Here is a 72089-nt window from a genome sequence, read left to right as displayed (position 1 = left end):
AGAGAAGGTTTCCCAGATGCTGTATCCCTTCTCCTGCGGGAGAGCGATCTGCTCATGCATGGCTTCTCTGATGCGAGTGTTCAACATCCCTTTGCTCCTGGGGATCTGCAAGCTATTCACGGATAGCTCCCCTGCATCCACTGAAAGCAGCAATCTGCTCACAGGGGGCCTTCCTCTGCTCAATGACACAAAGCTGGATCATTGCACACAGCAGAGAGACTTTGTTTGGCCTCTATCTGTGCCTGTCATGGCATCTATCCCTCCACCATAGGGCGATGTGTGATTTCCTCCCTTTGGAAAGAGGTGAACATTGCCTGAAATCATGATCTCCTGCCTCTGCACAACTTGGGAGAAGGACTCCTCCACAACCTTCATGTTACCTCATGCATTTGGACAGGCATGCTGATTAGACATGTTATGAAAGTCCTGATTTTTGTCCTTATCTGATCTCTGGAGAGTGGACCCGCTGCCTAATGAGCCCCAAAACCAGATTCCCTAGAGTGCCAGACTGGAGCTCGCTAGGGCCTGGTGCATCTCCCTTGACACACATCCCCCTAACTTAATCTGCTCACTTGTCATGGTGCCAGTCAATGAGGCGATGCTGTAAAGTGTCAGGAGCACTGAGTCTCTTTTCTGATCATCATCAACCACCCACCTCCCATACCTCCTCCACTTCTTGTTCCCCCTGTTCTGAGTTATGGCTCTTTGTTGAGAGAGGATCCGGAGTTCTATCCCAATTCCCTCCAAAGACAAAACCAAGGATAATTCTAAACTAACCTCAGAGGTGATAGCAGCACTGATGGTGGTGAGGGTGTCTAATGTTGATCATTTCAAAGGGGATGTGGTTATCTCAATGAAACATTGTCAGTAACTTTATTTGGCAGATTCCATATGGCTTCTGCTTCAGAAGTGCTTTGGACCATTGTGCCCCCTCTACCCAGGTGGGGTTGATGATCTCCTCAGACCTGGAGAGGTAACGCAGTCACAAGGGATCCCCTCTCTTATGATGGCTTCCTTCATTATCCCTGTGGTTTAGTCCCAGTGGAAGAGATGAAGGAAGTAATTAACTATCATTACCCTATGTTTGGATGCTTGACCTTTCTGTGAGGGTTGAAGTTCAATGTGGGGTTAGGATGGGTGTGGTGTAGAAGAGGATGTGTGTGTGTGTGTGTGTGTGTGTGTATGTGTGTGTGTGTGTGTGTGTGTGTCTGTGTGTCTGTGTGGTTCTGTATGTGTAAGAGAGAAGTATTTTCACTGGTGTGTAGCTCACCTTGGCTTATTTTGTGAGAACGTGACACTTCTTTCAATATTCTTCCACTGAAAGAGAACTTCTTGAGGCCACCTCTCACCAGACTGTTCTAATGCTAGCCCTGGTGAGTTTATGGCTCTCTGGAACTTAAGAACACAAGAAGCAGATGCAGGAGTAGACCACTGGGTCTTTGCACCTGCTTCTACCATTCACCATAAACTGGTGAGTTTATGGCTCTCTGGAACTTAAGAACACAAGAAGCAGATGCAGGAGTAGACCACTGGGTCTTTGCACCTGCTTCTACCATTCAACAAGATCATGGCTGTTCTTTCAGCTCAGTTTAGCCATGCACTAACTATGTTACCATTGATTCCTTTAGCATCTAAAAATCTACTGAATCATGCGTCTAACACAGGCACCAAATCTTCTAGGTCCCTCCCTGTAAATCGTGGAGCTCTCTCCTTTCCCCTGCTGCTTCTCTCTCCTCCATAATGGCAGCCATATTGTGTGTTGCTAATGCCTGGTTACCATGGGGAATGTGCCTTTAAGAGCTGATGTCCTTCTCTGAGCGCTATGCAGCAAGGTGTTGGCAGCTGCATTCAACGGAGTCTTGTCCCATCAGGAACAGTGTAGGTCTTCCATTATTCTGGGTGTAAATCGATCTAATGCAGTTACAACTGTCTGTGTAACCAGTTTCATGATTTTATTTTGAAGGAGATTTGATTTTGCACCAGCAATGAATGCACCAAAAGTAGACAAAATCCAATTTCTAGGTAGCTCTTTCAAGCCTATTACCCTCCTGTGAACAAAAGTAACTCACATTTATCAACTGGCCTCAGGCATACTTACACACGAGTTATTTGGAAGAGGTAACTGCCCAGAGATAACAAACATTACTTGGAGTTTGATACCTTGTAACCCACTTTTGCAGCACTTCCCTGATCTCTTCACAGACACATCTGTTGCTTCTCAACCAATTCAGTGTTTCTTCATGGTAACAGGCTGCACTTTTATTATCTTCTACTCAATTTTGCCTCCCCTGCTTTTTTTTTAGCTTGTGTTCCTTGTGATTTGATTTTTTTTCACAGTAGGAGCAATCCATTTTATCATGACCTTTACACTAAAGTTTTGACCATACTTACCATCTTTTCAAACTCAGTTCCAGGAACATCCAAGGTGAAGAATGGACACACAGTCAAATCCAAATCGGTTCCCTGCTGTCCTGATTGGGTCTCCCTCGAATTCAATTAACTTTGTGTTTCCCAACACACATTTCAAGCTCATTCTCACCATCAAACACCCGAGTAATAATCTGAGTCAAACAGAACCAATTTCCCCTGAGAACTGACTGATTTACAACTAATAAGCTCAGGTCATCTGACATGATTTCGGATCATCAGCTGGGAATAAAGAGTGACACTTGGTGCTTGGCTGGAAAAGTGCAGAAGTAGATGTTGGGTAGTCCAACAGTCGCTCAGCATCAGTTCCAGACAAACCTGGTCCTCTCACTGCTTCACATTATCCTTTCAGATGAGGGATGCAAATGCATGACTATTAGGTCAAGACTTTGAAAGGACAAAGCAACTGAATTCCCTACTGATCTGTATCCAGTGTAGTGACAGAATGGATTGACAGAGAACAATGCTAAGAGCCAAAAATCTGCCAAGTAATTAACCTGACAAGTACGGCATGAAAAAAACTAATTAGGTACATAGATCAAGGACACCAAACGCTCTCCTCTCCAGTCTCCATAACTACTTAAAGTTTCAGCTAATTCATTGTGTGCAGCTTACATGACACAGTCAGCCCATTGCCCATTGAATGTAGATATTGTTTAAGAATCAAATCCTAATTAAACATACATTTTTGTCAAATCCAACAGTGCTATGAAGAAACACAGGTTGCGTCTCAGGGAAGCTAGTTGCTTTAGTTGTCTTGGTGTTTAATTGTCTTGGTGCCCAGTGTTTACTTTGGTTTATTGTTGATACAATTCACAGAAGCAAAATGCCATATTTTTGTATGCATATTTATCATGCAGTTTATCTCAACATCATTTTCTCAGCCTCTCTGCTGCCTTTGATCTATCATCCTGCTAATCCACAATCTTATATTGAATAAGAACAAATTTTCACCATTCAAACACTGGGAAGACCAAAGCTCTTGGCTTCCATCCTTGGTAGAAACCCTCTACCCTAGCCTCCACTTCCACCCCAACCCTGCTTCCTGGTCATTCTCTGATGATGAACCAGAGTATTCACAACATCAATATCCGATTTAACCCTGGACTAAATATTTTGCCAGTGGATGTATAACTGATAGACCATAAAGCGGATAGGGTGCATATGGGATATTAAGGAAGGGCTGTAAAGAGGGTGGGGTTGTATAGAATTGGTCGTAAGGGAATGGCTGTAAAGAAACTACAATCTCTTAGTGCATATTCTTCATCAATAATTCACATCAATATACTAGGGTCACAATTAACTACAATCTTAACTGGACCAGCCATATAAATAGTGCGTCTATAAGAACAGGTCAGAACATTAACTCACTTCTCAAGTAACTCACCTCCTGACACCCTAAAGCCTTTTCACCATCTACAAGCGAGAGTGTGATGGAACCTTCTCTATTTGCCTGGATGAGCGCTGATTCAACAACACTTAAGAAACCAGGCATCATCCAGGACAGACCAGATGATTGGCACCCCATCCATCTAAACATCTTTAGGCATTCTGAGGTTAACCAGTTCCTCTTAGTGTAATGTTGTTTAGTGCCCCACTAGGGTATGTTATATTCTTTGGGCTTCCCCATCCCCAGGAAATCAATGCCACCCATCCACCCAAACCCCCAGATCAACAGAACTCACACTTGAGCCCCTGATCTCATACATAAACCACTTGGGCAAGGCCTACTAGTTTCACCGCCATCAACCTTGATCTTGCTTGTATCTCCCCAACCCAGATGCTTACATGACGGCTGACCTAGCATCAAGCACTGTTCCTGACCACCATGGGCCTGGTCTTGGTCCCAGGCACCATGTTTCCCATCGTGTGCAGCAACCTTTCAGTGGCACCTGAAGGTTTGGTTCTCGGGAGCTCCTAACATTTGCATTTATGGTCCCAGGACTGAAGTGATTTTTAGCATGCCTTTGCTTCCACCGTCCTACTGGGGTGCCCTGGAATTTCTAGCCAATATTTACAAAATGCAATGTTGACATTGCTGGATCAATATCAATGTATAAATATATTGCAATTTGAAGGGTGAGGATAAAGTTCCTGATGCTATTGTCACCTAGGTGAAGTACCATTTCAGCAATCATTATATGCATACGGCTGTCTTGCGTATATTGTTTATGGTTGGTTCTATATTTATATTCATACAAAGCCTGTATACTTGTACGTACAACTCAGTCTATTCAGCATACAAATGTCTCAGTGTTTACCAATTATCAATGCATGGCTTTAAGCTTTAAGCAGTTCAAGTTATTCCTTAACTCATAGCAGTTTTCGGCTGCATCATACAGCCTGTGAACAGTATGCTGGATGCTCCAAATGTTATAATTAGCCAGTAGCATGAAGTTGGTACACTGCATGCTTTGCTATGACTAATTGAAGGTCATACACCAGCTTCCAGGGCCTCTCAAACTTCAGTGCCTCCTATTCAATACAAAGGTAAAGACACATTTATAGTAAAGTAGATGGAACTCCCTGCACAGTGTTTAGTGTGTTCCCAGGATGATTTGGTCTAATTTTTCCTGCATTGGCCCAATGATGTTATCCTGTGGAATGCACCTCAAGAGCACAAGGGTAAATAACACACGGTCAAGTTTCCAGAGTAGCGTGAATCGATCTGGAAATGGTTGCAATGGTGTTCTACTCCAGAAAACAAAATCAATTTTCAGATGTAGAACAGTGAGAGGAATAGCGTATTGTATCTGAACTTTTAGACTACCAGACCCAGTGGTTTATCTCCTTAAACAAAGGCACAAAGGAATAGACCAAGCAGCATTGAATAACATGTTGTCCTCAAAATGGAGGCGAAGGAGATTAAAAGACAAAACAGAGAATGGATCAAGGATAAAGCAACAGGAGGGAAAAAGTAAAGGAAGTGATGAAGAATTGTCAGGGGTAGTGTGACTACTATGTATAAAAAAATCTTGGGCCATTAAATATCGAAGCAGTATAACTATCATAATCATCAGCCTTGGAACTGCTTTTATTGGAAAATGGAAACAGTTATTTGTGAAAAGACAAACTTCATTTAATTTGCCTTCTACCAAGACAGCTAAAGTTTATGAATCCTCCAGGAACATATTACTACCCAAGAAGTGAAACTTGGGAGTTTCATTAGTTCCATTCTGAGCCATAAATCACATCATTAACAGAGTTCCTACAACATGAATTACCAGCCCTAAATGTTTGAGGCAGATTAATTCACATTAATGACTTACATCCAGCAATTTCATGGTAGGCAATTTAATTTATTGGGGATATTTTTGGTTAGACTGAATCAGACAGATGAGCAGTGCAAATTGTCCCCCTGATTATGGATAATTGGAAGGTGTTGCTCCTTCACGAAGAATCGTGAGGCTTTTTTTAAAGACACACCGAGAATGATGAACTTTGAACTCAGCAGTTTTTTAACCATTATTTGCCGTGCGAATAAAGATGTACAGCAGCACAGCCCATTCAGATGTGGAACTTCACTGCAGCTGCTTTGGACCATCCTGGTCCTGTTTTCCAATGATTCCTGGGTGTCCTAGGGAAGAAAAAAAAGCACTATTATTAATATTTCATGCAGTTTTAGTGAGAACTAATTTTGAGACGTATATGGCTCAAAATGATTATTTCTGTATCGTTCAGAGCTGCAGGCCCAGCGCCCAATGGAAAAAGAATTTTTAAAAAATGACAAATAAAGAACATGATAGATGATCCTGGGAAAAATTACGAGCATCTGTATAAAAATATGTTGGCCTCTAGTACACTAGAAAGCAGGAAAAGATCTCTGTGACCTTTATGCTTCAGGCAAATACTTTCTGTTTGCAGCTGCTTTCCAGAGAGGTGACCTTGGATGAACTTAGTTGCTTCAGGTAAGGCACATCTGCCAGCTCATAATGGCAGACAAGTCTTATCCCACCTACTCGCTTGTGAAGGAGCTTTGGGCTAGCTGCAGGGTGCTTAGTGAGCTTGGGAGCTGAGGAGGGTTATTGCTTTTCATTGGTTCATTCTGCTATGAACAAAGCCTCACCTCACATAAGCTATCATAACATCATTAATATAAATTATGTTCTAAAGCCCTTGAAGATGCTGGGCCTTCAAAAGAAGTTTGACATATTTGAAAACAGAGTGGAACTTTGACTGTGCCAAGAGGGTGACACAGTGGTGCAGTCAGCAGATCTGCCGTCTCACAGCTCCAGCGACCCGGGTTCAATCCTTACCTTCAGTGTTGTCTGTGTGGAGTATGTACATTCTCCCTGTGATCCTTTGGAATTCCCACGGGTGGTCTGGTTTCCTCCCACATCCTGCACTGGGCTTAAATGCTGTGCTTCTATCAAAAATTGTACGTGGCCACAAATAACTGCTGACAGTTTCAGAGAAGTGGACAGCCAAGGAGAGAATCAAACAGGAGACAGCTCTGAGTACTACAGGGCTTCAAGTAACCAAAACAAGTATCTCAACTGGAGAATATCCAGTGAGGCTAGGCTGGCTACCTGGTATCTCTAATGTTGTGCATGGCCCAGACCATTAGATAAAGAGATATTGTTTTCAATTTTGCATTACTTTCTAAGCCAAAGGTCGACCCAACAATAGTGAGAGGTGATTGAGCTACCAACATGATTGTGCTCCCATCAGCTATCTCCACAGATTCCAAAGCTGTTTGAGTTCTAACATTCACCATCCATTTCACCCATCACTTCACTGTCCAGCATTGGCTCATGGTACACAAATGATCCTAACCTTCACCCCCATCAACATCCTGGGAGTCACCATTGACGAGAAACTCGGCTGGACCAGCCTCATAAATACAAGAGCAGGTCAGAGGCTGGGTATCCTGTGGGTGAGGGAAGTGGGGAGTAACTCACTTCATGGCACCTCAAGGCTTTTCCACCATCTACAAGACACTACAGGAGTGTGAAGGAATACTCTGCACTTGCCTGGATGGGTGCATCTCCAATAACTCTTCAGAAGCTGACATCCCCCAGAACACTTCCTCCACTACCCTGCATAATCATGACCTCCACCACAGGCACACAGTGGCTGCAGTGTGTACTGTCTACAAAGTATACTGCAATTGCTCACACAGACTACCCTAACAGCACCTACCAAACCCATGACCTCTACCACCAAGAGGGACAAAGGCAGCAAGTGCATGGGAACACCACCACCTGCAGGTTCCCCGCCAACCCACACATGATCCTGACTTGGAAATACATTGCCAGTCCTGGGTCTAAATCCTGTAACTCCCTGCCCAATAGTACCATGGGAGTACCTTCACGAGAAGAACTGCAGTAATTCAAGAAGGCTACTCACCATCACCTTCCCAAAGGTAATTATGGTTGGGCAATTAATGCTGGCCTTGCCAGTGACACCCAGATCATGAAAATGATTTTTTGTTAGAAACATATTATTCACGGTTTTAAATTGCTTCATAGAAACCCCCGTCTCCAACCTCACAACCCTCCATCTGTTGGAGGGTTTGACCCAGGCATCCTGTGCTTTCTCTCCTTCAGCCCCACCATTGTCCCACCAAGCCTTTAGCAACCAACATCCCTCTGTTCAGAATTCCTTCTCTCAGATCTAATGACTCTCCATCCCCTCGTCTTTAAAATATTCCTTAAAATTCACCTTTGATTAAATCTTTGGTCAACTCTTTTTCATTTTTGTATGATTATGGCAGTGTGGTATGCCTCACTAAAGGCAATGTACAAATCTGTGGTGTAAATGTTTACCCATTCCCCAGCCATCCTGTGTCCTTTCAATGTGATACCCGTGAACTACAGTGGCCCAACATTAGAGCAGAGCCTAAACCTTTTGACAGCCACACTTTCCACCATAGAGCAATAAGTTGCTGAGACCTTCAGTGATTCTTCTAATGCCTCTCTCAGTGACAGTGACATGAACAGTACTATCCCTAATGTAGTCATGAACTACTTCAGCTGGACCTGGACCAATGAGGGTACCAAAGGACTCCTTGATCAGGGCAGTTCAGTTCAGGAAAGCATAAGATAAGATATCTTTATTAGTCACGTGTACATCGAAACACACAGTGAAATGCATCTTTTGCATAGAGTATTTTGGGGCAGCCCGCAAGTGTCGCCACGCTTCCGGTGCCAACATAGCATGCCCACAATTTCCTAACCCATACGTCTTTGGAATGTGGGAGGAAACCGGAGCACCCAGAGGAAACCCACGCAGGCACGGGGAGAACGTAGAAGCTCCTTACAGACAGTGGCCGGAATTGAACCTGGGTCACTGGCACTGTGCCTTCCTTTGCCAGCTAAGCCATGTAGATGGAATTATACTTAACTTTGTGGACAAAGGCAAATTATTCTGGAACTTCTTTTGAAAAGTAGGCTCTTCAGCTGATTACATCATTGATGTGGCCACTGACAAGCCCAGAAGAGACAGGCCAGTTTCAAGACTGAGGTAATTTCATCCAGGCATCCTGACTGAACGTAAATCTTTATATTCAGTGCATGGGTGTGTGGGCGAGGGAAGGATCCACAGAGGAGTGTGATGAGAAATGGAGATGCACTCACTAATTCCCACGTGTTATGCTGTGATGAAAACTCCAACAGTTAATCCTGTCCCACCCTGATTCTCCACCCCACATCTCACCAACACCCTGGTCCAGCTGCAGAACATTGGAAGCCAGGGATCAAGCATCAGAGTGCACAACATTAGGGGCCAGAAGGAGTGAAAGGGTTTGAATGTTTATAGGAAGACTCAAGCTATTAACAATAGCCCAGATTTTACTGGCACAGACCCCACCCCCCCCAGTTCGATGTCAACATTCCCCACTCCCCCAAACTTTGATGAATTCAGAAGGTCAGACTAGCTGTGCAGTTGTGCTGTGATTAGCACTGGAGCCTCAAAGCCCCAGAGACCATGGTTCAATCCTGGCCTTGGATGCTGTCTCTGTTGTTCTTCCTGTGACCATGTGGGTTTCCCTTACGTACTCTGGTTTCCCAATTACTGCTTGGTAATTGGCAATTGGTTTATTATTGTCACATGTATTGTAATACAGTGAAACGCTTCTGTTTGCATGTCATCCAGATAGATCATTCCATACATACGTAAGTACATCGAGGTAGTTCAAAAGGAAAAGAAAGCAGAATGCAAAATATAGTGTTACAGTTACAGAGAAACAGATTTAAGAGAACATCGTTAGTAATTATTACAGTCTTAGAACTGAGATTTAGAACAATTATAATAAATGTACTGAATAAATCTGTTGAAGCCATCTTGCAAAGAGTCATCATGCCGTGGCACCATCTAGTTTTTAGGTTAGCTGGCTACTGGTAAATTGCCCCTTGTGTAGGTGAGAGGCGGGAGAATCAGGCGAGAGGAAGAAATGGGATTAGGACTCAGACAGCGGAATGGTGGACCGGCCAGAATAATTCCATTCATGAAATGTCCCTTCAACCTTTGACGGCATCAAGGTCCCGCCCCCAGATAGTTCAGGCCTGCTACACATTCACAAGATCACAAGACAAAGGAGCAAAAGTGGGCCATTTGGCCCATCGAGTCTGCTCCATTCAGAAACATTTAAGAGCTATTTAAAACATAGAAATAGTTTTAAAATTAAATTCAATTAAAGTTCTTAGAAACATTTAAGTAGTTAAAAAAATTCAGTAGATAAAAATATTGAACGGTACTCAGATAATGGAACAAAAAATGTAAAATATCTTAACTCTCTCTTTCTTCTCCAGAACTCTACAATTTTCATTGAAATGAATGGACCCCTGCTGGACTTGACATGGGATCCAAGAGCAGATCCCTCAGTACAAATGCTGGGGAATCTCGGTGAGACTTGGCTGCCCTGCTGAACTCCATGGGGAGTTCTGTAGCGGAGCGTAGTCAGGAAAAGTCTGGCGGAGATCAACCAGCAAGACCGGGATACCCATGTTTGCCCAAGTCCTAAAACTTACCAGCACTTACACTGCACCAGGCTGCTGGCAGTTCCCGGCAAAGACCAGGCCAACTTGTAACCTACTGAGAGCTGGAGAGCTGAATATAGTTGCAATCAAATGAAGGAACAAATACATAACCAATGGCCACTGAGGATTTTTTCAACATTTGTTGCTGAACCTCAATCAAGCAGAGATTCATATCATTTTGTTTTCTCTGCCTTTAATGGGATGCGTTAAAATGTAGCTTTTAAGTTGTCCTCTGTAATCACAAGCACATCAAATTAAGTGGAATACATCTGGCAGTCTAGGCAATTAAAATCCCATGCAGTATGGGCAACCAACATTATGTGCCACCTGGGTCTTGTTGCCTTTCACTTTTCCAGGCCAACAGAGGGCAATTGCCCATAATTGCGCGCTCCAGTATGTATCAAAGCAGAATGGAATGGAATTATATTTAGTCAAAACAATCTGATGTACTTATAATACAAATATTGTCTGGAAACACAATATTCAATTAACATGTGTGACAATGTTTTTTTTCTGTCTTGTTTCTGTCAAGCTTCAGATACATTGTCCAAGCCAGTTCGAGGGAACAAGAGAGGAATATAGTGGCATATGGATGAACATTGTGCTTCCAGCCAATATTTGCTCACAGGACATTGGTTGTTTTTCTCTGCTACCAGATCAGTACAAGTCCAGCCACACTCAGGAATATTGATGCAATCCAAGACAAAGCAACCCACTTGATTGGCACCTCATCCTCCCCCTAGATATTCATTTCCTCCGTCACTGGCAGACAAGGGCTACAGAAAGTGCCACTGACAGCACACTGCAGTTCCTTTGATCATGCCCTCCCAAACCCATGAACTCTACCACCCAAAAGGCCTCAGGCAAATGGCAATGCTGCCACCTTAAGGTCCTCCCCACCCCGAACCGCTGAACCACACATTTCCGTGATTTAGAAATATATCCCCATCCTTTCATCATCACTGGATTAGCATCCTGGTACATCCCGCCAAACAGAACTGTCTGAGCACCTTCATATCTTCACCACAAGGCCTGGAGTGTTTCAAGAAAGTGTCTTTTTTTTTGGTCAGTATTAAGTGCTGGCAATTGAATAAAAGTTAAAAAAACGCTATCCTTTCCCCAGTTATTCCGGTGTTGAAATCAGTGCCACAGCTCGTAGAGCTGCTGCATGCAGTGGTCTGGGTTCGATTCTGACCTCTGATGCTGTGTGTGGTCATACGGGTTTCCAGTTTCCTCCACATCCCAGAAACCATGCAGGTTAGTAGGATAATTGGCCACTGTAAATTACCCATACAGTAGATGAGAGGTAAGATCTAGAAGAAGTTTGATGAGAATGTGGGGAGGACGGGTTACAGGGAAAATTAGTGAGGCAATGGGATTGCTCCGTGGGCTGGCAATGATTCGATGGGCCAAATAGAGTCCTCCTGTGGTGTAAGGGAATACGGTAGGTGATATGCTTTTAAGTCATGCACAGACAGGGTAGTGGAGGGCAGAGCACATGCTGCTGGAATTCCAACCATTACCATCTTGGAAGGGTTGTTTGGATTGCCCAAGTGACTTGCTTGCAGCAGTGGAGTGCATTAATATGCACACTGGAGTCCTGGATATATGTGGGGTCTCACTGAAATCTTGATTTCCAAACAAGCAGAACATTCACTGAGCAGGTGATCATTGTATTGTTCCAGTTATATTTGTCTTGATCTTTGTAGGGTCAAGAGGAACAGGATATCTCATCCTCAGAGCTACTGAGGCTCATTACTGACTCTGGAATGGGCTCACTCTACTCCAGATAGCAAGGAAATAATAAAGTGTTCCAGAAAACATCAACTGAAAATCAAAAAAATCTTGCAGATGCTGGAAAATTGAGCTTAAACAAAATGATGGAAACATTCAGTAGGGTTAGGCAGCATCTGCAAAGAAAGAAATAGGGTCAATGTTTCAGATCAAGGACCTCTCATCTGAACATAGTGCCTAAAACTTACTTCTTCAATAGCTGGAGCTCGGAACAGTGGGGACGGAGGTAGTACAGCTATATGTCTGGAGTTTGCACATTCTCCCTGTGACTACATGGGTTTCCACCAGGGGTTCTGGTTTCCTCCCACACCCCAAAGACATGTTGGTTGTTCAGTTAATTGACCACTGTAAATAGCAGCTGGTATAGGAGGGAAGTAGGAGAAACAGGGCAGAGTTGTTGTGAATGTGAAAACTTACGGGTCATTGGTTTATTATTGCCACGTGTACTGAGGTACAGTGAAAAACTTTGTTTTGCATGCCATTCATACAGATCATTTCATCACATCACTGCATTGAGGTAGTACAAGGGAAAACAATAACAGAGTGCTGAATAAAATGTTACAGTTACAGAGGAAGTGCAGTGTAGGCAGACAATAAGGTGCAAGGCCATAATGAAGTAGATTGTGAGGTCAAGAGTCCAACATATCGTACTAGGGGACCGTTCAATAGTCTTATAGCAGCAGGATAGAACCTGTCCTTGAGCCTGGTGGTACGCACTTTCAGGCTTTTGTATCTTCTGCCTGATGGGAGAGGGAAGAAGAGAGAATGTGGGGTCCTTGATTATGTTGGCTGCTTTACCAAGGCAGTGAGAAGTGTAGACAGAATCCATAGAGGGGGTTAATAATGAGGGAATGGTTTTGATAGAATTCCTTGGGGATCTGGCATAGATTTGATGGGGGAAATGGCTCCTACACATCACATCTATGTTGTAAAAAAAATGAAGTATAACATAGAAGTGGTGTAGAATTTCTGTTACCTTGACAGATGCCAGATCACAGGCTGTAGCTACATGTCAGTCTCACGAACACAGACTGTCCACTCTCAGCCAACTGGTCGGAAACAGGTGACTGTCTGTAAAGGAATGTACACTATTGACTTTTTTAATTTGCTCTTGAGGCAAAAATATTAAAAGGAGTTCTTAAATTAGGAAAGTCTAATTTGTCTTTTTATTTCTGAGCCAGACTTTTTAACATCTGCTGGAAAATGGCTTAGAGTCAGAGAGTAAAACAGCACAGTAAGCAGGCCCTTCAGCCCAGCCAGTCCATGCTGAGCAAGATTCCCATCCAAGCTAATCCCAATTGCCTGCTTTTGGCCTATATCCCTCTGAAGCTTTTCTATCCACCTACCTGTCCAAATGTCAAGAACCTCAACCTAAAGGCTTAAAACCTTTTCCCTGGATGTCAGATTCTGTTCACTCTTCTCAACAGGATTACAAAATTAGATCGAAGTAAAACTTGGAAATGGTGTTAGAAGTTTGTTCCGTGTTTTTGCAAAGGCATATTGGATGTTGTAAAGATTTACATTGCTGCTCTAGTAAAGACCGAATCAGTCACCCATCCAGTCAATGCCAAATTGATTAACCATAAAAATGCACTGGATGATTATTTGGTTGTAAAGGGATTGATGATTGCTGATGTGACTGCCAGCGCAGGTGTTCCCATTAATCCAGTGGTTTCTTTGTTGTGGAGATTGGGGAGTGCCATGACTAGAGCACAAGCAAACCTGGCACCTGAAGTTCTCTCCCTTGAACCTTTGAGCAGATACAGAGATGTCAAATGCTTGTTTTGATGTCACTTGCATAAAATTAATTTGTGCATCCGCAGTGCAGGAATGGTATGGTCTGCTCATTCCAAAGCTGGCCTTTGATCCCAGAGTCCTGCTTCAAAGGAGCAACCTTTCCCTCCTCCCTCCTCCCCTTCCACACTGGCAATGCTGTTCAGGTTCCCACTTGCGGCCCTGATAGATGTTCCCCTGCTCCCACCCATAGTCTAGCCCATACGCATCACTCATCTCCCTCTACATGGACATTGGCCCAATCATGTGTTTGAAACCACCCACCAACCACAACCTCTACTGATTGCATTGTCACGGTGTGCCAATGTTCCTGGCCTTGGTTATTTTCACCCTTCCCTTGAAGTAATTCCTCTCAGTACCCTATTCCCCTAATGCCTAAGATTAGGTCCAATTCTCAGTACTAACCCTACCTCATAATTTGTGACCTGACTCCTAACTAATGGCCTCCACTAGCTTCTCAATGGGGGAGGGGGTGGTGGCAATATTGTGGCTTGGGTGTTGAAGACAGGGCATTCACTTGGTTTAACACCTTTTTTTATGCCCTAAAGAATATACAGACCTGAAAGTTCAAGGTTGTATACCAGAATATTCGATGGAATACTCTACCTTTGAGGATTAGGAAACATGACCACACATTCACTTGAGGATTTGTGCTTTTCAACTCTCAGATAAGTAAATGAACGTGCTAGAAATGTGGACCAGTTGAAAAGAGGCTCCAATGTGGTTCAGACAAATTGGATGGGTGGGCAAATGCATGGCAGATGATGCTGAATATGGTTAAATGTCAGATTATCCATTTTGGTTCTAAAAACAGAAAGATGTTCTTATGTGAATGGTGCTAGATTGGGAACAGAGAAGATGCAACAACAGCTGCGTATCCTTGTGCACAGGTCACTGGAAGCAAGTGTTCAGGTGCAGCGAGCAGGTAAGAAGGCAAATGGCATGATAACCTTCATTGTAAGAGGATTTATACGTAGAAGCAAGGATGTCTTCCTGCAGACACAAAACACAGCACATGCTGGAATCTGGAGCAATAAGCCATCTGCTGGAGGACTCAACGGGCCGAGCAGCATCTGTGAGAGGAAAGGAATAGTTGACATTTCAGGTCAAAACCTTGCATCAGGATTGTCAACGTTTCTGGTTGAGACCCTGCATTTGCAGTTGGACAGGGTCTTGGAGAGACCACATCTGTATTTTTGTGTGTAGTTTTAGTCTCCTTATCTGAAGGAGGATGTTCTTTCCATGGAAGGAGTACAACAAAGGTCTTCTTGACTGATTCTTGGGATCGCAGGTCTGAGGCATGAGGAGAGATGGGGTTCAGTTAGGCCTATATTGACTGGAGTTTAGAAGAATGAGAGTGGATCTCAAAGAAACCTACAAAATTCTAACACGACCAGATAGAAAGAGAGCCAGAACGGTGGATCTCCACCTCGGGATAGGGGTATGCCAAGGATCTGGTTCTTGCAGTCATCAGCAGGGTTGTAATCAGCAGCGAAGTTTGCAATTGGCTTGCTAGAGAGAGGTGAAAGTAGGACAAAATAGTGAAGGTTAGGGTTGCAATCTGGGCAAGGGCAATCATTGGGCTCATGTTTGTGGTGGGGGCAAAGGTCGGGCTCCGATTGGGGTCAGCCTTGTCATTAGAACAAGGGCAAGGCTCGGCCTTGATACTGTTTGGGAAGGTGCAGGGGGATTGGAATCTGGTTGGGTATTTGATGGGAATTGAGGGATAGGCATTAGAGTTGCCAACCATTCCTTATTGTAAGGGACATACTGTATTTCTAAAGCACAAGGACATTGTAATAATTTTCCTGATTTAGACACCTGACCTATCGTCCTGAAACAGGAAAAAAATAATGGCTTGGGATCTTCGGTGAGTGGAAGACAGAGGTTCCTTGTGAGAGTGAAGTAAAATGGTCTCCTACCAGGCAACAATTTTCCGAGTGAGGACCTGGAGACAGCTGGGGAAACCTTGTCTGGAGTCTCAAGCTCAGGCCCTGGCAAGCAGCTGTGGAAACCAGCCGTACCCTCGGGAGCTCCGTACAGCAGCAGCCAGACACCAGTGGGTCAGATCAGGGAATGGCCTACTGGCTGTCATTGAAGGGATGCTTCACGAGGAGGGGCAGGGAGAGAGGGAAGGAGAGGGAGAGAAGGAGAGAAGGAGGGGGAGGAAAGGAGGGAGAGGGAAAGAAAAGGGAAGGACAGAGAAGAAGGGAGGGGTGGTTGAGAAAGAAGGAAAGGTGTAAAGGGGAGGGTCAGATTGAATGAGGGAGGTGGGAGGAAGGAGGGAGGAGTTATGTTCCAATGGCCCACCTCATGTTCCTGATATTTAACACAGGTGTCACACAGGTCACCCATTTTCCATGCAATTTTCCTGTCATCCAAACCCAGCTACAAAGGAGGAGTCTCGGACTAGTTGTACGACCTGTCTACTGCCCAGCAAACAAAGGGCCCAACATTCTGCGTCCAGCTGCGCGCACTCCCTGCTTCTTGCTGTCCTCTAAGCTGATTGAGATTCTCTCACTGTCTACTGGGAACCATTGGAATCCTTCTTGCTGAGGCAGAACAAGCACCATTCTTGGCAACGGCCCCTGCCCTCGCCAAAAAAGCCCCTCCCACAACCTTGTCCCTTGTGCTTGAATTGTAGTTTTGGCAACCGAGTAGTTATGTGATTTCAAGGGACCTATCTAAAGGTAGTTCCCAAATCCGGTTCCCATGACCTAGGCTTTGCTGAGGAAGTCCACTTTAATTAATGTTGAAGTGGTTGTACAGTGAGTGGCCAGTGCATGGAGGACCAGAGGTAAATAGTCCATGTACTAAAAGTCTTCCATAGAAATTTGATAGCAGTAAAATGAACATTGTACCATGAGGCAAAATTTCCAGGAATTCCAAAATATTTTGGAAATTAAGGATACATGGGGCTGACAGATTAACTGGCCACTGTAAATTGTGTGTAGGTGAGTGGAAAAACTGGGTTTTGATGGGAATATGGGGGGGATAAAATGGATTGGAGTAGGATTAGTGTAAACAGGTGCTAATGGTTGACATGGATTTGATGGGCAGAAGGGTCTGTTTTCTTGTTATATCTCTCTATGACTCTATAATAAATTTGGATGGAGCAAAGGAAAGCAGAAAGTACTCATGGGAGCAACTTATACTATCCCTAAAGGTGACAGCAGTATTGAAACACACTTACATCAGAGACCTAGAAATCCATATAATCATGAGAAAGGCTGCACTAACCAAATGTTTTATCATAGCATGGAGGACCTGTTTGTGGAATGCATTTAAGATTATTTTTAGATCAGTGAGTCAGTGAACTGAATTGGAAACAGGTTATTCCAGATCGAGTATTACATAGTGAGATAGAGTTAATGAATATCTTTGTAATGAAGGATCCTCTGGGGGAAGAGTGATCACAATACGTAGAATTTTATATTGAGAATTATTTAATTATGTCTAAGTGTAGGGTTTTCAATATGAACAAAGGAAAACACAGAAGTATGAGGGTCAAGTTGGTTAATTCGACTGGGAAATTTGATTCAAATGTATGATGTTAGATAATCAAAGGCAATATTTAAAAAACTGATTCATAATTTGCAACAAGTATACATTCCACGGGGAACCTTCAACATTTCAGTGCAGGGATCGGAAACAATGGCTCACCACCTCCTCGTGACCTGTTTTATGTTTGATGTCGTGGGATGTCCCATCACTGTCTCTGATAAATAATGATATCAACTCGATATCTTTCAAAGATTCAATGACTTAATTACCATTAGTTAAACTGATAATGTGATGAATTGTGTAGTATTTTAGCTGCTTTCAGTACTTTATCTGCTGGAGATAAGACCATCTGGGATTCAGTTTAGTACATGAGAATGAAAACTTGCACATTGTGGTCAGCAGGAACATGAACGGAAACCCTGAGCTATGGAAATAAAAAAATATGGAACAACTTCTAAAATGATCAAACTCTGATACCGGGCAGTGGTTGGTGTAAGTGGTCCAGCATCAGGCACACTCTGACCACTCACAGGCTATATCCTCTTGCTCAGAATCTCCTCCTCTAACTCCCTCCCTCTCACTGACTCCTTCGCCCGATCCCCTTTGTTCCCCTTCCCCCAATCTCTTTGCTTCTCATCTCCAACACTCTGGTCTTGCTCCCCCTCTTCACCTACATCCACCCCCCCACACTCCCCCTCCTCTTCCTCTAACATCCCCATCTTCCCTCTACTTATCTCTTCAGCCAGAGGTTGGTGAATCTGTGGAATTTGTTGCCATGGAAGGCTGTGGAGGCTAAGTCATTGGATGTATTTAAGGCAGAGATTGACTGGTAAGGAGGTTAAGGGTTACAGGGAGAAGGTGGATGAATGGGGAAAAAAATCAGCCATGATTGAATGGTGGAGCAGACTTGATGGGCCAAGTGGCCTAATTCTGCACCTCTGTCTTATGTTCTTATGGTCTACTTCCCTGCTGCAGTGAGAGTGCCCTCCCAGCAGCTGCTGCTCTCCCCCACCCAATGCTCATGGCTCAGTGCAGGTTCCACCCATCCTCCAAGGTTTCCAGCAGGAAAATATGGAGGCAGCACCAGCCACACATCCCCTCCCTCCCCACTCCTCACCCCCCACCGACCCCCACCCCCCCCCACCCATCTTCTGCTGCCTGGCGTGTGTAGGGGGATATGACCCAGTTCACCACAAGCAGATGGTGGACGTTGACAGTCAAGATAGCGACAGGCGAGTGGAACAAAGGCTGCCTGTAGGATGAAACAGCCAGTCAGGCTAATCCTGTAACCCACCCACCAACAAAGCATTTCGATCCTTACTCTTTTAGGGAATAAGAACTGCATTGTAATAGTGGTACAGCTCTGGCTGAAGTTAAAGACAGTCTTCACGTAAAGGAAAATTTAGCAAATAGGCTGGATTTGTTTTCCCTGGAGTGAAGGAGGCTGAGGGGTGACCCAATAGAAGTGTATAAAAGTGTAAGAGGCATAGAAAGGGTCGATAGTCAGTATCTTATTCCCATGGTAAGGGTATCAAAAACAAGAGGGCATAGGTTTAAAGTGAGAGGTAGGATTTTAAAGGGAAGTTGAGAGGAAAGTTTTTTTTACACAGGGAGTGGGTGATATCTGGAAATTGCTGCCAGAGGACGTGGTGGAATCAAATACAATCATTACATTTAAGTGGCACTTCAATAGGCAAATCAAGAAGGATATGGACCTTACGTGGGCAACTGGGATTAGTGTAGGTGGGCAAGAAGGTCAGCATGGACATGGTGGGCCGAATGGCCCATTTCAGTGCTGTACAATTCCAGGACTCTAAAAGGATGGAAAAATGTTAACAATAAAACATAACATAAATAGACATAAAGCCAAGTGGTAGAAGGCTCAAAACGTACACCAAGAGAAACACTTTATCAGAAGTAAATCTGGATACCTTAAAGAGAAATACAAGAAACATATTGGGGAATGTGGAGAGTGTAAAGACATTTGATGAATACTTTAGGTCTGTCTACAGAATAGAAGATACAATATATATTTCAGAACAATGGAGGTCAATAGATGATTTGGAACAAAAAAAAGTGAATATTATCGGTAAAATGGATGTACCAAGAGATCCACTGCCTACTGAAGACGAGGACTGCTGCACACAAATCTGGTGATCCTGATCTGTACAAGAAATCGAGGTATAGCCTTCGGAAAGCTATCAGGGATGCCAAGAGGCAATACCGACTCAAAATAGAGTCCCTGACCAGCCGCCAGTTATGGCAGGGCTTACATGCCATAACAGGCTACAAGATGAAGTCGAGCTGCATAGTTAACAACAGCACATCCCTTCTGGATGAACTTAACGCATTCTATGCACGTTTTGAACAGAAGGGAAGTGGATTGTCACCATCCACCCTGACAGCCACCAACGAAGCTGAACTTGTGATCACAGTGGAGGACGTAAGATCAGTCTTCCGGAGAGTGAACACGAGGAAAGCACTTGGCCCAGATGGTGTCCCCGACCGGGTGCTCAGATCTTGTGCCGATCAGCTGGCAGAAGTATTTGCGGACATATTCAACCTCTCCCTGCTTCAATTTCAGGTTCCCACCTGTTTTAAGAAGACCACTATCATCCCGGTACCAAAGAAAAGCAAGGTAACATGCCTCAATGACTACCAACCAGTGGCTCTGACATCCACCATCATGAAGTGCTTTGAGAGGTTGGTCAAGGCACGCATCAACTCCAGCCTACCAGACAACCTGGACCCATTGCAATTCGCCTATCACCGAAACAGGTCTACAGCGGATGCCAACTCCCTGGCCCTACACTCAGCTCTGGAGCATCTGGACACCTACGTTAGACTATTGCTTATTGACTACAGCTCTGCCTTCAATACAATAATCCCAAGTAAGCTTGTCACCAAACTCTGAGACCTAGGACTCAACATCTCCCTCTGTAACTGGATCCTTGACTTTCTAACAAACAGACCGCAATCAGTGAGGATAGGCAGCAATACCTTCGGCACGATTATTCTCAACACTGGTGCCCCACAAGGCTGCGTCCTCAGCCCTCTACTCCCTATACACTCATGACTGTGTGGCCAGATTCTGCTCTAACTTCATCTACAAGTTTGAAGATGATACCACCGTTGTAGGTCGTATCTCAAACAGCGATGAGTCGGAGTACAGGAAGGAGATAGAGAGCTTAGTGGAATGGTGTCATGACAACAACCTTTCCCTCAATGTCAACAAAACAAAAGAGCTGGTCATTGACTTCAGGAAAGGGGGCGGTGTACATGCACCTGTCTATATCAATGGTGCTGAGGTCAAGAGGGTTGAGAGCTTCAAGTTCCTGAGTGTGAACATCACCAACAGCCTGTCCTGGTCAAATCACATAGAAGTCATGGCCAAGAAAGCTCATCAGCACCTCTACTTCCTCAGGAGGCTAACGAAATTTGGTTTGTCCCCTTTGACTCTCACCAACTTTTACAGATGCACCATAGAAAGCATCCTACCTTGATATATCATGGCTTGGTACGGCAACTGTTCTGCCCAGGACCGCAAGAAACTGCAGAGAGCTGTGGACACAGCCTAGCGCATTACGGACACCAGCCTCCCCTTCTTGGACTCTATCTTTACCTCTCATTGTCTTGGCGTAGCAGCCAGCATAATCAAAGACCCCACCCACCCAGGACATTCTCTCTTCTCTCCTCTTCCATCAGGTAGAAGATACAGGAGCCTGAGGGCATGTACCACCAAACTTAAGGACAGCTTCTACCCCACTGTGATAATACTATTGAACGGTTCCCTTATACAATGAGATGGACTATGACCTCACGATCTACCTTGTTGTGACCTCGCACCTTATTGCACTGCACTTTCTCTGTAGCTGTGACACTTTACTCTGTACTGATACTGTTTTTACCTGTACTACATCAATGCACTCTGTGCTACCTCAATGTAAGTGTACTGTGTAATGAATTGACCTGTACAATCAGTTTGTAAGACAATCTTTTCACTGTACCTTGGTACAAGTGACAATAATAAACCAATACCAATACCAAAATAAAAAATATTGGATAAATTAATGGGATGGAGAGAAGATAAATCCCTGCATCTGAAAGCTCACTTCCAAGCTTTTAAAAGAAGTGGATCCAGGCATTATCTCAATCCCTAACATTCTCTAGACTGCAGAATGGTCTGGTGGCTCAGTAGGTATTAATAACCCCGCATTTCAAGAAAGGAGGGAGAGAGAAAGCAATAAACTAAGGTCAGGAGATAAAGTAATGCAGATGCTGGAAATCTGAAATAAAAACAGAAAATGCTGGAAATACTCAGAAGGTCAGGCAGCATCTGTTAAGAGAGTAACAAAGATAAACAGGTAAATGACCTTTCATAGAGCTATAGGTCACACAGCCTTATGTCAGTTAGTGGAAAAGTATGATTCCCCATTGAGGGTAAGGTACTGAGATCTGTTGGGAACGGGTACTTAGAAAATCATATGATTGAACAGGGACAACACAGACTCATGAAAGTGAAATTATGTTTGACCAAGTTAATTGAGTTCTTTGAAGCTGTAACTTGTACGGGACATAAGGGGAGCGCTGGCAGTCGGTGAGCTGTGCTTAAAACACTGCCATACAAGAAGTTAAATCACAAAAATAGGGCTCAGAGAATAGAGGGAGAAATAAAAAAGTTCATTTTCTGGATGGCTCACTCTAATTAGTGGGTACCTCTGGGATCGGAGTTTTATTTCATTCAAAAGCAATTGCTCAGATTGGGGGACCAAGTGTAATTTATCCAAGTTTCCTACTGATGCAAAGCTGAGCAGAGAAGTAAGACGTGTGATTGCATCAGGAGAACGGAATGGGCAAGAACATGCCAAATGCATTATGATGTGGCAAGGTTATCCACTTTGATCGTAAATTAAAAAAGCAGAATAGTTAGTGCAAAGAGACTAGGAAATGTTGCTTTACAGAAAAACCTGTGTGTCCTTGTACAAGCATCACAAAATGTGATTTTCTGAACAGTCCATGAACCCATGAACATTACCTCATTATTCCTCTTTTGCACTATTTATTTATTTTTGTAACTTATGGTAATTTTTATGTCTTGCACTGTACCGCTGCCGCAAAACAACACACGTCACAACATGTCAGTGATAATAAACCTGATTCTGATGTCACACACAGATACAACAAGCACTTGGAAGACAAATAAAAACTTTGATGTAAGTACAAAATAACTTCAATATAGCAGCAATTGTGTGACAACTCAAGAGACTGCAGCTGCTGGAATCTGGAGCAAAAAACAAACCGCTGGAGGAACTCAGCTGATCGAGCAGCATCTGTGAGGGAAAGGGAACTGTAGACATTTCAGATCCAGAGCCTGCATCAGGACTGATCTTAGGGAGACCACACCTGGAGTTCTGAGCTCTTGACAAGAACATACACTTGCCTTAAAGGAATGCACAAAGGTTCGCAAGACTGGTTCCTGGGGTGATGGGACTGCCATGGAGTCTTGGAGTCATACAGCACAGAAACAGGCCCTTCAGCCCCTTGAGTCCATGTGACCAGGAGTCACCATGTTACACTAATCTGACCGTAATCTTTTTTTTTCCCCACTTTCTGTCAGCTCCCCTTAGATTCTACCACTCAGCTATACACAATGGGCAATTTACAGCAGTCAACTGACTTGCCAACATGCACATCTTTGGGATGTGGGAGGAAACCGAAGCACCCAGGGCGGAACCTACACAGTCACAGAGAGAATGTGGGATTCAGCCCAGGTCGCTAGAGTTGTAAAGCAGCGACTGTACCAACCGTGCCACTGTGCCGCCCCATAAAGAAAAATTGAGAAGCTCAGATCTCTTCATTAGTGCACAACCCCTTGGGCTTCAAGTACTACTGACTTTTCAAGCAGCAGGACCATCAACAAAACCACCCATGGATCCAGCACAAAACACATCACTAATGCGCCTTTAGAGACAGTGACCAATTTCGGGGAAGGTGTGGATAAGAAATGAATTTACTGGATGAGCTGACCAAATGAAGGGCTAGTCCACACCTATTGTTTATAAGAATGTTTCATGGCTTAAAACCACCAGTTTTGGGGCGTTAAAATCTCTCCTATATCTTTGGTCATCAACCTTTCATCAGTTCTGGCAAAAGTTCAATGGCCAGAAACATTAGCTGTATGTCTCTAACAGAAAACATCTCTGTGCACAACTCGAGTTACTTTTGTTGTATTGGTACTTTTTTAATAGGGGTCTCATCTGGAGTTTCCCTTGCTTCCAGCATCTATTATTCATTGATTTTCTTTCTCTGTGGTGGAAATATATAGTCAATAAGTGCTTTTAAACACATTCCCCATCTCGATTTGTTTCAAACTGAAGGATTCGGTAACATATTTTCCAATTGATTGAATACTTAAAGAGCTGCAGGAATTGGTTTTCTTCCAATCTGGATCCTGTCTCCAAAGTGGATGGTAGAGTCAAGGAAGCACAAAACTAATACGGATGAAAGCGGTGCAGTTAAGATAAAAGGAATTGTCAAAACAGTCAGCGTGTGTGATATGGCCCAGTGTAGCACTGGGAGAGCTGAGCTCGATCCTAAACAGGGTCCTTTCTATATGTTATTTTTGTGACATTGTTTGGACATATTAATGAGAATTTAAAATTGTGCGTACCCAGCTGTGGTGAACATCTATTTTGATCCTCACAGAAAGCCTGATTTTGGAATCTACTGAGCTATCCACATTTTGTCAGTGACTCACAACATTCTCTCTCCAACAGTAACTTCATTTTCTGACCCCATTATCACTGAAATACTGAACTCCCCCGGGCATCACGTTCTAAATTCCCTCTTCACCCTTGCCTTTCTCGTGAACCTACTCCACTTCTGCAAATTATCACTGCACCTTCCTTTTCCTCTTGTTATCATCTTCAAACGCTGACCCATCTTTCCCACAACAGCGTGTTTCATCTCCTCTGAAGTTGTCCCTGAGCTAGTTACCCCTCTGCTACCTATGTCACTACATTCCTCCAATGGTTCTGCTGTGCTGGCCATCTAGGTTGTTCTACTCTGATTTATCCAAAGGTAGTAGGAGATGCTTTTCCTTCCCACTCCTCACCTGTCCCTTCTTTCATTCAGCTCCCTGCTGTCCCTTGGTAATATCAGCTGATGACACAGAGCCAGCTTGCAAAGGTGAAGTGATACACCTGACTCTACCTATCTTGACATCCCTATTGCAGTAAAAAATGTGCTTAACTTTTCTTTTTGAAATTAAGCGCATCTATTATATTAGCACCAATACCATTATACTAATACTAATGTTACAGGATCATTGCCACAGATTTAATTTATGTTTCTGAGCAATGCCTTAGGCTGAATTAGAGTGTGTGCAAACTCATAACCCAAAGCTGAACTGAATAGATTTTACATCATTAGCACCTCAAAGATCACTTAACTTCACCAGAGTATTCACTACCTCCTCACCTCATGTACTAATAAAATCCTCATCTGTGTCCTTGTTACCTCCAGACTCAATTATCCATTGTCATAAACTGGAGCTTGCTTGAGACTCTTGTCACTTGTATTTTGTCTCTGTAAAGCATCTTGAAATATCCTTCTGTCTCTTCAGTGTAGGTTGCTTTGTTGCTGTTATTATTACTCCTGTTATACTCTGCAAATACTATATCTTTGCAACATGGAGGCTTTAAGAACAATTATAGACCTAGGCTCTCATGGACGCAGCAAACAAATACATGTACATTCCCCTCCTCCAATCCATGGCCCTAGGCTGCTGGATTGGAGGGGAGAATATACCAGCATGGATTGAAGATTGGTTAACAGACAGAAAACAGATTTGGAATAAACTGGTCATTTTCAGGTTGGGAAGGTGTGACTAGTGGGGTGCCACAGGGATCATATTTTGGTGTCCCCGATGTTCATAACACGTTTGTTGAAGACGCAGTGTGTAGTACATCTAAGTTTTCTGACAGTACAAGGCTGGGCGCCATTGTGGATTGTAAGGGTAATGCAGAGAGGCTTCACAAGTAGATAAGATGAGAGATCTTTATTAGTCACATGTACATTGAAATGCACAGTGAAATGCATCTTTTGCGTAGAGTGTTCTGGGGGCAGCCCGCAAGTGTCGCCGTGCTTCCGGCGCAAACATAGCATGTCCAAAACTTCCTAACCTGTATGTCTTTGGAATGTGGGAGGAAACTGGAGCACCCGGAGGAAACCCACGCAGACATGGGGAGAACGTACAAACTCCTTACAGACAGCAGCCGGAATTGAACCCGGGTCACTGGTGCTGTAAAACGTTACACTAACTGTTACACTACCGTGCCTGCTATATAGGCAGGCTAGATGAAAAGGCAAAGCCATGGCAGATGGAATATTATGTGGAGAAATGAGAGGTCATCCACCTTGGTTAAACAAATAGATAAAGAGTGTATTTTTTTTTAAATGGTGAGAGATTAAAAGGCATTGGTGCTCAGAGGGACCTTAGTATCCTTCTTCACGAATGATTGAAAGTTACAGTGTAAGTATAGGAAGTAATTAGGAAAGTAAATGGTATATTAGCCTTTATTGCAAGAGAATTTGAGTATATGCGTAAAGCTATCCTACTAAAGCAACAAACAATCTGCTGGAGGAACTCAGCGGGTCGAGCAGCATCTGTGGGAGGAAAGGAATGCTCCTGATGCAGGAATTGACCCGAAACATCAACAATTCCCTTCCTCCCACAAATGCTGCTCAACCCACTGAGTTCCTCCAGCAGATTGTTGCTCCAAATTCCAGCATCTGCAGACTCTTGTAGCTCGAAGAGGTCTTACTGGACTGGTATAGGATCCTGGTGAGACCACACCTGGAATACTAGATATGGAGCTTGTGTTCCTCCCTACAAAGGATATAACAGTGAAACCTCGTTGTATTCCCTCAATCATCAGATTGATTCCTGGGATTAGAAGAAGCTTTGCCCCATGAGGAGAGATTAAGCAGCATGAGTCTAAACTCTCATTGAAATGTATATGATTCATACAGGGCTTGCCAGGGGAGGTCAGGGATGACTGTCAAATCCCTTTTTGAAGCAACAAAGGACAAGGAAAGAATGATACATGGGCAATTAATAAAGGGTGGTAACCACATGAAGGCAATCAAAACAGAATCATTTGTGCTGAATGTCTCACTCAGTTGAATTGCACTGAGATAGGTCAATCAATAGTTAGCCCCTTTTGTATCCATATCCATAAATTTCCCAAATGTCAAGGGCCAGGAGCTTCAAAAGAGAAAGGGAGTACATTGGGAATCTGGGGAAATATGGTGGAAAAATAAGGTGAAAGGATGTTCAATGGAGACACAAGGGACGGCAGATACTGGAATCTGGAGCAACACACAATCTGCTGGAGAAACTCAGCGGGTCAAACACTAATCTGTGGGGGGGGGGGGGGGGGGAAGAGTTGTCGATGTCAACAGGACTGATACAGGGTTTCGACCCAAAACGTTGACAATTCCTTTCCTCCCACAGATGCTGCTCTACCCCCCAGTTCCTCCTGCAGATTGTTTGTTGTGAAAGGATGTTCACCGGTTTTGGGAGAGAAGTGCTCACTGGTGACCACCAGATGAAATGAAGGCAAAAAGCTGCTGTCTTTAGAAACTGCCTGTAATTTTGTTATTTATTAAATCAAGCAGCATTTTCCCCTTTGGCTCAATGTCACCCTGATACAGTAAGGAACATTCTTCAAGGTTTATGATTAATGTAAACCAGTGTTTGGGAGTAAGACAAGGACTCAAAAACAACATGTAATGATATAAAACACAACTCTCTGAGATGAAGCTCAGTGATGTGGATCCGGCCAACCATAGCATGGAGTTAAATCTCCATCCAATCTACCCCTTCACTCTACATTGCAGGCGGTGTAAAACACGGTACACAGACAATGGCAGAAAGGAGAATCTCACTGATAAGTGTTTCAGCCTCGAGGATTAACCCTACTCCCAACAGATCGCATCCTGACTGATGTGAATTTAATTGGCTTGAGATGTAATTTTCAGCAGCAAGATTAGATAAGAATTTTACTGTTTGCAAGGATGCTTGGCCCTGAATAAATACCTCACCCAGGCAGCAATCTAATCCACATAGAGATGACAGTGCAGAGCACCAAATCAATTAGTTTCTCATTCACTCCCATTAAAGGGGCTATATTGAATTGCACTGACATCTTAAATTGCAGAAAGAGAGCCTGCAATTTGGAATTGGCACACTGCTGATTGCTCCATTGTGTCCTGCATTATAGTTGAGGATGACAGACTTCACCTACACTAGTAGTAGGTATTAAATCCTTAACAACATCGCTGTGAAGTTAGGCTCCGTAATGCCAGTTATTTTGTTAGCATGAGTGCTGACTTGCTTCCAGTTTCTTCTGCGAATCACGTGCAGACATTTCAATATAATTCCATCAAACTGGGTAGAGCAGGAGCTCGGGCGGCATGGGTGGCACAGTGGTGGAGCTGGCAGAGCTGGTGCCTCACAGCACCAGTCACCCGTTTCAATCCCGACCTGTGGTGTTGTCCGTGTGGAGTTTGCACGTTCTCCCTCTGTGTGGGTGCCCTCTGGGTGCTCCAGTTTCCTCCCACATCCCAAAGTTTTGCTGTTAGTTTAATTGGCTATTGCTAAGTTACCCCTAGGTGTAGGTATGTGGTGGAGGGATGAAAGGGGAGTTGATGCCATGTGCAGGCTTACGGGGAAATAAAGAGAGGGAATCAGATTGATGGGATTGCTCTGCTGGGAGCTGGCAGAGACCCCATGGGCCAAATGGTCTACTTCTGTGTGTTGCGATAAGTAAGTTAGCATGTGCTTCTCAAGGGCAATTGGAGGTGAACATTAAATGTTGATATTTACAGTAATGCGCCCATCTGACTACTAAATAAAATCAAAGAGAAATCCTTCCCAATGCCACCAAACATCCCGTCGTGCCCTTCCACTGCTGCTGACTATCTCACCACCTGCTTGGACCCAACCAAGTGCTTTGATCAGGGAGAGCACAAATATTCAGACAAGAATATGGGCTGGGTGGGAGATGGAATATTGGGCCATGATTAGGTGCAAGCATGTTGTCACCTTCGGTACTCTCTGTGCCTTCTTCACCATGGACTCACAAGAAAATAGGAGCAGGAGTAAGGCATCACATCCTTCAAGCCTACCCCACCACTTAATATGATCATGGCTGATCTATGCTAGCCTCAACTCCTCTTTCATGCCATTTATCCATTCTCCCTTATTCCTCAATCTATCAAATATTTATCCACCTCCACTTTAAATACACAGTGATCCAACTTCCACTACCCACTGGGGAAGAGAGTTCCAGAGATTCACCACCCTCACCAGTGTCTGCGCCAGTAGTGAGCCATTGGATCCACTTTTACTGTCAGCCTGCTGCTCTGGGCATGGAGTTTACTTTGTCTTCTCCTGCAGGAGAGAGGGAAGTGTGTCATCCAAAGTTTTGCAATGTGTCACGCTGAATGCGTGTCAGTATGTGTAAAATTGGAGCTCTTGGACTAGTGAATGTTAGGTAGAAGTCATGATTTCCAGAAATCATTGTTGACTGAGTGATAGCGGTGTGGTACATAGAGCAGGATGTAGCTATATGGTGCGGTTATTGGGAACTGGGACTTGATGGAGTATTCACTGACCTTGACCTTCACTGGGTCCAGGTCCTGGGGACATCATTCTTTGTGCTGATCTCCCTAACCCAATGACAGACCTGGAGTGTTCCCGGACCTCAGGGTGAGCAGCACTTCCCTCCTGGTCTCCACCAGTGGCTAGCTTGGCCTGTCGACTAGGAAGCCAACCAACTTTGGCAATGAATTCCAGCACTGGCTGTGGCAAGGAAGCTCTGTACAAGAGTACATTATGTCAGTCAGCACAGGTTATATTCACCTGTTCCTAAGGACCTTGAAATTATTGTGCACTAATATAAAGGCTGTGAGAGTCAGGCTGTAAATGCTCTACTCATTCCATGTGATGAGCATTTGAATTTCAGACCTAAGTTTGTAAATTGGTTTATTGTTGTCACATGTACTGAGGTACAGTGAAAAGCTTTGTTTTGCATGCCATTCATACAGATCATTTCGTCACATCAGTACATCAAGGTAGCACAAGGGAAAAGCAATAACAGAGTACAGAATATAGCGTTACAGTTACAAAGTGCAGTGCAGGCAGACAATAAGGTGCAAGGCCATGACGATTTAGATCGTCAGGTCAAGAGTCCAGCTTAATGTACAGGAGGTCCATTCAATAGTCTTATAACAGGGGGACAGAAGCTGTCCTTGGGCCTGGTGGTACACTTGTTCAGGCTTTTGTATCTTCTGCCCAATGGGAAGGGGAGAAGGGAGAATGACCAGGCCATGATGCATCCAGGCTCCAGGGCAGAGTGGTGGGGTTCCACAGCCATTTCCACTTTACTGCATGTTTTCCAGAGATGAATTCTCTGCTCCTGTTTTCTTCCCCTGAGTTGTGACTAATCCTCCGGAGCTGACAGCACTCCCTCACTTTCACCGTGACACCAGCCAACGACTACAGCATAATATCTGATTTTGAAGATGTCATCTCAGTCTAACCCTGAACTCATATGAGACCCATGGTAGGCACCATCAACACTCCAGCTAAGGTCAGTCAGCCCACCTCGGTCTAGGACAGAACATTCATACAATCTGGGACTTGCTTTGCAGTGAGCTTTCTTGGTGACTTTCACACAGCACCAAGTAGTGTGCCTATGCCTGTAGGACAGTAATGAGTTGAACACGTGGGATAGTATCTGAAATTGAATCACTGGGGTGAAAATCTTGTTACTGATATCTGGCTGTAAAGCACAAAGCTTTCTGAAACTTAATTTCAAATTGTGAACAGTAATATCTTGTGATTTGAGAGCACAGAGCAGTCGGATTGTCTAAGGGATTAAGGCCTGACAGCCTCTGAGTGGATAATGAAGCTGGTCTCCACCAGCAAGGCACCATGTAGCCAATGAAAAGACAGGCAAATATAGGGCCCATGCGAGTGCCCATGGCTACACCTTTGATTTGTAGGAAGAGAGAGGAATCAAAAGGGAAGTTGTTCAGGGTAAGAACAAGTTCTGCCAGGTGGATGAGGGTATTAATGGAGGGGAGCTGGTTGGACTTTCGTTCCACAAAGAAGCGGAGGGCCCTAAGACCTTCTTGATGGGGGGTGGAAGTGTATGAAGACTGGACAGCCGCAATGGACATTTGCCTTCAGCAGTACAAATACTGTGTATGAAAGCAAACAAGGTAATAATGAAATCAACAGGAGTCATGAGGAACACTCCCTTCAGGCTAGTAATGTATCACATAAGAACACAAGCAAATAGAAGCAGGAGTAGGCCTCTAAGCCCCTCAAACTGCCCCGCCATTCAATATGATCATGGTTGATCAGTGTGGGCCTCAACTACTCTTCCAGTTCTCATAACACACAATTCCTCAATCTTTTAAATGTGTATCTTTCTCTGTCTTAAGTATCTCTAATGATCTTGCCTCCACCACCCAAAGACTCACAACACTCTGAGAGAAGAAATTTTTAAGCACCTTAGTTATAGATGACCAGCCCCTTATTTTGTAACTACAGCTCTCGTAACTCTCCCACTAGTGAAAACATGTCAACATCTACCCTGTCAAGCCTCTCTTGCATGTTTAAATAAGGTTACCCCTCATTCTGCTAAACTCCAAGGAATAGAGACCCAAACTGTCCAGCCTGTCTTGATGGGACAACTTTCTCACCCCAGGAATTAGCCTGGTGGATCTGCTTTGGACTGCCTCCAATGCTACTGTGTCCTTTGTGGACTGCATCCCAGGAGTGGCCTCACCAACACCCTGTACAACTGCAACAAAACCTCCCCACTTTTAAACTCCAACCCCTTTGCAATAAAGGCCTTTTGCCTTCTTCACTATTTGTTGGACCTGCCTCCTAACTCGTTGTGATTCATGCACTAGAACACCTATCCGCTCCAGGACATTACTCAGAGGTTCCTTAGGGTGGTGTTTGAGTCCCGTCACTTCGAGTTGCTTCATCAGTGACAATCCCCCTCAACATACTTTCAGAAGGGGTTAAGACTGACCAGGAGCATTAACGGACCAACAGATAAATATTGTGGTTACAAGATCATGTCAAAATCTGGGAATCTTGGTTCCCCATAACCTTTCCACCAGTCCACAAGGCACGAGTCAGGAATGTAAAGAATCTGTTCAGGTCAAAGCTGGGCAGTGGATTGGCAATCCACCCTCAACCATGACAGTCAATCCCTCCACCAGCATACTCTATGGCCAGTGGGTTTGAAAGCACAGTGATGTCAACTGGGCTAGTAATCCAGAGCCTCAACCAAAGATCCAGGGACTTGAATTCAAATCCCACAATTTAGTTTGGTATTTCATTCCAGTTGATTAAATAAGTCTGGATTTAAAAAAAATTATCAATAAGTGTGACCATGTACTTTTGTAAAAGTCCATTTGGTTCACCATTTCCTTTCAGGAGGGAAATCCAATTGGCTATCTTTACCCAGTCTGGTCAATGTTTGACCATAAACCCACAGAAATGTGGTTAACTCTAAGAAGTCATTTGTTGGATCAAGTCTACTGCCAGCGCGGGAGTAACTTTGCCACATGTTTGAAGATGGTGACAAGCGTGATCTTCTCAGGTAATGGTCAATAGAACAGTATGGCACAGGAACAGGCCCTTCGCCAACACTGTCTGTGCCAAATGCTGGCCTTGTTAGCAGCTCCGCACTCCAGCAAGCACCTTCTACATGCTCCCCTCATGAAGCAGTTTGTTGTGTTGGGTATAGCTTCAAGGGCACCAATAGTCCTTTGGTACATTATCCAAATGGTTATTCTTTACATTTGATGCTGAACAAATGCGTTACCCTGCCATTTGAATTGAGAGGCTACACAGAGCAGTTACGACTTTTTTTTATTCACTTATGGGATGTGGGTAACACTGGAAAGGCCAGCATTTATTGCCCATCCCTAACTACCCCTGAGAAGTTGATAACGAGCTGCCACTTTCTTGAACTGCTGCAGTCTCTGGTGAAAGTACTGCTGTTGGATAGGGAGTTCCAGCATCTGGACCCAGTGATGGTGAAGGACCGGTGATATATTTCCAAGTCACATGGACAGGGAGCTGTAGGTGGTGGTGTTCCCATGCTCTTGCTGCCCTTTTGCCTTCTTTGTGGTCAAAGTCAGAGGTTTTGGAGGTGCTGACAGCGTTGGCTGGGTATCTGTCGTGCATGTTATAGGTGGCACACAGTGCAGCTGATGATGGAGGGATTGAATGCTTCGGGTGGTGATGGGCTGCCAAGTAAAGGTCCTGCTTTGTCCTGGGTGGTACTGAGCTTCTTGAGAGTTGTTGGAGCTGCATTCATCTAGACAAATGGGGAATATCCCCTCATGCTACTGACTTGCAACTTGTAGACAGTAGAAAATACTTGAGATGTCAGGAGATGAATCACTTGCTGCAAAATATCCAAACTCAGACCTGCCCCTTAATTAAGTGCCTGGTCCAGTTGGTGACCCCTAGAATATTGATGATAGAAGACTTGGTGATGGTGATGCTAATGAATCTCAAGGATAGGTGGTTAGACTCTCTTTTATTGGAGATGATGATTGCTTGTCACTTTTGTGGCTTGAATTTTACTTGCAACATCAGTCCAGGCCTGAATGTTGTCCAGGTCTTGCTGGTTGCAGGCACAAGGTTGCTGAGGGGTTGTTATTAGAAGTGAACATTGTACAATTATCAGTGAACATCCCCACTTCTGATCTAATGATGGAAGGAAGGTCATTGATGAAGCAGCAGAAGGAGGTTGGTTCTGGAACATGACCCTGAGGAATTCCTGCAGGATGTCCTGGGGCTGGAGTGGTTGGCATCCAACAACCACAGCTTTCTTCCTTTTTGAAAGGTGGACTCCAAGCACTGGAGTATTTTTCTCTTGATGCCCATTGATTTCAGTTTTATCTCTCAGTCAAGTCGGCCTTGATGTCAAGTGAAGTCACTCTCACCTCACCTCTGGAATCAGACCCTTCCCCTACCATGTTCCCCGAGTCATCTCAGCTCCGATCTTCCCCGGATCTCATTGCCGTGCATGTGACCCATGACCAACAAGACCATTGGTTTCATACAATAAAATATTTCTCAAAGCACGAACTAGCTGTCTGTGCAGCACTGCTTTCGTGAGCATTTTGAGCGGGTTAGGCTCATGTTTTTGTTCTTGTGCTGCTTTTAATAATTTGCTTTGCTTTCCTTGATCACTAAATTCGGATGTAAAATACTGACAGCAGCACAAGATTATTGCTATTTAACTCAGCCAACTGTCCTAGACCTTTTGAGAGTTGTCATCAACAATCAAGAGCGGGTGTGTTTTTGTGATATAGGAGAAACCGTTGAATGGAAGCACCTTGAGGTGAACAATTCAGTCCACTTATCCAGCTTAGCAAGCAAGCACAGTTGAAATGATGTCTTATGCAATGGTTGCAGATCTGTAATGAAAAGGAGACTGCAGGATGTAATTCTCTAATAATCTGATCTTTGAGCTTTCAAGAAGGAAAATAAAGAATTTCTTTCATCTAACACCTCTTGCGACTGTAAAATGTTCCAAGGGGCTCTGTGACCAATGAAGTACTGTTGAAACCTTGTCACTGTTGATGTAGGCCACATAGTGACAAGCTGCTTACAGCAAAGTCTTGATGTGAGGAAGTAAATAACTGGATGATCTGCTCTAGGTGTCAGCTAAAGGAAATATTGGGCAAAGACACTTGAAAGCCTCTCCTGCTATGGGATCTTTTCTATCCACCAGGAGAGAAGACAGGCCAAGGTTTGGTATCCCATCCAAAGCTGACAGCACAGCACTCCCCGGGCACTGCACTGGTCAGCCTACCTCACGTAAATGTCCTTGAAGTGCAACTTAAACCAACAATCATTTACCCCCAAGGAAAAGGTGCCACCAGTGAGCCCAGACACTGCCCATTCCGTGTAATGCTCCAACAAACACTTCTTTTAATAAAGTCTCTGCTTTAAACAATAAATTTCAAAATTATTATTATATTTCACCACCAGACTTAAGGACAGCTTTTACTCCACTGTGATAAGAGTATTGAATGGTTCCCTTATACGATGAGATGGACTCTTGACCTCATGATCTACCTTCATGTGACCTTGCACCTTATTGCACTGCACTTTCTCTGTAGCTGTGACACTTTACTCTGTACTGTTATTGTTGTTACCTGTACTACCTCAATGAACTCTGTACTAACCCAATGTAACCGCACTGTGTAATGAATTGATCTGTACGATCGGTATGCAAGACAAGTTTTTCTTTGTACCTCAGTACAAATGACAAGAATAGACCAATACCAATCCCATTTTCTGGGTACACATTGGACATATATTGATGTACAAATTCAAGGTGTTCCAATGTGTTTTAGTGCCAATGCATTACTACTGCATTGCAGTCACTATTGAAATGCAAATATAATGGCACAGAATTGCCATCTCTGATAGGATGCATTCCTGAAGGCTTCATTACATGACCTCCTGCTCCAAATACTCCACCCAGTTCGATACATAATATTTATGTAGCTTTTAAATAAACTATTCAAAGGAAAATGGAAAAAAAACACACAGCTTTACAATCTTGCTGAATTTTCTGTCAGATTTCTCACAGCATCGGCAGGAGATTTATGTTTAATTCTTACAGTCTCTGATAGTCATGAAAGGTCACAGTCATAACTATCAACAATAAATTAAACAATTATACTTAAAATTCACAACATCTTGAGTTGTATTTAAAAGGGACATAGATGGATTTTCCTGTCTATACTGGATTGGTTAGAGAAGTCTTTCTTTATAAATAACAATGGCAGGAGAGGACCATGGGGCCACCAGATGAATCACTGGGGACTGGATAAAGTGAAAAGGTTGATCACCATTCTCTCTATGACTCAGCAGCAGAGGAGAAGTGTGTGTTGGGCTGGTCCTAACATCTTGCTCATGATACTGTGTATGGGGCAAGAACATTAACACCAGGGGCCTGATATTTCCCGGCAATATGCTCAGAGGATCAGCTTCTGCGGTCACTCACCCTCCACTGGTGGCTCACCTGAGCAAAGACATCAAACGTGGACATTTCTGCCTAGCCATCTCAACCAATTCTGTGAGGGAGCAACTGGAATAGTCTACTGAGTTGGGGGTGAGTGTTGGAGATTGTCGAAGGAGCATTCCAGTGCATGAGTTTTCTTCAACCTTGCCACTTCAACATCACGGAGGAATTTCTCAATGGGTGCCTTCAACAAGTTACGTATTTAAGGGATATGTTTTCACCATATTCGCCAAAGAGTAGGGACACTTAGGATCAGTACTATAGTGATTAGGATGTGATTGTCCCACAGATAAACAGGTCAGCTTCCTAAATATTTTAAATAAACATACTAAGTGGTGAAGCCAGATTAGAACTTTCATCTTTTGCAGCCTGGATAGAAAAGGGCTATAAAATGGACAGATTATTAAATTAAATACATTAGGTTATTTCTTAAAACAGAAAATACATTTTCATTCTCTTACTCATTACTCCCCTCACTGTAATCTACTTTGACTGCTTACGGCAATTACAAAAGATAGAAGATTTTTGCAAGCTCAGCGATGTCAAAGAAAGGGAAAGCATAGAGGAGAGCATTCATGATGCTTAATACAAGAGGGCATGGCTTTAAAGTAATGGGTGGGAAGTTGAAGGGAGATGTCAGAGGAAGGTATTTTACCCAGAGACTGGTTGGGGCATGGAATGCGCTGCCTGGGGCGGTGGTGGGGGCAGGTACGTTGGTCAAATTCAAGAGATTGCTAGATAAGCACATGGAGGAATTTAAAATAGAGGGATATGTGGGAGGAAGGGGTTAGATAGTCTTAGGCAAGGTTTAAAGGTTGGCACAACATTGTGGGCCGAAGGGCCTGTATTGTGCTGTACTGTTCTATGTTCTATATATTCCTTCCAATGTGCCGGGAAGCTACAGGAGCCATCGCAAGTGATAGTATGTCCATTTCCTCTGGATTGTGTGATTAACATTATATTTTATGTACTTGTCTTTATTTGTTGAAGGGATCTTTGATCCGAGAGAAGTATGTATCCTGTTCTGTACTTCATACTATGATGCTTGAGGGAAAAATGGTAGCCTCTGCGGTGGGAAATGGACAGTCGATTTTTCGGGTCGAGGCCCTTCATCTGGTCTTGATCTGAAACGTTGACTGCCATTTCCCTCCATGGATGCTGCCTGACCCGCTGAGTTCCTCCAGCACTTTGTTTGTTGCTCTCGGGGTATTTGAGCCCTCGCATGCAAATAACGTGGAAGCAAAACATTCAACACAATGGAAAATTCTCATGGAATTTGATATGGGGGTTGGGGGTTGGGGATGGGAAGCGGGAAGAGGCTGAGAAGGGGGAAGAGGCTGAGAAGGCAGAGCTAAACGTGAGCGAACCATGTGCAGGGCGCAGCGGCAGCAGGAGGATCCAGAGCGGACCCGGCAGGGTGGAGCTCAGGCGGACCAGAAAGGGAGAAGGCAGAGTGGGGAACGTGCGGACCTGAAAGGCACGGTGCAGCTCACGCGGACCTAGAAGGGACCCGACAGGGTGGAGCTCACGCGGACCTGAAAGGGCAGCGGCCCAGCGGACCGTGTAGGGTGAATCAGGAGCAGCGACGGACAGAGGGGAGGCGGACCGTGTAGGGTGAACCAGGAGCTGGGACGGACAGGGGGGAGGCGGACCGTGTAGGGTGAACCAGGAGCTGGGACGGACAGGGGGGAGGCGGACCGTGTAGGGTGAACCAGGAGCTGGGACGGACAGGGGGGAGGCGGACCGTGTAGGGTGAACCAGGAGCAGCGACGGACAGAGGGACGGGGACTGCAGCAGTGATCGGCCGCAGGGATTGGAGGTGGACCGGGCAGTGTGGAGGGGGAGCGGACCCGGCAGGGCGAAGCAGAAACGATGCGGATAAATAGGATTAGTGCAGATAGTAACAAGGGCGGCATGGACATGGCGGGCCGAAGGGCCTGTTTCCCTGCTGTCTGGCTCTATGACTGAGGTGTTCAGAGATGGGGGCGGGGAAGCGGGAAGAGGCTGAGAAGGCAGAGCTAAACGTGAACGAACCATGTGCAGGGCGCAGCGGCAGCAGGAGGAAAACTGGATGCGGACCAGAAAGAGAAAAGGCAGAGTTGGGAACGTGCGGACCTGAAAGGCACGGTGCAGCTCACGCGGACCTAGAAGGGACCACCCGGCAGGGTGGAGCTCAGGTGGACCTGAAAGGGCGGCGGCCCAGCGGACCGTGTAGGGTGGAACCAGGAGCAGCGACGGACGGGGGGAGGCGGACCGTGTGGGGTGAACCAGGAGCACGGACGGACGGACGGACGGACGGACGGGGGGGGGGGGGGGAGGCGGACCGTGTAGGGTGAACCAGGAGCAGCGACGGACGGGGGACTGTGCAACAGTGATCGGCCGCAGGGATTGGAGGTGGACCGGGCAGTGTGGAGGGGGAGCGGACCCGGCAGGGCGAAGCAGAAACGATGCGGATAAATAAGATTAGTGTAGATAGTACAAGGGCGGCATGGACATGGCGGGCCGAAGGGCCTGTTTCCCTGCTGTCTGGCTCTATGACTGAGGTGTTCAGAGATGGCCAATACCTAGCATCTGAATGCCGAGAAAGTTACCAGTGGTCAGGCCGAGAGGCAATGAGCCCAGACATTGCAGCGAGCGGCAGGGCCTGTTTCATTACCCGGGGAACTGTAAATGGTACTGAACCAAAAGGGGAGAGGGGCTGATAGATCAACTTTTAAAATTAATGGAGGATTCGTGTAAATGGGTAGTTAATGGTCGGCGTGGATTGAGTGCGCCGAAGTATGTCTCTATGACTCTATATAACAAAAATAAACTGGATCTAATTGCTTTCTTAAAACTCCAAAGTACAGTTAAAAACAGAAAATCTGGAGAGGCTCAGCAGGTCAGGCTTTATCTGTGGAGAGAGAAAGAGTCAATGTTTCGGACCTGTTCTGATTAAGGGTAGTTGACCTGAGACATTGACTATTTCTCTTTCCACAGTTGCTGCCTGACCTGCTGGGTTTTTCCTGCATGTTCTGTTTTTTTGTTTCAGATTTGCACCATCTGCAGTTTTATTTTTGACTTTCACCAAAATATAATTGGTGCTGCCTGACCGCGGAGTTCCTCCAGCATTTTATTTGTTGTTCCAGATGCCACCATCAGCAGCCTCTTGGGTCTTCAAATACCCTGAGAGCTTTGATCTACCAATGCAATAACACCCTGCTGCTCTCCTGTGATATCCTAATCTATAGTAAAGAGAGATGCAGAGTGTGTAGAATAATGTGTGGGAAATGAAGAGTTCTAGAAATTGTATCTGGTTTATTCAAGGTTTGTTGCACTGCACAAAAAAATACAGTGATGTGCACATAATGAAATACGTCATGCAGTGAAGTCACACTTACATGTACTACACTATCTGGTGAGCAGAAATAGAATGCTCAGATTAACAGGCTGGGAGGCATTTGACCACATAACTGGATTGGGCACCCAACCCACGATACCTGGAGGCAGAACAATCCTTTGAGTGTTTTCTGAGCCTGTGGTGATTTGGGAGAGCACAAATGTCTCCCTGTTGATTTTCTGTAGATAATGGAAACATTTGGAGACATGCCATTTTAAACCTCTGATGTGAGTCACATGTACATTCTGAATATACAAGCAGGATTAATTTTTACACTACGCTGGTGAGGCTGCACTTGGAGTATTCCGTTTAGTTTTGGTCGACCTTGCTGTAGGAAAGATGTTATTAAACTGGAAAGTGTGCAGAAAAGATTTACAAGGATGTTGCCAGGACTTCAGGGACTGAGTTATGGGGAGAGGTTGGACAGGCTGGGGCTTGATTCCTTGGAGCGTAGGAGACTGAGGAGTGATCTTCTCAAGGTGTATAAAATCATGAGGTGCACAGATAGGGTGAATGCACTTAGTCTTTTTCCCAGAGTTAGGGTATCAAGAACTAGAGGGCACAGGTTTAAGGTGAGAGGACATGATCTCTTCTCGTTATTACCATCAGGGAGGAGGTACAGGAGCCTGAAGACCCACACTCAGCAATTTAGCAATAGTTTCTTCCCTACCACCATCAGATTTCTGAACAGTCCATGAACCCACAAACACTACTTTGTTTTTTTTTGCGCTATTTATTTATTTTGAAGTTCATAGTAATTTTTATGTCTTGCACTGTACTGCTGCCACAAAGCATCAGATTTCATGACATATAAGTCAGCGATAATAAACCTGATTCTGATTCTATGCCTCATTACATCCACGTGGAGATAAAACATTATATTTAACTGGGTTAAGGCATCATACAAAGGTACCCTCCGAAGACTATTCCATAACCTATTGACGATTTTACCGTGTTGCAAAACAGTGTGAGCTGCCAATTAGTGGAAGAGCAACATCTCTGAGGGGACAACCAAAAAAAAGGGTATCGTAGAAAGAGTATTAAAGGAGGCCATTCAGCCCAATTAGTTTGTATTCACTCTACACAAGGACAAGGCAGCAATGAGAAGCCAGACTTGAACATACAAGAACAACGTGAAGAACCTTTATGAAAGGATTCAGCAGCAAAAAGTGAGGCAGGTATGGTCAAAAAACTTAACAACCTTTATCTATTGGATGCTTCCTTCTGGTTCCACCTACATTTGTCTTATCTCGGGCATCACAAGTGCGCTCAGCAATTCCATGCTTGCTCCTCTTCATTTCTGGATTTCTTCAGTAAAATCGTGGATAAGCTGAAGCTTGCTTACATGTGAAACCCACTTCCACTATGGACTGGAGAAATGCAATGGCACCTTCTAATGGCCTGGTTAATTTCAGTTGGTACAGGGGTTGAGATTTCCTTCAGCTCATTGTGAGAACCAGCACTTAGTCAAAGGAAATGTTAGTGCAGGTGAACACACGTTTGGCCCAAGAGGTAAGTTTTAAGCTGCATCGAAGGGAAGAATAAAACCTTGAGTCCCTCACCCAGATTCCATCAACCTGCATCTGCTGTCAACTCATTTGCTCAGGTTGAACCCAAGCTTAGCCCCTTATTCCAAATCCTGTTCATTATCAAACCTGTTATTTCCCAGCTCCATCCTGCACCCTAATCTATGTTGTTCCACCTTGCCACATTTCCCAATCTTTCTTAACTCAAACTGTGTGATAACGACTACATTAAATACTTAATTCCACATTAAACCTGTCATTAATATAGTAGCACATACAAGCCCTTAGAAGTCTGAAGATGTGGCTGGACATATTAAGCAGCAAACCTGTTTAGTGACCATGACCTTGACCATCTTTGGGGAAGATTTTCTGAAGAACAGGATGACTGTTCCAATTGGCTTGGACAATGATTAATAATTTATGAAAGCAGGCTGTATGTAAATTGGCCTGTAAGCACATTAACCCAGGGCTGGCAATGCAAAGGACGTGGATGGAGATTTAGAAAAAGTTCTGTGATTGAAGGCAAGTACAAAGGTTATAACAAAAACGGCACTGCAGATGCTGCTTGCATTGGTTATGAACTTCAAGGATGTGATTGAAAGTAACATTTTAAGAAGGGAAAATGATATGACTGTTGGTTATGGATAACTGGGGAACAGAAATATTAAGAGAGTGCTGAAGAAATGTATCAGGACTTTGTCATATTTTGATAGCAACTACAATAACAACCAGCATATATTTAGCACCTTTAATGTAGTGAAATATCCAAAACTGCTTCATAACAGCATACAAATGCTGACACTGAACCAAAGGAAACGTTAGGACATGCTTTGAAATAAGAGGTAAGTTTTAGGCAGCATCTAAGAGGAATAGAGAGCTGGAGAGGTTCAAGGAGTAACCTAGACACTTGTAGTAATGGTGCAGCACCGAAAAAGATGATGGACAATCGGCCGGTGTCTGAGGAGTCCAGAACTCCCTGACATTTGTAGAGGCATTGGTGGATAACAGAGCAAAGAGCTGCTGGATAATGGTATAACTAAAATCACTCTGTGATAATACAGACACCAGAGTGATGGGAACTGGGACTCTCTCCTGGAAATATGAATGGACAAATGCCAAAAATTTCATGTGACATTCCTCTCCCCACTTCCTAAACACAGTCAGCCTGACCTCCCTTTTTGAAAGTGTTTTCCACTTTCATCGCACCTTTTTCCAACACAATGGATGGATTTTGAATGCTCACTCCTGCCTCAGTCATCGAACAGCAGTGGGCTAATGGTGTCTGCCGACGTGCCTGTCTGGAAGCCAAGATCCAAGTTATCACCAACTTGATGTATATGAGAGGATGGTTTTGGTCATATCTCCAGGACTGAGCCCTAGTTCTCATTATTCTCTGGAAAGCTGGTATCTGTATTATAGAATATAGAATATAAAACACTACAGCACAGTACAGGCCCCTTGGCCCACAATGTTGTGCCAACATCTTACCCTGCTCTATCCATCTAAACCTTCCCTCCCAGATAGCTCTGTGATAACACATTATCACAGAGTGATTTTAGTTATTGAGCAGCCCTGTGCCTTGTGCTCCTTATCCACCAATGCCTGTACAAACTAGGCACAGAAAAAAGTTCCTTCACCAAACTGTCACTGCTGCAGATTGTTGGGGATTATTCTGGAATTATGAAATTATGGATAGTAGATATTAATTAAAATGAGAATCAGTCTTCAGGAAATAAAACCTGTTCACAATTTAACTTCAACTGATACTTTAAGGTTATTGAAACCAGTCATTGGGTGTGGGATATTCTGAATGTGTATCATTGAAACTATGCGGGTGGGATGGGGGGTTGGGGGAGGGGAGATAATAGATGGACATTCATGTTAATTGGTGCTCATGGAAAACTTCAGGATGAGATCAGGGAAGACATTACTGTATATGGCCATCTCCTGTATCCCTGCCACTTAATACGCAGTGCAGGACAGGTTTGTTTTATCATTTAATATTCTGGCTAGTTGTATAATCAGGGAGCCATCCCTCAACACTGTAACAAGCAGGTATATTTTGGGTGTCTGGAGCTTGAACTCAGAAGCTTTTGGACCAGCCGCCAGTATTGAATATTCAAAGGGGTTCTACTAGTTGATATGTATTCCCATTGTAAATATGTAATTCTGCAAAGTTACCTGTCTACATTCAAAATCATTATAGCTATTGAAACTGTATTTATTGTTTATTGTTGTCTTTGTGTTCAAAAAGTATAAAACATTGTGTCAGGAGAGGAGATACTAGATTCTCTCCAGAAGATCTGCTGTATTGAATAAAGGTTTGTATCTCCCAGTTACAGCCTCCACGTGGCTCAGTTTAGTAGTCACATTTGGGGGCTCATCCGGGAGGACATTTGTGTATGGAGCGTCAGAAGGCAGTCACTCCACCCTGGATGGGAGTGAACCAAATGAGCTGGGCCCTTTCAGTGGCTGGACCGGCCAGCAAGATGACACTCCACGAGGGGGTGCCAATGGGATGAGGTGCTTACAGCCATTCAAACAGAGACCACCCCAAACCCTCCTGTAGGTGGATCAAAGGTATTGAGAGACTTGTGATTATTCTGACAATCCTCTGTCACGGCATAGAATGTGAACTGTTGCCTGTGATCCTGAGATGAATTAAGTCATCCAGCTGGTGCCCCTTACCAACACAGCAACTATTGACAGCCATGTCTAATCATTTCAGTTATCAGAGATTGAACGGGCGAAAATAAAAATGCAATGTACACCATAGTGGGCCAACAGGGAAGGAGGCAGCAAGCAGCATCCTGAATGGCAAAGACATCATCTTTAAATACTGGTTGAAATCATCGAGAGAATAAACATGTCCAAGAAGAAGATGTGCTCGAATGTCTGGAATGTTGTTTTGCCATCACTGATAAAACCTAGTCACTGGCCAGTTAGGGACAGTAGATAGTTTAGGTGCAGGTCCACAGAGAGAGATTACAACTGAGAAATTGGGGATAGGATCCTTAGTGAAGGGCATTTTGCTACCTGACTTAATGAGAACCTCCTTAAAGTTTGGCCTTTCTGGGACAGATTTCTGTCCAGGGGCCATCAGGGGGGATATGTTAGAGATTATACTGGAATTATGAAATTATGGAGAGTGGATATTAATTAAAATGAGAACCAGTTTTTGGGAAGTAAAACCTGTTCACAATTTAACTTCATCTGATACTCTTAAGGCTATTGAAGCAATCATTGGCTGTGGGAAGACAATAGATGAATGTTCATGTTAATTGGTGCTCATTGAAAACTTCAGGATGAGATCAGGCAGGTGCTATGTGGCCATCTCCTGTATTACTGCATTGTTAAAGGCATATCCCAGCCACTTAATGTGCAGTTCAAGACAGGTCTGTTTTGTCACTTAATATTCTGGCTATTGTATATTCAGGGAGCCATCCCTCAACACAGTGACAAAAGACGTATACTTTGGGTGTCTGGAGTTTGTGCTCAGAAGCTTTTGGACCAGCCGCCAGTATTGAATATTCAAAGGGGTTCTGCTAGTTTGGATGTGTTCCCATTGTAAATACGTAATTCTGCAAAGCTACCTGTCTACATTCAAAACATTAAGTTTAAGTCGGTCATTATAGCTATTGAAACTGCAGTTAAATCTGTTGTGTTGAATGAAGTCCTTAATATCTCCCAGTTACAGCTTCCATGTGGCTTTGTTTAGTCAGCCACGACACACAAGTCCTGACAATAAATATCCACAATGATGCCCTGGAAAAAGTGGGCCACTTTCCTTATCCCGACAGCCACCTCTCAGCCAAGGGGGACATTGAAGATGAACTTCACCCAACTTTCAGTGTGGCAGCACAGCCTTTGGATATCTGGGGTAAAGAATGTTTCAACATCAAGACCTCAAACTTGACACAAAACTCACAAGAGTACCAGACATCAGTGATCCCTGCTCTCCTGTACATCTCTAAGACATGGGCTACTCTAACCACAGCAGAGGTACCATCAATGTTCCATCTACAAAATCCTCCAAATCCAACAGCAGTGTCCTCTCCCCGACTGACATCCCTACCATTGAGGCCCAAGTTACACTCAACCTGCTCAGGTGGACCTACTAAATTTGTCAGCTGCTCATAAGTAGTCTCCCAAACCAAACAGGAGACACAAGAGGTTGCAGGTGCTGGAATATGGAGCAACACCCAAGATGCTGGAGGAATTCAACCGGTCAGGCAGCATCTATGGAGGGAAATGGACCTTCAACATTTTGAGTTGAGACCTTCATCTGGACTGAAAGATAGAGGGGAGATAGTCAGTATAAAAAGGTGGAGGGAAGGGGTGGAGCAAGAGCTGGCAGGCGATAGGTGGATCCAGGTAAAGAGGAGTGATAGGCAGATGGAGGATTCCCACTCTCCCCTCCTCTATCTGCCTATCACCTGCCAGCTCTTGCTCCACCTCTTCCCTTCACCTCTTTATACTGGCTAGCTCTCCTTTATCTTTCAGTCCAGCTGAAAGCATCCTATCAGGATGTATCACGGTTTGGTACGGCAACTGCTCTGTCCAAGACTGCAAGAAGCTGCAGAGAGTTGTGGACACAGCCCAGCGCATCACAGACACCAATCACCCTTCCTTGGACTCTGTCTTTACCTCTCTTTGTCTTGGTGTAGCAGCCAGCATAACCAAAGACCCCACCCACCCGGGACATTCTCTCTTCTCTACTCTTCCATCGGATAGAAGATACAGGAGCCTGAGGGCACGTACCACCAGACTTAAGGACAGCTTCTACCCCACTGTGATGAGACTAGTGAACAGTTCCCTTATACAATGAGATGGACTATGACCTATGACCTCATGACCTCACGATCTACCTTGTTGTGACCTTGCACCTTATTGCACTGCACTTTCTCTGTAGCTGTGACACTTTGTACTGTCTTTTTTACCTGTACGACATCAATGCACTCTGTACTAACTTGATGTAACTGCACTGTGTAATGAATTGACCTGTAAGATCAGTTTGTAAGACAAGCTTTTCACTGTACCTTGGTACAAGTGACAATAACAAACCAATACCAATACCAACCCAAAATCAATCGTTCCTGCTCCCCCAACATGGAACACCTGGCAGTGAAGTGCCGACCATTCAAGGACTCGTCAGTGGACCTAAGTGAATATGTCACGGTCGTCACCGACTTCATAAGGGAAAGTGTGGATGAGTGTGTATCCTGACTGGTTGCATCATGGTCTGGTACATCGATTCAAATGTGCAGGAACGTAAGAAGCGACAGAAAGTGGTGGACTCAGCCCAATACATCACGGGCACATCCCTCCCCACCATCAGTAGTATCTACAGGAGGCGCTGCCTCAAGAAGACAACATCTATCATCAAAGATCCCCACCATCTGGGCCATGCCATCGTCTCACAGCTTCCATCAGGAAGGATGTACAGAAGCCTGAAGTCCCACACCAACAGGTTCAAGAACAGCTACTTCCCTTCAACCGTTCGGTTCTTGAACTGACCGGCAAAACCCTAATCACTATAGTTTGGCAACACTGTGACCACTTTGATCACTTTGCACTAAAATGGACTTTGTTTTTTTTGTTCTAATTGTGTTCTTTCTTGTAAAAATTGTGTATAATTTATGTTCAATTTATGTTTTTCTTGTGAATTCTGCTTCTATGATGCTCTGTGCCTGTGATGCTGCTGCAGGTAAGTTTTTCATTGCACCTGTGCACACATGGACTTGTGCATGTGACATTAAACTCAACTTTGACTTTGAGTCCCCCACTGACAAAGTCCTCAAGGAACTGAATTCCAATACCAACCCACACACAAAACAATTGTCCTCCTTCCATTCGCTTCACCACCTTTGCTACACAGGCTCATCCTAGCCTTCCCTCCCACACTTGGAAGCTCAGCCTGGATTCCTTACGTTTTTGGGGGTTGGTGAAGGCTAATTCCTGATAGGAGTGAAAAGACCAGTCCCTGGGCAATCTTATCCCTCTAAAGTGGGAGCCTTCCCCAATGCTTCCGGATCCGTCCAGGTGATTCTGCTACTCAGCACATGTCTAAATCAACTCTGCTCACCAAGCCTGCAAGAACACTGAGGTTTCTTGCTCCCAGTGAAAGGAGATCAAAACCTGGAGAATCCTTATCATATCACCTGAACTTCCTTCACTCTTCCAAATATTCTTTAATGTTCTCTTTTACCAGTACTTAGTCTGTGAGGCCAATCAAATGGGAAATACCTTGCACAGAAATTGGTATTATGCAAGTTAATATTTGGGGGGGGGGGGAGGGGAAGGTGGGGGTTATACATTCAGAGGAAAAATGAAAGGTTCTTTTGACTTGGATGTTTTTGGCAAGAGAAAACATTATAATTGGATGTGGTTTAATGCATGTTTAGCTGGTTTTAACAGAAGAGGTAACACTAGAGTTCTCCCAGCTGGGTCCCTGCTTGGACCAGGAAATTAAAAACAATAAAAACTCATTTCCAAGCAATCTCATTCTGAAGTGTCAAAAAAAACCCAACATGTCATATTCCAGCTGCTATCTTCTGACATCATTTTCCAGATGTCACACCCCAAGGTTTCAATCACAGCTTCTGTGAGTAGAGTGTGTTCATGATCAGACACCGCAGCAGGTGAACACACTCGTCACAGACACTGTGGGTGAACACAATCCTCACAGACATTGTGGATGAACAGACTGCTCACTGCATTACTTGATATTCATGCAGATTCCACCACAGCTGAAGGTTTAATTGATCGCATGAATCTTTATTGCCTTTCCTCCATCAGAAAGGAATGTTGCATTTGTTTTGTGTGATGGTTTGAGCCAACTGATTGGACAAGTTGCTTCATGCAGGGTTAATGCATGTGAGTAATTCCTAATGAATACTATAAACTGCTGAAACTACTTGGCAGGTCAGGTGCATCAATGAAGCGAGAAGCAATTAATGTTCAAGATCTGTCATTTTTCACCACTACATCTGGTTGTGCTGAAAATGTAACTGTTTTTCTCTCCCCAGATGATGCCTAACCTGCTGAGTATCTCCAGCCTTTATTGTTTGTATTTCAAATGCTCAACATTTGTGGGATGCCCCTTTTGCAATCACTACCAATTATGATACCATTTAAATTTGTCCATTACTTTTGAAAATGATGGAAATGCGATGATAAAGAACTTTCATCACCAAGTTCAATGTAAGGCCTGAAGGACACTGAAGTGCACGAAACATGGTGAACATTATCACTGCAAACTCAGCTCCCTGAAAGTTGGTGTTTTTATGCTGGACGTGAGCGGTGCCTCAGCCGCAGAGTATAACTTGAGTATCTATATTAAATATTGAAGCTAAATGGCTTCACTGTCCCATCAAAGCCATTAGAAGTGCTCGTTGACATTTCTTCAGATACCTCCCTCAGAACCAAACTCAGCAAATTACCACTGGAGACATTTCAGAATAAATGCTCCGGTGACTACAGCGCTGCTCCCTCTGCGGTACTCAGAGTGCTGCTCCCATTTAGTACAACCTGGTTCCGGAGAGTTGGATTTTCAGTAATGTCATCAACAAAATTAGATCTGAGCAAGAATGACCATTAACATTGACAAGTGTGAGTGCCTGGCAGAGATACCTTCATGTCATGGCAGAACTCTTGCAAGAAACCCACACACACTCCACATTATTTACTTGAAAAAAAGATGATAATAAACCTCTAAATCCATAACTAGATTTTGTGCAGTAAGTATATGTATGTTGTGTTATGGGGATCCGTGGAATTTTGGTAATAGCAGAAGGAGCCTCAACTAGGGGTCTATGCAAATTATTGTGATATTTATCTACACAAGATGCACCTTTAACACAGCCGGGCATCCCAAGGTGGTGTGTTGTCCAGCATATATTGACCCTGAACTGCCTAAGGAGATATTAAGACTCATTGTCAGCATAGACATGATGGGCCAAAGGGCCTGTTTCTGAGTTGTATGAGTCATAGAGTCATACAGTTGAGTCATACAGCATGGAACCAGGCCCTCTGGCCCAACTCGTCCATACTTAACAAGCTCAAGCTAGTCCCATTTGACCCATATCCCTCAAAACCTTTGCCATGTGACTCTATGACTAATACAGCTAGAAAGTTAACTACCCTTTAATGGTGTGAGAGTAGTATTGTGGGGCACTGCAATGCTCCATAAAGATCACAGGCCTAACAGTTGCATCATGTAGCACTAGTGACGTCCAATTGTGATTTTGCCATGAACAGTCTGTGACCATTTCCAGGTGAAATCACGTCAAGTACTAATAGGTCTGGGCACCTCTGGGTGCTCCCAGGTAGCACACTGCAGTTCCTGAGGAGTTTCGAGCCACTTCCCGGTGGCAGAAGCCAGACCACCAGCTGGAATGCGGTGAGAGTGAACACAGGTAGGAAGCGTTGGCATGACCTTTGTCTGTTACTCGAAGCAGCAGACACCCTGTGATGGGTGTATGGCTGAGTCCTCGCGAAGAAGTGGAAGTTTGTGGTCTTCTGGCTTCACACAACATCCTGCTGGAGCTTGGAGATCATTCCATGGCACTCCTTGTCATCTCCTGCATCCAGCCAGGCAGCCCCAACAGCTCACTCACCATCTCGCCTTGCATCAGCCTTGCAGTGAAAACATCCCGATTGTGGCCCTCATCTGCAGATCAGTCTGGATTTGTGGAGTATCCCTCTGGTCAGCTCCCACATCAATGGTTGGTGCCAGTCTACAGCTTGCTAGCACCCAGTGTACCACCCGCTGACCTGTGTCCCTCTAACCTGCTTGTCCCTCATGGTCCCAGTCTCCGAGGGGTGCAGTTGTGTGCCAGGCACTGTGACACACTGCTGTCATCTTCATTATCATCCCACTCCTCCATCTGACCGTGCAATCTTCCCTCCTGCTCCTTCTTCCCTCAATCATGGTGTTCTGGAGAAGGGGGTACAGTGACCCTCTCCTCAGACACTGCAAAGACAAAACAGAAGATAGTTTCACGCAGTGTGTGCCAAGAACACCTTTGTGGTGACGTAACAGGGCAGACGAAAATTAGGACATCTACTGCAGAACAAATCTAAAGGAATGTAGTTATTACAGTGAAAAATTATTATTGACAGATTCCTTACAGCATCTGCTTGAGAAGTGGTTTGCTCCTCTGTATCCCTATGCCTTTAAGGTGCTTGGTGGTATCCTTCAGCCTATTCAGATGCTGACCTTGTGCCACCCTTCTTATTCCTTGGTGTCCTGGCGTTCGTGGAAAAGGTGACGGACACTGAGTGACTTCTCATTATCCTACCCTTGACCTTGGTGTTGGGGTGGAGAGAATATAATGTCATTGATGTGGTGAGGCCAGGGGCTGTTGTGGGGCGTGTGGCGTGTGGGGTTGTGGATGGAGTAACAGTTTGTGTGATTCCAAAATAAAAGCAGAAAATTCTGGAAACACCTGGCAGGTTAGGTCACATCTGTGAGAAGGGAAACAGAGTGAATGTTTCAGCTCGAACATCCTTTGTCAGTTTCTGTGATTAACTGGTTACATAAGCATGTGAATGTGTTTGCACGAGTGTTAAAGATTACGTTAGTACGTTTGAGTAAATGTGCTTACTTGAATATGTGTCTGTGTGTCTGTATGGTGTGCCTGTATAAGAAGGCAATGTTTTATATGGTCCATACTTATCTTAACATATCTGTCTGCTAAAAACCCAAAAAGCAGACATCATGCAGTTGAAAATTCTGTTAGCCAATATTTCGCACTCTTCGGAGTCAGTTTGTGCTAGACACTATAAAGCTGTAAACACTTTGATCATGACTGCTTCCTCGCTCTGTGTCTCTGGCCTTCAACTGCCCAGGATTCATTGAGAGTTCAAGGTCATCTAGCAAACAAACAGTGCCTGCATTACTCTAACAGCCAAAGTCAGGGTCATCCTCTCTCCCAGAAATCTTGCCTCTGGATCCTTTCAGTCTGCTGCTGGGATCTGCCTCATTTGACACTCTGCTGCTCGTGCTACATGGCAGCAGCCAAGAATAATTCCACAGCACAGAGACGAACCTTCCATTTTTGATCTGTGACTTTTGCTTTCACACAAGGGCTTGGCTGCAGTTCAGGGCTCCCAAAGAGCTGCCATTCTTGGAACTCTCTCATACCCCACCTTCCAGAAACTTCTTTTAATGACTGCCCTCTGCACAAGAGGGCTCTCTCCTGTCTGCACCATTCTTCAGACCCCCATGGAGGTTCCTCTGCCTCCTCGCAAAGACTTTGCCAGCACCTCCCATCCTGCTAGCACTCTCCAGTGGCTGAAATAGTGCAGGGTGTATGTTTGTGTATATTATTTAAGGGCTACTTCCCAGGATCAATGCCGTGAACGATTATTGAGCGATCCAATACCAGAGGCCATGCATTTAAGGTGAGAGTGGGTAGGTTCAGAAGAGACGTGAGGGGTAAGTTTTTTTTTACTCAGAGAGTGGTGGATGCCTGGAATGCGTTGCCTGATAGGGTGGTGGAGGCAAATTCATTGGCAGCTTTTAAGAGGGGCTTGGATGGGCACATGAGTGAGTGGAAAATAGAGGGATATGGACATTCTGTAGGTAGGAGGGATTAGTTATGTCGGCACAACATTGTGGGACGAAGGGCCTGTTCTGTGCTGTACTGTTCTATGTTCCATGAACAAGGTTGCTATTGACACAAGAAGTTTAACCACTGTTCTTGAACCAGGGTAGCATTACATGAGGGAGGCCGCCGTGCTGTTTGGAAACTAGTGCTAATCAGGGTTTCCACCTGAAACGCAAACCATCTCTTTTCCTTCTGAACCATTTCCAGCAGTTTATCTTTTGCTCCATATGCTAGCATGTGCAGTCTCTCATGTCTCCTTATTCTAATGAATTTTGTGGTTTGTCTTCAAGGTTTTCCACACAGCATTGGGAAGACCTCCAGAGCCAGAGAAGCAGTGTCGGCAAGCTTCCAGGACATCAGTTCATGAGATTTCTTCCATCATGGGTCCATGGTGCAGGGATTGTCACTCTTGCAGGAGACAATGCTGGACTCCTCTAACAATGGGCCTGGTGGTCTCTTGCTCCCCCTGCTGACAGCACTCTCCTGAAAGCCATCTCCCTTACTGGGACTTCAATGCCTAAATCATGTTGCTTGCTCCATCTTCCATGCAGACTCCCTCTCCCCCATAGGAGCCATGGTCCGTGTTGCTGCTCACTTCTTGCACGGCAAGTGTGCCTTTAAGAACTGGTGCCCTTCTGTGCTGCTCGGCAGAGTGTCAGCAGCTGTGCTGTACTGGGCCTGGTCCTGTGGAGAAATGCATGTCTCTGACTTTAGCACTCCTTTCTGAGTGGAGTCAGTTCTAACACTGTTACAAATGGCTTTTTGACCAATTTCATCATTTTTTTTGAGGGCAACCTGATTTGGCACAGTGCCAAATGAAATGAGGGCTTGGTGCACTAAAAAAAAGAGGTGAGATTCAATTTCTAAGCAGAGGTTTCCAATTGCAAGGTTGACAGAACAGAGAGGTTGGGACTCCCTGTGTAAGGCCGCACTGAAGCTGCAGTTATGAGCTTCAGTGTGTGGTTTCCTGTTGATGCATTGCAAGTTCTTGCAGTTGCCAGTATTTGGCATAAGTGCTGTGATCTCTGCAGCCAGCTCTTGAAAGGACGTAATGTAAAACAAGCAAAGCTCTCCCAGCTCTAGGGAAATGTTGTTACTGAATGAATGATGGCAAGAGGCTGAGGGATTGTCAAGAGAACTTGGACAGGCTGGTGAAGAAGAAGGCATGTTTTGCAGAAGGCATGTTCTCAGTGCAAGGAAGCCAGGGAGACCCTCTGAGATGATAGCCAGGAGTTCCTGACTGGAAGCTGCCATGGAGGTCTCTGCAAAGTGAATGCAGCCAAGAATCAGAATCAGGTTGGTTTCACTGACTTAAATGTTGTGAAGTTTGTTGTTTTGCAGCACCATTACAGTGCAAAGATGTAAAATTACTATAAATTACAAAATAAATAAATAGAACAAAAAAAAGAATAACGAGGTAGCGTTCATGGGTTCATGGACCATTCAGAAATCTGATGACGAAGAGGAAGAAGCTGTTCCTAAATCGCTGAGTGTGGGTCTTCAGGATCCTGTACCTCTTCCCTGATGGTAGTAACATGAAGAAGGCATGTCCCGGATGGTAAGGGTTCTTAGTGATGGATGCCACCTACTTGAGGCACCGCCTCTTGAAGATGTCCTCAATGGCAGGGAGGGTTGTGGCTGTGATGGAGCTCGCTGAGTCTACAACCATCTGCAGTCTCTCGCGATCCTGTGCATTGGAGCCTCCATACCAGGCAGTGATGCAACCAGTCAGAATGGTCTCCACTGTACGTTATAGAAAGAGTCTTTGGTGACATACCAAATCTCTTCACACTCCTAATGAAGTAGAGCCATTGTCGTGCCTTCTTCGTGATTGCATCAATATGTTGGGCCCAGGATAGATCTTCCGAGATGTTGATACCCAGGAACTTGAAGCTGCTCACCCTTTCCCCCGCTGACCCCTCAATGAGGACTGGTGTGCGTTCTCCCGACTTCCCCTTCCTGAAGTCCGCAAAAAAGCTGACCATGTAGGCAAATGCTTGTGCCCACTCTGCCTGCTATTGAATGCAGAAGTGAGCAATGAGCTGCAGGTGTGCCAGCAATCATCAGCAGCAGAATGGAAATGATCCTGAGCCTAAGAAATTAAGAATGACCACGGTCCTGACCTCCAAGGACAGAGCACTCCAAGCACATGTGTGTGAAGCTGTGTTTGAGGTCACAAGAGTTCACAGATCTTTCTGAGGACAGTGAATGCACTTTGAATGTTGGCCCTTTAAATGTTGGCCCTTTAAACGGCACGATTTCAGGGGAAATGGGTAAAACCAGTCATTTTCTATAACCTCACTGTAACCTAACTTTATGTGTTGCACTACTGTTCATGTCATTCAGAGGAGCTTTACACTGGAAAAAATAGATGCCGAGGCAGAGAAATGTCCTGCTGAAAGATCAGATGCTATGTAGAAATGTTCTTGAAATTCTCTACTCCAGTTGAGTTAATTTGAACTGAACAGCATTTCTCTTTGGAACTGTTCAAATAAATTTCCAGGTCAGGAGATGACTGTGCTTGGTCAAAGTTGTAGGTTTCAAGGGGGGGGTCTTAATGGAGATACAGCAGACAAAAAGCTGGACAAGCTCAGCAGGTCAGGCAGCATCTATGGAGGGAAATGGACAGTCGACATTTCAGGGCAAGACGCTTCAGCTGGACTGAAGGATAGAGGGGAGATAGTCAGTATAGAAAGGTGAAGGGAAAGGGTGGAGCAAGAGCTGGCAGGTGATAGGTGGATAGTGATGCTCAGCCCCCATCACCGTCTCTTCCCCCTCCTCCATCTGCCCATCACCAACACACTCCTCCCACGGGTTCCCCTCCCCAACTTCTCCCATCTCCCTCCCTTCATTCCGCGCTCTGCCTGCCTCCCCTTTCAATTCCATCGTCTTCAGCCCTTTGTCACTTCCACCCATCACCTCCCAGCTTCTGGTGCTACTCCCACTGTCCCCTCCCCCAGCTGCCTATCACCCCCCTCCCCCCTGGATCCACTCATCGCCTGCCCGCTCTTGCCCACCCCTTCCCTTCACCTTTATATACTGGCTGTCTCCCCTCTATCCTTCATTCTAAATGAAGGGTCTTGACTCGAAACGTTGACTGTCCATTTCCCTCCACAGATGCTGCCTGACCCTCTGAGTTCCTCCAGATTTTTTTTCTGTTGCTCCAGATTCCAGCATCTGCAGTATTTTGTGTCTCCTTAATGGAGGAACGTTGGAAAGCATGGCAGGGAGGGTTTGGGTTCTTGGCAACTGACATTTGACTCATTTCTGGTGTATAAAAACAGGAAAACAAATAAAACGGTCGATGCTAGAATCTGGAACAAAAACAGAAATGCTGGAAGAACTCAACCAGTCAGGCAGCATCTGCGAAAAGAGAAACCAGTTACTGTGTTGTGTCAGAGATCCGTCCAATCTCCAGTCTTTCAGTTAAAAGCTAGAATTGGAGGAGCCTTGATATCTGAGAAGGCTGTGGAGCTGGAGAAGGTTGAAGCAATGGGGAGGGGTGACCCATGGAGATAAAAATGATCATCATAAGACATAAGGGTAGAATTAGGCCATTCAGCCCATCAAGTCTGCTCCATCATTCGATCATGGCTGATTTATTTTTCCCTCTCACCCCCATTCTCCTGCCTTCTCCCCGTAACCTTTGACACCCTTACTAATCAAGAACCTATCAACCTCCGCTTTAAATATACCCAATGACTTGGCCTCCACAGCTGTCTGTGGCAATGAATTCAATCGATTCACCACCCTCTGGCTAAAGAAATTCCATCTTATCTCTGTTCTAAAGGGATGTCCTTCTATTCTGAGGCTGTGCCCTCTGGTCCTAGACTCTCCCACTACTAGAAACATCCTCTCCACGTCCACTCTATCCAGGCCTTTCAATATTCAGGTTTCATTGAGATCCCCCCTCATCCTTCTAAACTCCAGTGAGTACAGGCCCAGAGCCATCAAATGCTCCTCATGCGTTAACCCTTTCATTCCTGGGATCATTCTCGTAAACCTCCTCTGGACTCTCTCCAATGCTGGTACATCCTTCCTTAGAAATGAGGCCCAAACTGCTCACAATACTCCAAATGTGGTCTGACCAATGCCTTATAAAGCTTCAGCATTACATCCTTGCTTTTATATTCTAGTCCTCTCGAAATGAATGCTAACATTGCATTTGTCTTCCTTACTACCGACTCAACCTGCAAGTTAACCTTTAGGGAAGCCTGCACCAGGACTCCCAAGTCCCTTTGCACATCTGATTTCTGAATTCTCTCTGCATTTAAGAAATAGTCTACAACTTTATTCCTTCTACCAAAGTGCATGACCGTCCACTTCTCTACACTGTATTCCATCTGCCACTTCTTTGCCCACTCTCGCAACCTGTCCAAGACTTTCTGCAGACTCCCTGCTTCCTCAACACTACCTGCCCCTCCACCTCTCTTTGTATCATCCGCAAACTTAGCCATAAAGCCATCAATTCCATCATCCAGATCTTTAACATATAACGTGAAAAGTAGTGGACCCAACATCAACCCCTACGGAACACCACTAGTCACCGGCAACCAAACAGCAAAGGCCCCCTTTATTCCCACCCTTTGCCTTCTGCCAGTCAGCCAATCTTCTATCCATGCTAGTACCTTTCCTGTAATACCATGGGCTCCTATCTTGTTCAGCAGCATCATGTGCGCCACCTTGTCAAAGGCCTTCTAAAAATCCAAATAAACAATACCCACTGACTCTCCTTTGTCTATCCTGCTTGTTACTTCCTTAAAGAATTCCAACAGATTTGTCAGGCAAGATCTTCCCTTAAGAATCCCATGCTGACTTCAGCCCTGAAACCTCATCCTTAATAATGAACTCTAGCATCTTACCGACCACTGAGGTCAGGCTAACTGGCCTATAATTTCCTGTCTTTTGTCTCCCTCTCTTCTTAAAGAATGGAGTGAAATTTGCAATTTTCCAGTCGTCTGGAACCATTCCTGACTCTAGTGATTCTTGAAAGATCACCACTAATGCCTCCACAATCTCTTCAACTACCTCTTTAAGAATCCTGAGGTGTTGTCCATCTGGTCCAGGTGACTTATCCACCTTCAAACCTTTCAACTTCCCAAGCACCTTCTCCTTAGTAGTAGTAACTACACTCACTACTGTCCCCTGACTCTCTCAAATTTCTGGCACGTTGCCGTTGTCTTCCACATTGAAGACTGATGCAAAATGCTTCAACACCCCCTCCCACAGTATCACCGATACGACAGTCCTCGGCCTCCTCCACTGCCAGGAGAACTCTAAGTGCAAACTGGAGGAGGAACAGCACCTCATTTTTCATCTTGGAATCTTGCAGCCTAATGGCATGAACATTGAATTCTCCCACTTTAGGTAATCCCCACCCCACCTTCCCCACACCACCCCCCCCCCACCCCACCATGCCTCTTCTTCCCTTTCCTAGCATCTTTTTTTCTACCTTTTGTTTCCTCTCTCTCCTTACCTTTGACCCATCCCCCGGTGGATCTGCTCTCCCCTCCTCCCCCGCACTTGCCTATCACTATCTCTTACCTGCATCTACCTATCACCACCTTGTGCCCACCCCGCCTCCCCCCTTTTGTCTACCTATCACTGCTCTGCTTTTCCCTCCTATATATTGGACTTCACCTTTTCCTATCTTCAGTCCTGAAAAAGGGTCCTGATCCAAAACGTTGACCACCTGCTTTTCTCCACGGATGCTGCCTGGCCTGCTGAGTTCCTCCAGCATCATCATGTTTTTCATCTAGATTCCAGCATCTGCAGTCCTTTGTTTCTCTTCTGACGCAAAATACTTATTCAGCTCGTCCGCCATTTCTTTGTTCCTCATTACTACTTCTCCAACATCATTTTCAAGTGGAGAATCACACTGAAATAATTCAATCGTTCTCAGGTAAGAAAAGAAATCTTCACTGTTTTCTTTCCTTTTCAGTTTGCAACATTATTGGGAATATTTTGCTCCATGATTTCTAATGAAATGGCTAAAACTAACCCACAAAATCGTATTGCTACAGTACAATACTGCTGACTGGGTAAAATACTCCCCCAGTGGGAAGCTAGATTGTGATATTCCATCAAGCTGAATAAAGTTCCAGTACCCATGGCCTGGACTCCTTTTACAACCTATTGGTGTTAAATGGCCTTTCAGAGACTGGTTGGTATTGAAACTACAATCTCGCACTAAAGGGGACAGCACTGTCACACAGTTCGTCGAGCTGCTGCCTTACAGCTCCAGTCATCCGGTTCAATCCTGACCTCGGGTGCTGTCTGTGTGGAGTTTGTGACGAGTTTCCATGTTCTGCCTGTGACTGCTCGGGTGGGTGCTCCGGTTCCCTCCCACATCCCAAAGACGTGCAGTTTGGTGGGTTAATTGGTCACTTAAATCGCCCTTGGTGTGTAGAAGATTCGTAGAATTTGGGGACAGTTGATGCGAATGTGGAGGGAATAGGTTACACGGAAAATTAGTGGACTGGAGGCACAAGAAACTGCAGATGCTGCAATCTGGAGCAACAAACAAGAAGCTGGAGGAACTCAGAGGGTCGAGCAGCTTCTGTGGAGGGAAATGGACAGTCAACCCCTCATCTGAACTGAAAGATGGGGGGGGGGGGAAGGGGGAAATAGTATAAAGTGGTGAGGGGAAGGTAGGGAATAGTCAGTATAAAGAAGTGAGGGCAGAGCAAGAACTGGGAAGTGGTAAGGAGGTCCATCTGAGGAGAGGTGATAGGCAGATGGAGGAGGGAAGAGTGGAAATAACGATAGAGGCTGGGAGGTGATAGATGGAGGGAACAAAAGGCTGCAGATGGTGTAATCTGATAGGGAAGAGAGGTGCAGCATGGAATCAAGGGAGGGAGGTGGGGAGGGCAGATGGGAATAATAGGGGGAGGGGAACCAGTGGGGGGAGTGGGTAATGAGCAGATGGAGAGGGTGGAGGAGGAGCAAGAAACAGGGTGATGGGAGCTGGAGTGGGTGTCAGAGGAACTGGGTAGATCAGCAGGAGAGAGAAAAGGGACAGAGGAGGAACAGTTCACCTCAAACTGGAGAATTCAAGGTTCATTCTGTAGGGTTGTAGACTTATCCAGGCGGCAAATGAGGCAACGTTCCTCTAGTTTGTGTTCAGCCTCACCCTGGCAGTAAAGGGGGCTGAGAGCAGACAGTGTGGGAATGGGGAAGGGAAGTAAGTGGTTGGCAACCATGAGCTTGAGAAGGCCACGGCGGATGGAGCACTGGTGCTCGGCAAGGCGGTTGCCTAGTCTGCGCCTGGTCTCACCGATGCAGAGGAGGCCACATCGAGAGCACTGGATGCAATAAACAAGGTTAGAGGAGATGCATGTGAATGTCTGCCTCACCTGGAAGGGCTGTTTAGGGCAAATTAGTGGGGTTGCTCTGTGACTTGGCATAACTCAATGGGTCAAAGTGGTTTCCTTCCATGTCATACGAAAATATGGAAATATATGGGAGACGAAATATCAATAAAACCAAAGTGGGAGAAGAGTAATTGAGAGCAGCCGATGATTCAACTCCTTTTACAAAGGAGTTGCTTTAAGATTATTCATCACTAATACTGCCCACAGATCCAATTCCTCAAAACATTTCTGAATCCTGAAGTGTTCACTTGTCAAAATGCAATTATGCTTCAATATTCAGAAGGCCCTCTGGCCATCTCAGGTTAAATAGCTGTCAGCAATTTTAAAAGTAAGAGATAAAGGGACAGATGGTATTTGGAGGACACAGTGATTGCTAACAGCATCTCCATCTGCACCATCACTGATAAAGCAGCCTTCTGCTGCCACCTTCAATCAATTTAACATCCTTTTCCAAAATGTGTGATTTAGTGTCTCTCTTTATGTAAGTGAGGTAACAATTTCCTCCCATTGCTACTTGCTTACAGTTAGAGCACCATATTTTTTTCACTGTATCACTTTCTGCTGCTAAGACAGAGACAACTGCTTAACAGAAAAGTGTTTCACTCAAGTACCTGAGTAAAAGTGATGTTGGGGAATGCTCAGCTGTTCTGAATCCCTGACTGGTTCTTAATATTGCAGTAAGTGGGCTGTGACTTTAACTTCAGTAATGTGTAATCCGTCGGCACAAAATGAAGGGCCATTGGACAGATATAGGCACTGCAGATGGAAGTGAAAGATGGGTGACTACTGGAGCCATACACCAGAATCTCTCAGGCACTGACAATCTGGGTGGAAGACGGAAGTCTGCAGACATTTCATGATCCCGTGTGTGTACATCAACAACACTCCCACCCCCAATGGTCACTTGCAGTTTGCAGTTTAAGTGCCAGACCAAAGAAAGTACTTTGAAGGTCATGAGAAAAAGATCAGGGACTCAGTCATTTGATCGAAATTATTTAGTTAAGGAGTGCAGACGACATTCCTGAGAGACATCAGATCATGACTGTGGCTGCGACCCTTACTACAGTGCTTTGCGTAGAGTGGCCATTTCTCAGCAGTGTGCTGGTCAGCTGTAAGCAGTGATCAAGAGTCCCTCCAGTCCCTGCGACTGAAAGGAGAGGGTATGGTGTTAAACACTGGTAGCCTGCTTTGTGCAGCCAGTCAAACAAAATATGAACCCTGCAATTCACTGCCACGTTAATCCACCACTTACTGCTCTATATGGATTGAAATACAGAAAGCAGGTTAAAATTCCTGCAATGGCAGGAATAATATGAGGAGCAATTAAGTCAACTAGGTATGCATGACTAGAGTTTAGAAGAGTGGGGCGGTGGTGGGGGAAGGGATCTAAGGGAAAGTTACAAAACTCTGATGGGGTTAGACAAGCTGAACGCGGTGAGGATGCTTCTCCAGGTAGGAGGTGTCTAGAACAAGAGAGTCACAGTTTCAGGCTACATGAGACAGAGATGAGGTGACATTCTTCACTCAAAGGGAGATGAACCTGTGGAATTCTCTGCCACAGAGAGCAAGGTGCTGAATCTGGTTAAAAAGGAGATAGATAATCTACCTATGGCGAGACCACATTTGGAGTATTGTGTTCAGTTCTGTTTGCCATACTGTAGGAAGGATGTGACAAAACTACAAAACTAAAAAGGGTGCAGAAACGATACACAAGAATGTTGCTGGGACTGGAGGGCTTGAGTTATGAGGAGAGACTTGATAGGCTGGGACTGGATTTCCTGGAGCAAAGGAGGCTGAGGTTCAGAGAGGTTTATAAAGTCATGAGGGGGATAGATAAAGGTGGATGGAAACAGTCTTTTTCCCAGGGTAGGAGAGTCTAAAACTAAAGGGCGTAGGTTTAAGGTGTGAGGCAAAAGATTTAAAAGGAACCTGAGGGACAGGCTTTTTCACACAGGGGCTACATTGAACAAGCTGCCAGAAGAAATGGGAGAGGCAGGTACAATTACAGCACTTAAAAGACATTTGGCGAGGTACATGGATAGGAAAGGTTTAGAGGGATATGGGCCAAATGGGACTAGTTCAGGTAGGCACCTTGGTCAGCATGGACAAGATGGGCTGAAGAGCCTGGTTCCATGCTGTATAACTCTATGACTCTAATAAATCTCTAGACATAAAAGGCATCAAATAGTTTGGGGAGAAAGCAGAAATATGGCATTGAGATGGAGGATCAGCCACGATCGTAGCTGAATGGTGGAACAAGCTCCAAAAGCTGAATGTCCAACTCATGTTCTAATTTTCTAAAGTTGGAAGTCAGAAGAAGGGTAGTCAGACAAGATTTACATCAACCTGTGAGGTGATGGATTACTGATGTAGATAACAGGAAAGAATATTCAACCACGTAATACGCTAATCAATTCAAGAGACAGGTAGTTGTTTCTTGATCAAAACAGAAACAGATTTCTAGAGCTACTTGCCATGCGAGGAAGTTTCAACTTGGCATTCAGCTCCAAACAATGAAGATGAAGACTATGGTCCTCAAGATAACCTATTGTCCCTCCAAACACATTTAGGGCCACCAACTAATTCCACAAACCCTAACAAAACACCCAGGGCTGACAGGGAATCACGCAGGAAGAGGCTCCTGTTTCCAGACACTCCATTCAGGGGAAGTATCAACTCTGCATTTGTCCTGTTGTCCATAAGATGAGATCACTTCTCATTCTTAACTCAAAAGTGTATAGTCCCACTTTATCTCTTCATAAAACAAGCCCACCACCCTCAAAAGCAAGCCGGTGGACCTTTACTGAATTGACCAAGACAGAGCATCTGGGTCAATGTCCAATCATAGTGTCACTACTGCAGGGCATGGACAACATGAATGTGGAAGTGCCTTGCCTGACTGTTCCAAGTGGTGTGTAGGATTATTTTCACCATCTGCTGGGCACCTGCGGGCACTGACAAAATGAGCGCATATTGACCAGATCCCCTATTGTCTTGGTTTATACTCAACCAAAGCAGGAAACCCCAACCCACAACCTTCATACAGACCACGTCACATGCAGAGTGTGAATGTGGGCGAGGATACAACCCTGCAGTTTCTATGGAATAACCATCCCAGGAAATGGCGTGAAGAAGGACCAGTGGAATTCTCTACCGTTGCAAACCAGACTGGTGAGAAATTACCATTAGGTTTTGCAATTGTCCACAGTTCCAGTCAGCACTACATGCAGCTTTCATGTGCAACAGTGACATTCACCACAATTCAATATCCCCTCATTGTCTAGTGTCCAACAAGCTGGACTGAACACTCGACTTGAAAAAACAGTTGTTGTTTATTAGGTCCAATTGCCGCAGGTTTGCTTTGTTCCTCCTTTTAGCACATGACTCTTATCTCGAGATACTTCCAGCTGGCCTCAGAACAAGTGCAACTCAATTTGGTGGAGAGGGGAGGAGGTTAGAAGAGGCAGAGGGAATCACTATGGCTCACTCACCAGGAAGATTGGTCCCGGTAGGACATCAGGTGAGGGTGCTCTGTCTTCAAGGTAAAGTGCATCATCACGGAGGGACCTCTGAATTGTTGGAGGAGTATGTGGGGCCAGAACTTACGTGATAAGGATCAACATCATTTACAGGAAAGAACATGGGTCTGCACCCAAGATGCCAGAGTGGATGGAACTGATGGTGGTCAGAGGTATGAGTTGGGGCACAGTTCATCGAAGAACAGGAGGAAACCCAAAGTGAGGCTGATGTACAGATCCCAAGGGATACCATAGGAAGTCCTAAGGGAGACAACTCGTCAGGATCAACAACATCCTGAACGGAAAGTACCAAAAACACTGGGATTGTTGAGAAGGCATCAAGGAATTGGAAAAGCCATGATGTGCTGCAATCTGTAATTGTGCATCCATGTACATATGTTCTTAGATGTAAACATGTTCATCTGTTGCACAGTGTTGTTCCCTTCTATAAAAAATGAAGCAGTGCAGTATATGTATATTACTATGAAGTGTCAAGTGACATATTACCTGATGCTAACAACAACAATGATCGATGACCAGATCTAGAATCACCAAAGTGGAAAATGTCTAACTGGTCTTCCTGACCATCTCCAACACGGGACCGCTAGAAACAATAATGTTTCAAAAGTTGTAATGATGCATAAATAATAAATGTTGTTGGATGCTGTGCATTAATGCAAATTATAAGATCAAAACATGGAATTTCATTTGCATAAATGTTTGGACTGAAGATAGAAAGACTTGAATTTACATAACAGTTTCACAAACTCGGGATGTTGCAAAGTGCTTCCCAGCTAATGAAGTGCCATTGAACTGAAATCATTGTAATGTAGAAAATTGCAACAACAAATTTACAGCAAGGTCCCACATACAGCAATGTGATAAAGATGAGATAATCTTCTTATGATCTAGGCTGAGAGATAAATTCAAGATCTGGCAAAGTAGAATTTGAAATCAATTTGAATTAATTCTCTGGATCCACTCCTTTGCAATAGTCCTATTGCTTTCCCAGATTTTCCCTTATCCTATTCCCTGCCTGCTCATAATCTGTACTTGACGTTCTCGTAATTAATCACTGTTTTGATCCTATCATTTCCCTGGCTCCAAGTGTTAGGCAAGAGGTTCAGGGCAATTTATGTGGCTCACTGAACCCACCAGGAAGGAACTTGAGGCTGTTTAAGTACATCCAGTTAGGGCCCAATACAACCGTCAGTCCAGATCAGATTTGAGTTCATGTCACAAAACTGTGATACTCAGCACCAGTATATCCTTTCTCCCCTCTGGATTTAACAAAACAATTAGATGGCCTAACATGGGACATGTGGTTGTCAAAGAAGGTTTATCCTCCACACTGCAAGAGGGAGATGAGTTAACAGACCAGTCCAGGCTGGCCGTTCAAACAGGGCAAAGGGTGAGATGGATTTAGCTTCTCTTCTGCCTTCCTCATGTCTGAAAATTGCAATAATTTTGCAATGCACCTCTTCAGCCTGTGTTTCACTGTGTGCTATCTTCCCACAAAGCCTGTTCACAAATCAATACTTCAGCACTTACCTCATGGTCAATCGGGCAGCAGAGATCCCCACCCTCCCCTATGTCTCAGAGACTTGGACCCCCTACAACAGACACCTTAAAGTACCATAGAGGTGCCACAATCCAGTCTCCACTGAACCCCCAGTCCACCGCAGCAGAAGTGAGCCAACAATAGTGTCCTTTGCCAAGCAAGCACCGAGGCTGTGATCGCACTCAACCAGCTCCAATGGGAGCACCACATTGTTGTGACTTTGAATGAGCTGTGGATGTCAAAGGTCATTATTTAGCATGCCCAACAGGCATTCTGGAAGAAACAGTCTGGGATGAATCTTGAAGGGACCTCACTGAACTCAAAGTACATCAAGGTTTTATACTCTTTAAGCACAAAGATAACAGCAGGTTATTAAATACAATTTCAACTTCAATGCTTTGGGTGTGGGCAAGTGGCTCCATAGAATGACATATTTACAATGGGAGCACATCTCAACTGACGAGACCACCACTGCAGATTCAAACACCTTTGTTGGGAATCCAGACACCCAAAACAGCCGACCTTTACCATTGTAACGAGAAATGGCTCACTCTGCAGACAATGGTGAGTATTCATGCAGCTATCCCTGTCCTAGATTGAAGACTGGTTCTCACTTATATTAATGGTTGCTACCCACATTAACATTGCTACCCACATGCCTAACAATTCCTAACGCATGTCATCTGCATTTCCGCTCCCACACTGCAGCAATGAGCACTCTACTCTAGTTTCTGTCAGAGCAAAAGATTTCCAGGAAGTTGGAGAAGATGGATTTTCTCAAAGTCTCCTTGAGAAATGCAACATCCCAACTGAATCCTGGGAATCCCTAGTCCATGGCTGCTCAAAATGGAGAAGGAGCTTCCGGGATGGCACTGTGCACTTTGTCTCTATGGGGGGAGCACACAGTGGCCATTCACAAATGATGGAAAACAGCACATACCTTCCCAAATGACTCATCCTTTCAAGCATAACCTGTCCCACCCCTGGGAGTCTGTGGATTCCCCATGGGACTCTTCAGCTCGCTCTGATCCCACAGAGTTGGAGTGGAGGCAAGTTATTCTTGAACCCAAGGAACTACCTAAGATGAGGAAGCGCTCATCCCTCCCACCCACCCATCCCCGTCCCTGGCACTTTCCCCTGCAACCAGAGGAGATGCAACACTTGTCCCCACACCTCTTCCCTCAACACCATCCAGGAACCTGAAATGCCCTTCCAGTTGAGGCAGAGAATCACATGCAACTCCTCCGACCTGGTCTTTTGCAATGTGACCTCCTCTACACTGGTGAGACCTTACTTAGAGTGGGCAACCATTTTGCAGAGCACCCGCGCTCTGTCCATAACGGCCATCTTGAGCTTCCAGTTGCGTGTCATTTCAGCTTCCTTTCTTATTCCCACACCAACCTGTGTGTCCTTGGCTTTTTCCACTGCCACAGTCAGGCCAAACCCAAACCAGAAGAACAGCAACTCATGTTCCGCTTGGGTGGCCTGCAGCCCAATAGTTTGAACACTGAGTTTTCCAATTTCAGGTGACCCACACTCCCACCAATCCACCTGGGGTCCTCTGTTCACCTTTTCCATCCCTTCCTCCCCTCGTTACCCAGACTCATTACCCTCGTCTGCCTGGTTCCATCTGTCCGTCACCCATATATCTACCTACCTGGGTTTCTTCTCCCTTGGTTCACCTTTCCCATCCTCTCCCCCACCTGGTTCCATCTTCTCATCATCCCTCCCTCGTCTGGTTCCACCTATCACCTGCCAGCCTCTGTCTTATCCCTCCTGGCTGTCTTCCCTCTACCCTCTCAGTCCTGATGCAGGGTCTTGATCTGAGACATTAACGGTCCCTCTACCTCCACAGATGCTGCTTGGCCCTATGGCTTCTTCCAGCAGTTTGTCTTTTGCTCCATATTCCAGCATCTGCAGTTTCTTGTGCCTTTATTTTCCTGTCAGTCTTGTCACCCCACTAGCAAAATACTGAGAGGCCCAGTCCCAAGACTCCAGCCTGACAGCAACATTCCCTTCCTTAAAAATCCCTGATAACAAACACAGATGAATCCTTTCATGAACTCCACCCCTTTTCACTGCCTTCAAACTGCATAAAATATGCTTATCCTTCTCTTTCAGTGGAGGCTCCAGCTCCCACTGTAGAGTCAGGGTAACAGGATCATTAGGTAGATGAATGTCTGGAAAGAATTGAGTTAGATCAAATCGAATGCAATATTAAAAGGTTGGTGCTGGGAGATCTTAAAGTAGCTAAAGTTTAATAAAGATGCTTAAGTTTTATTTAAGAATATGAGAATTTAGAAATTGGAGCAGGAGTATACCACACATCCCCTCGAGCTAAACTCGCCATTCAGTAACATTTTGTCTGATCTGATCTCTGGTCTCAGCTCCACTTTTATCCCACTTTCACTTAATTTTAATTTTATCATTTTATTTTTAGAATTATAGTTACTAAAAGTGCACAGACCCGTTACCCTGACTGCCATAGAAGGAAAATCTAGTGAGTAAATCAAGTGCATGTGGTTTCACTGGGTTTAGAAGGTTGACTCATGCTTAACATTTTGTTATAAGACACAATGTAAATGAAAAGACAAATTTTTTTCAGAATATGCGATTGACAAATATAGGCAGAGCTCAATCCAATAAGGGGGTATATAATAACTCCTCTGTAGTGTTGGATGGTTCAATCATGTTGCAGCTTGCAAAGGCAGACAACAGAGGCAGAGCTACCAGTGGAACATAGAAGGCAATAAACTCTCAGCTAATGGCAGTGTCCAATATAACAGTATATCATGTAGACTCAGTTCTTAAAGGTACATTTACACTTCTACATGTTATACTGCTTCCCCTTTAAAAAAATGCAATAAGCCCAAACAAACCTATTTACACACATGACCACACACATACAATTGATAAGCTATTTTACTTCAACAAACTGTAAATTCATTCAAACTTTTCCATCTCTTTGTTGACTGAACTCTACCGCAAGTTGCACCTGATATCTCTGAAATGTCTACTTCAGGCACTAATAATTTTGGTGGATCACTTCTCCAGATAGATCTCATATGCAGAGGATCTCACATCCATTTCCGCAATTATTATTTCACTGTAAGTGTCCTCATAAGTGTAAACACTTAGTTTTATGTGTTTTTGATCACTACTCTCCTGGCGTCACCTGCGTGCACCAAACTATTCACAGAAAACTTAACGTAGGTTTAATAACTCTTAACAATCACTACAGTAGTTGCGATTATATGTTGCTTTTGGCAATTTACTCAATATTATGAACAGTTACAGCATCTCTACTTCGGTGGGTTCATTAGGCTCCATTTTTGTGCTGCCTCTTTCATGATATTTGCATCTGATTCTCTCTCTGACTCCTTGCAGACACCAGACCTTTCGTTTTCATACAAGGCTCCCGCCGCCTCGGACTCCGACCTCGGCCCTGGCCGCCTCCAAGCCAAGGCCTCTCATACTGCCGCCGGGTCCTCTACTGCTCCTCTGTTTCCACCACTACCCCCCACCTAACCCTGGTCTCTCAAGCCTTCCCCTACCCCTCGACCACCCTTCACTCCTCTGAGCGCCCATCTTCCTCCCACCCCATCTTCCCTGACCCCTCTAACTCCCCTCTCTCCTCTGACCCCAGCTCCAACCCCTGCCGTGTCTTCACCATCCCCTCCGACCTTCGCCCCTCTGAGGCTGAACATTCTGTGCTTAGCAGGGGCCTTACCTTTGTCCCCCTGCTCCCGCCATGACGCTGAGCTCTTCTTCTGTTGCCTCCGTCTCCGGGCCTACTTCTTTGGCAAGGATTTCCCCACCCCCTACTGATGACCCCTTCTCCTTCCTTAAGCCCTCTGCCTCCTCTTGGACACCTCGTCCTGGCCTTCTGCCTGCTCTGGATCTCTTCATCTCCAACTGCTGATGGGACGTTAACCATCTCAAATTCACCACTCCCGTTACCTATTCCAATCTCACTGCCCTCCACTCTCTCCAAGCCAATCCTAATCTTACTATCAAACCCGCAGACAAGGACGGTGCTGTTGTAGTCTGGCGGACTGACCTTTACATTGCTGAGGCCAGACACCAACTCCCAGACACCTCCTCTTACTTATCCCTCAACCTGGACCCCACCAAGAAGCATCAGGGCATTGTCTCCTGCACTATCACTGACTTTATCGCCTCTGAAGATTTTCCCTCCACAGCCTCCAACCTCATAGTTCCCCTACCTGGCACTGCCCGTTTCTACCTCATACCCAAAATCCACAAACCTAACTGTCCTGGTAGGCCCATTGTTTCTGCCTGCTCCTGCCCCACTGAACTCATGTCCTTATATCTTGACTCCATTTTGTCCCCCTTGGTCCAGTCCCTCCCCTCCTACGTCCGTGACACTTCACATGTTCACCGTCACTTCAACGTCTTCCAGTTCCCCGGTCCTGGCCACCTCATTTTCACCATGGACGTCGAGTCTCTGTACATTTCCATCCCCCATCAGGAAGGCCTTAAGGCTCTCCATTTCTTTCTCAATAACAGACCCAGGCAGTTCTCCTCCACCACCACCCTCCTCCGTCTGGCAGAACTGGTACTCAACAACTTTTCTTTCGGCTCCTCCCATTTTCTCCAAACCAAAGGTGTAGCCACAGGTACTCGCATGGGCCCCAGCTATGCCTGCCTCTTTGTTGGCTACGTTGAACAGTCCATGTTCCAAGCCTACATCAGTAACGCTCCTCAACTCTTTCTCTGCTACACTGACAACTGCATTGGGGCTGCTTCCTGCACCCGTGCTGAGCTCATCAGTTTCATCAACTTTGCCTCCAACTCTGCCCTCAGATTCACTTGGTCCATCTCTGAAACCTCGCTCCCCTTTCTGGATCTCTCTGTCTCCATCTCCGGAGACAAATTAACCACCAACATCTTTTACAAACCCAATGACTCCCACAGTTACCTTGACTACACCTCTTCCCACCCTGTCACTTGCAAGGATGCCATCCCCTTCTCCCAGTTCCTCCACTGCATCTGTTCCCATGATGAGGCTTTCTACTCCAGAACATCAGAGATGTCCTCCTTTTTCAGTAACCGGGGTTTCCCTTCCATCACCATCAATGCTGCCCTCACCCGTATCTCCTCCACTTCCCACATGTCTACCCTCACCCCTTCCAACATAACAGGGACAGGGTACCCCTTGTCCTCACCTACCACTGCACGAGCCTCCGCATCCAACACATCATTCTCCGCAACTTCTGCCACCCCCAACAGGATCCTATCACCAGCACATCTTCCCCTCCCCCTGCTTTCTCCACTTTCTGTAGGGATCGCTCTCTCTGTGACTCCCTTGTCCACTCGTCCCTCCCCACTGATGACCCTCCCAGCAACCGCTCTAAGCGCTACACCTTCCCCTACACCTCCTCCCTCACCACCAGTCAGGGCCCTAGATAGTCCCTCCAGGTGAGGCAGTGCTTCACCTGTGAATCCGAGGTTGTCAGTTATTGCACCCAGTGCTCCCGGTGCGGTCTCCTCTACATCGGTGAGACCTGACGCAGATTGGGTGACCACTTTGTCAAACACCTTCACTCCGTCCGCCACAACAGCCAGGATCTCCCGGTGGCCACCCACTTCAATTCCACATCCCACACCAACATGTCTATCCATGGCCTCCTCTACTGCCACGTTGAGGCCAGACGTAGGTTGGAGGAACAACACCTCATATTCCGCCTTGGTAATCTCCAATCTGACGACCTCAACAACGATTTCGCTAACCTGGTAAACCCTCCTCTCTTCTCCCCTCTTTTTTCTCCCTCCTTTCCCCCCCTCCTTTGACTTGCCTCATTCCTGAGGCCCCCTCCCCCTTCCCCTTCCCCCACCCTCATGACCTGCCCATTTATTCCCCACCTCCTTCCCTTTATTCCATGGTCCGCTGCCCTCTCCTACCAGATTCCTTCTTCTTCAGCCCTTTGCCTCTTCTACTCTTCACCTCTCAGCTTCCTACATCTCCCCCCTCCCCCACCCTCCTACCTTCCCCCCTCACCCGAACTCACCTGTCACCTGCCTGCTCGTGCTCCTCCTCCTCCCCCTTCTTATTCTGGCTTTTGTCCTCTTCCTTTCCAGTCCTGATGAAGGGTCTCGACCCGAAACATCGACTGTTTATTTCCCTCCATAGATGCTGCCTGACCTGCTGAGTTCCTCCAGCATTTTGTGTGTGTTGCTCCAGATTCCAGTATCTGCAGAATCTCTTGTGTCTCTTTCCTACTGTTCCTTTTGAAGTCACAAAGGCACCTCCTTTGACCTTTCAGGATTAGTCCCAATACTTTCAACTCTGCTCAGACTGTTTTCAGTTGGCCTTACTGCACTCTGGCTCCAGTGTATTGGGCTGACATTATTAACTTCAGACCTGTGTGTCATCCTTCATCCAACACAGGACATGGATGCTTCTCAAAGATATGTACTGTATGTACCACGTTTTGCTCCACCTGCACAGAAAGTGCTTGAGTTATCTCCAATACAATTCTGGCTGTTGACAGACTAACTCAATGCAATATCAATACACATTGTTACAGTTGATAAGGAGGCCTTAAATGTACTGTCCTTAGAATCAGTCTTGTCTGTGCCATAGATATCATTCAGCATTCTGTTTCAGCCTCCTCACTATGTTATTCTTAGTGGGACTGTTCCATACTCTTTGATCCCCGGCATCTGAAGCAAACAGGGACTAATGTCTTTCCAAAAAGCTAACTCTCTTCAAAAATGTGCACTTCCATGCAAAATGCCCTAACTGTGATGATGGCAACATCTGGCCACCTTGAATGGACATCTTGAGCAGGTGGCTCCGATCACCTCCTCAGGTAGCCTCCTGCCTTTTGCACCCGCCTCACCTACTTGGTGCCATATGACTTGGCTCCGAAGAAGAACACCATTGATACTGTTTTCAATGTTGTTGTGGGCTTGCTTTAAGTGAAACTGCCTCACCCTCCATACTGGTGCACACTCCGTTTTGGAATGCAGCGTAGGGAACTGTGGGGTTAGGCACTTTGATCGGAAGAATAAAGGTAGACTATTTTCTACATGGGGAGAGAATTCAGAAATTGGACGTGCAAAGAGACTTGGGAGTTTTAGTTCATGATTCTCTTTAGGTTAACTTACAGGTTGACTCGGTAGTAACGAATGTTAGTGTTTACTTCGAGAGGACTAGAATTTAGAAGCGAGGATGTACTGCTGAGGCTTTACAAGGCGTTGGTCAGACCGCATTTGGAATATTGTGAGTAATTTTGGGTCCTGTATCGAAGGAAGGATGTGCTGGTCCTGAAGAGGGTCCAGAGGAGGTTCACAAGAATGATCCCAGGAATGAAAGGCTTAATGTATGAGGAGCATTTGATGTCTCTGGGCCTGCCCTGAGGGGAGATCTCATTGAAACCCACCAAATACTGAAAGGTCTGGATACAGCGGATGTGGAAAGGATGTTTCCATTAGTAGGATGGAGTCTAGGATCCAAGGCACAGGTCTCAGAATAAAGGGACATCCCGATAGAATTGAGATGATGAGGAATTTCTTCAGCCAGAGGATGGTGAATCTGTGGAATTCGTTGCCAAAGAGTGCTGTGGAAACCAAGTCATTGGGTGTATTTAAGGCAGAGACTGATAGGTTCTTGAAAGGTAAGAGGGTTAAGGGTTACAGGGAGAAGGCAGGAGAATGGGGTTGAAGAAAAATCAGCCATGATTGAATGGCAGAGCAGACTCGATGGGCCAAATGGCCTAATTCTGCTCCTATGTCTTATGGTGGCTGTTCTGCAGGCTCCCTCTAACATTAAGTCCAGTGCGTTGAATAGTTTTGCCTGAATTATTTCATTTGCCAGTCTGTACATTAAGTGACTCCACAAAGCCTGATCTAAAGAGGTCTGGAAATAGAACAACATAGAATAGAGAACAGTACAGCACTGGACAGGCCATTCGGCCCATGATGTTGTGTCGAAATGACAGCTTTTTTGCAGTGTGTTTTGTTTGACCACATATTTGCCAACCATTGTCTCTGCTCCCTAGCTCCATGTGCTAAGTGGAGCTCTTCACAATGTCCTTCTATGAGACCATGTCTGCAGTTGGTGTCACTAGCAGATTCTCCAATATCTCACATGTCCCTGGCCCTGCCGCCAGCAATAACCTTGTCTTCCTCTTGGCACATGTTGCTGAGCTTCTCTATTCTATGTGCTCGATGGTGTGGTTCATCCTCAGGAACACTTCCACTCGTTCCATCTGGAGGGCAAATGATTGAAACTACCTGTATTTTTCAGCTAACTGACATATCCACCGTATTGACTGTGTGCTCTCCTGCTACTCCACTGAGAGAATTCCATTCCCTATTTTCTTTGCACTAGATTACTGTCCTGTCAATGTGGTGTTGGTGGACCCTTTAGCACTGATACTTACAAAGGCAGGTTTCAGTGGTAGAACATCTGTTGGGCAGTTCTAGCATTCTACTTTTAGTTCCTGC

This window comes from Pristis pectinata, chromosome 21 (assembly GCF_009764475.1).
Source record: "Pristis pectinata isolate sPriPec2 chromosome 21, sPriPec2.1.pri, whole genome shotgun sequence".
Lineage (NCBI taxonomy): Eukaryota > Metazoa > Chordata > Chondrichthyes > Rhinopristiformes > Pristidae > Pristis > Pristis pectinata.
The sequence above is the reverse complement of the archived record's forward strand: the minus strand, read 5'-3'. Positions refer to the sequence as shown.